The following is a 53,437-nucleotide window of genomic DNA, read 5'->3' on the forward strand; positions in this document are numbered from 1 at the left end:
GGACCTAAGAATTACAAAGCCTCTGCTTTATTAGATTCGGGAGCCTCAGCATATTTTTTAGATGAACAATTTGTTAAAAGTCGTAAAATACCCTTTGTACAGAAACCTAAACCAGTACATGTAGAAGTCATAGATGGTCGTCCCTTGTCTTCTGGAGATGTCACTCATGAAACTCATCCTATAAAAGTAACAATAGACAGTCATGATAGCTACATAGCTTTTAACATAATTAAATCCCCGTCCAATCCAGTTATTTTAGGTTTATCCTGGCTAGAAAAATATAACCCTCGAATAGATTGGAATTCGCGTAAACTTGACTTTTCCCAAAGCGTTATTAATAGTTCTACCAACCAAGTAAAAAATTATAAGTCTTGTATAGTAAAACCCGTACTGATAAGTGCAAAAGCATTTATACACGCAACAAAAGAAGGATCAACTTTTGCTATTTATGCTGCACCTATTTCTGAAAACGTAAAGACTTCAAGTGGCATTCCAAGTCAATATCAGGAGTATCAAGACGTTTTTGAGAAAAAGAATGCAGATATTCTTCTTGAGCATCGCCCATATGATTGTTCAATCGACCTCAAGGAAGGAACTCAGCCACCATTTGGACCAATTTACAGTTTAGCGCAAGATGAGATGGCTGAACTCAAGACATATATTGACGAGAATTTAGCGAAGAATTTCATACGCCATTCAAAATGTCCAGCAGGAGCTCCAATTCTATTCGTAAAGAAAAAAGATGGATCTTTATAAATGTGTGTTGATTATCGAGGACTCAACAAGATCACAATCAAGAACAGGTATCCATTACCTTTGATATCAGGACTCCTTGACCAGTTGAATCAAGCTAAGATCTATACAAAAATAGATCTAAGAGGAGCATATAATCTAGTACGGATCAAAGAAGGAGATGAATGGAAGACTGCGTTTCGAACCAGGTATGGACATTTCGAATATAATGTCATGCCCTTTGGACTCACGAATGCACCAGCTGCTTTTCAACATCTCATGAATGATGTATTTTGTGAATTCTTAGACAATTTTGTCGTCTGCTATCTAGACGATATCCTGATCTATTCTAAGAACGTCGAAGAATATGAAATACATGTTCGTCAAGTATTACAAAAACTTAGAGATGCAGGATTGTATGCCAAGATGGAAAAATGTGTATTTCACACTACTCAAGTTGACTTTTTAGGATACATCATTTCAAATGATGGTCTCATGATGGATTCTAAGAAAGTCCAAACAATCATGGATTGGAAGATTCCAAGGACAGTAAGAGATGTTCAATGTTTCTTGGGATTTGCCAATTACTATCGGATCTTCATCAAAGATTTCTCACGAGTTGCAGCTCCACTTATACGCTTGACTAGTAAAGATAAATTCCAATGGAATCAAGAAGCGGAAGCAACATTTGAAGCCTTGAAGACATCATTTGTCTCTGCACCAGTCTTATATTGTGTTGACTTTTCCAAGGCATTTTTTATGGAAACAGATGCATCAGATTTTGCCTTGGGTGCAGTTTTATCACAAATGGGAACAGATGACAAACTTCATCCGATAGCTTTTCATTCAAGAAAATTCTCAGCAACCAAGATCAATTATGAGATCCACGATAAAGAACTTCTTGCGATCGTGGATTCCTTTCAAGAATGGCATCATTATCTAGAAGGCGATTCTAGTCCAGTCACTGTGTATATACATCACAAGAACCTCGAGTATTTCATGTCAGCACGCGTGTTGAATCATCGTCAAGCTCGTTGGAATATGTCTTTGTCAAGATTCGAGTTCATTATCAGTTATCGGCTAGGAAAACAACAAGGTTTGTCTGATGCCCTATCTAGACGTTCTTATTTTGCACCAAAAGAAGGAGATGCAGCTTTTGAGCAACAAAGAATGGTCCTCTTGAAACCGGAGCAATTTCATCTCCGAGCAATGAAATCAACATTGACTGTTGATTCAACTTTTCTCAAGCAAATCCAGTCCAGTATGTCCTCAGACCCTCTTGTTTATGATATCAAGAATAAATCTTCCAAGTCTCATGATCCTTTTAAGTTCGAGTTCAAGAATAATCTATTATATTTTGAAGGACGCCTATATGTTCCTGAAGGAGAAGCACGTCATGACTTTCCAGCAGCAGGGCACTTTGGATATAATAAGACTTTAGAACTCATATCAAGAGATTTTTGGTGGCCACAAATGTGGAAGTCAGTCAAAGACTTTGTACAATCATGTGATATTTGTTCAAGATGAAAAATTCCTCATCATCGACCTTACGGACTTCTTCAGCCATTACCTATACCAGAACAACCATGGTCTTCTGTTTCTATGGATTTCATCACAGATCTTCCAAGCTCAAGATCTTATGATTCTATATTTGTGATAGTAGATCGTTTCACCAAGATGGCACATTTTGTGCCATGTACAAAATCTATCACAGGTGAAGAAACAGCTAAGCTTTTTATTGATAATATCTATCGCTATCATGGATTACCTTAAGATATCATATTAGATAGGGGAACTCAATTTGTGTCAAGATTTTGGAGGATCCTTTTCAAGATTTTAAAAGTGGACATAAAGCTATCTTCGGCTTTCCATCCTCAAACTGATGGACAAACAAAGCGCGTAAACCAAGTCTTGGAGCAATATTTAAGGTATACTATCAACTACCAACAAGATGATTGGACAACCCTTCTGCCATTGGCAGAGTTTGCTTATAATAATACGGTACATTCTTCCACGCAACAACCACCTTTCTTTGCCAATTATGGCTATCATCCACGACTTGATACTTTTGATTTTTCAAAAGTTGATAATCCTGTAGCAAAAGATATGGTAAATCGGTTGTCAGAGTTACATGCAATAATGAAGACGCAATTGAAGGAAGCTCAAGAACGACAAAAGATAAACGCAGATCTATATCGTAAGGACCAACCACAAATCAACGTGGGTGATAAGGTATGGCTACTTCATTGCAATATCAAGACTACTCGACCTTGTGACAAGTTGGACTATCGTAGGCTTGGCCCCTTTTCTGTTTCTGAACAGATCAACCCAGTTGCATATCGGTTACATCTACCGGAGTCAATAAAGATCCATCCTGTATTCCACGTGTCTCTTCTTGAACCATATAAGACAGTGGATATACAAGGAAGAAGACAAATGCCACCGCCTCCTATAGAAGTAGATAATAATGAAGAATTTGAGGTGGAAGAGATATTAGACTCAAGGCGGCGCCAAAATAAGCTGGAATATCTTGTTCATTGGCGCGGATATGATATTAGTGAACGCACATGGGAGCCATCCACGAATCTAGCAAATGCATCCTCTAAAGTTTAAGTTTTTCATCAATGACATCCATCGAAACGAAGATGAAAATCTCTCTTATAAAAGAGACAAGATTGAGGCAAGATAACATTCAATTTCCTATCTTTGTTTATAACTTCTTTACATTTGTGACGCTAATTAGATGGAGAGCCAACAACCAGCGGATTCAACTCAAGAACCTTCGTTTGCTGACCTGCCGGACGAGACATTACGATTGTCACAACCTTCAAGACGACGCAATCGAGATGAACATCTTCAAGAACGACATGTTCTTTCTTGAATAGATGGTGAGATACAACGCGTTTGGTATCACGATTTGGGAAGGGACTCTCGATGTTTGGTGATTTTACTAGAGGTAGGAACAACTCCTGATGGTGTTCCAAATATTCTATTCGAAGGAAGTTACGAAGGCCTCAACAATGATCAAATAACTGGGTGGTCTTGCCGCCCTGGTATGGGACACTACCGATGGTTGAGAGGCCCTATCAATCATCTTCGAAGAGAACAAAGATCAGAGTATGTGGCGAATACAATTCGTCGCATCATAGATTTCCTCAACATATGATGACCGCTCCTCGTGGAACTCGTCTCTAGAAGGGGGGGTAATGTCACGGCCATAATCATGTAAGCTAATAATTACATATAGAAATAGGTAGAAGTAAATAAAAGTAGATAAAAGTAAGTTAATTCTATAATATTTAATATAGAAGCTTCCTAGAAACTTCCTAGATGCTGCTTTGACTTCATAGGTGTCTTTAATTGACTTTTTGGATTAGAAACATGGTCAACAAGTTGGCCATGTACCACACATGTTGTTAGCTTGAAGATCAAGCTAACTATGTGGCCCACAAGTAGAAAAACTTGCCTTGTAAGTCAAGGCATGTGTCTTACAAAATCAACACATATTGGAGGTCCTATAGAACGTCGCCACGTAGCCCCTAGTTAGATAGTATATATAGAGACAAGAGTGAAGGCTTCTTCACTCTTGTCAACTCCTTTCTTGCTTCTAGTCCAGGTTCAAGAGTCTTTAGTTTCTTGTCTTGTGGCAATAGCCATTCTAGTTTCCTTTTAATATACCTACTTGTTTATATTTTGACTTATTATATCGAGATAGCCTTTTGGTGTATATTTTCCCTCATCGAGTCTTTGTCCTTGACAACAAGTATTGACCAATCTTAAAATAATTCTTTTTTCTCCATTAATAGTCAATAGTCAAAATTCTACCATTTTGATAGGCTCTTTAGATGTATTATAATATGAGTCTATCGAGTTAAAATATGATAAGGATTAAAAACTTTTTTTTAACAAAGACTTTAGAATTGTCTCAAAATTTGAGTGGAACAACTTGGAAAAGGTTTACAAAAGAAAGAAATTAGTGTGGAGCCTCTTTCAAGATCATATCTCTAATCTTAAGTCAAAGGATCAACCATAGCCTAGTACATAGTGGCAAAAAAGGCCAATAAATGTCACAATGGATTTTGGTAGGCCGCTCCATCCATCCATAAGACAAAGAGTTTATCGCTTCTTATCAATATCCCTTGATTTGATTAATGACATCTAGTAGGATTGCTAGCTCCTTCATTCCTAATCAGATTATATTATGAATCTTCTTTCTAACCTTGAATAAAAGAAGGAATAACATGATTTAGTTTTTTATTCAATAGTAAGAGGTAGCTATTATTCTGTTGCTCAAAGTCCAAATGTATACATAAGTCTCATATGCGTTAGAAAAAATAATAAGGTGTCTTCTTAAAAACTATTTTCAATCTTTTTTAATAAGGCCACATGTGATTTCAAAGAAATTATCACCAAAACCTGGTCATCTACAAGGGATGCATTTGATATTATTAGACTTCCAACAAAAAGAGCCTCAAGTTTGGTTTTTTATTCTATTCCCTATTAATCTTGAAGCAGAGTTTACATTGAGCCACATTGATCTATAATAGAATGAACAATGAGGCAACTCGACCAAGCTTTCTTTAGAAATATACTATTGGTAAAGATCGACAATAATATGCCTCTATTATACTTATTAATAGTACCACATCTACTATAGTAAATTTGATGCTACCTTCAACTTATCACAAAGCTATTGATATTGCTATCACACTCAACATCCAACTATAGTACAATACATAAGCATTAATTTCAATAAAATAGCATATATTTTCTATTCAATACACATAAATAGCATTAGTAATATGTTCACCTTTTAGTCACCAAAACTCCACACTAATACTTATGATATGCATATCTCTTGTTTTGATATATTGACATCCAAAATGCTAATAAGATTGGCAAAAAGACTCTCTTAGCACCTCCATATCATATTCTATAATTGATTGAATGACATAAATATATTAAAATCAAATTACAATTTTTTCACTCTCTATCTGCAATATCTCACTGACTAGTAGCTACTCCTTAGAGAAGACATTTCAATATTTTTTTGGAGGCAACAAAACTTACTTTTTTAAAGACATCGAACTCCAAGAGAGACTTTAGTAGCCAATCTAAGGATTATAATTTTTTTTCTCCTCTATTACTATAATGAAGATTTATATATTTCTATATAGCCTCCAAGGATTCAACAACCTTCAAAAGTTTGATTTAGTCAAAAAATAATATGATTTTATGCTCAATAGTTTGAACATCTTTTGTTTTTAAAAGCATCAGTTGCAAGGTGTAAGGCTTCAAGCTTTAAAGGAGTAAATCTAGCCTTAAGCTAGATTTATAAGAAAAAAAAGCTATTGTTGAATATAATTATAATAGTAATGATATAAGAGCCAAGAAGGGAGGAGTTTATATATAGATATATTTTTATTTTTTTCATTGAAATTAGATCTAGAGCATTTTTAGTATAGAAGAGCAATTTAAGTGTAGCTAAAAGGCTTATTGGGATGAAACATAGCCATTATAAATGCCTATGCCTCTATCATCCTTTTTGAATGAATTGCCCTATAAAAAAAACTCACTTCCTTCTATTTCTAGAGATGCAAGTAGATGCTTTGAGGGAACAATTTTTTTGTTGAGAAGAAGCAATATAAATCCTTATTTTGTAAGAAATTGATTAGAGAAGAGGAAAAAAGAGCCTTTGCAATCTTTATCAAGACCGTATAAATATAGGACCACTTTCTATTAAGTAATATGATTAGATTTTTATGGAATAATTGTCAAAAAGATCAAGTGTAAATTATGGCCTATCTTGACTAAGTCTATACTTATAAGTCCAAACGTGCCATGACTCATTTGGTAATAGTCTATATTATCTAAGGTGACTATACTTTAAGTGATGACATGCTAATATTTTGTATAATATAGCTCAAAATTCCAAGGATTAAGGTGTCTTCTTTTAGTATGAATATTATGTACTTAAAAGATACACCAACTAGAATTAGGGCAAAACAAATTTTATCTTCTTACTTCTACCTTGGTTTTTTTTAATAAACTTAGTAAAGTGGTAAAATTTTATTGTGGCTATTTTATCTAAAAAACTAAAAATTTTAAATATAAAGAAATCTAATAGAGACTTTGCTTCTTAGAAACTATGGTGAAACTTTAAGCTAACTCACTCAATCAAAAATTGTAAGGCATATTTAGAATAGTGGCTAAAAATTTACAAGATATAAAGTAACAATAATCTTATAACTTAAGAATTTGCAATAGAATTAAATGAATGCAGATAAACAATTCAAATTTGAAAGAATTTTTAAAGTTACTTGAGATATCAAAGGCAACAATAATTATGGCCATTGAAGATAACTAGAGATCTTTTAAAACTACTCAAGTCAATTTGGAGTGCATAAGCATATATTCTTATGGGTTGTTGTATTTGATGGTCCCAATTAAGATAGCAATAGAGAGTGAGATGGAACATATCATATTCAAACTTGAGAACAAACTTATTAAAAATATGTAAGCTTCTCTTTGAGTCTTGATTATAATCTAGAAATTAAACTAAGCGCTAAAAGAAATGATATTCAAAAAAGTCCATGACCCAGATAGAATCATAATTGAATTTATAAATTATTTTGAGAGGTTATTAAGGATGATTACTTTATTATGATTTTAAAGGTTGTTAAAAAAAATCAACTCCTAATAGGAGTTATAAGAGATATCATTGCATTTCTATTCAAGAATAACATTTGTATTCAATTAACAAATTGGCGCCCTATTATTCTCATCAATGTAGCTTACATGTTGTATACAAAGGTGCTATAAATTAGACTACGACCAATCTTAATCGAGATAATTTCTTTTGATCAATCAACTTCTTTGTCCATACAGTTTACACTTGATAATATTCTCCTTATCTGTGATACAAAAAAGTGGGCAAAGCATGTAAAACAACTCCTCATCTTCTTCAAAGTGGATTTCTTATTCCAAGCTACAATGAACTAGGCATTCTTATTCCAAGCCATGTTGAAGTTTGGATTTCCTCTAGAATTTGTGAATATGACTAAGTTATTATTTAAATATGTAATTATAAATTTCAAAATAAATGGCTCTAAAACTCTATTATTTGAAATTGCTAGAGAGGATCTATCAAGGTTGTCTATTAGTCCCTTATTTTTTTCTTATAATTATTGAAATATATAATTTCATCATAAAAATCAAGATGGATTTTGGACTAGTACAAAGAATTAATATTTCAATTGATAATAGATAATAAGTCATTGCTTAATTTGCAGATGATACTTCCTTCATATATAAGAAATAGAGAACTTGATGAGAGAGTTCTTCTAAGTGCTCAAAATTTTTTGCTCAAGTTTTGACTTAGTTTTTAATTGGTTTAAGCATTTCAGATATTGGCAAGCTAAAAATCCTTGTTTTGCTTAAACAAATTCACTAGAGTTTAGTTGTATTGACAATGGAAGTATTAATAAGTTGCTCAAAATTCCTTTTGATATGAAGATGTCTTTCTTGACTGTGGATAAATTTTTGAAAGCCAAAATTGACAAAAAATTCAAACATTGGAGCACATTAAAGGTAAAAATCATAAATAAAATTATAATTGCTAAAAAAAAAATCTTTTTATCTTCCACATTCTTTTTTGCTACTATATGAAGAGGCAAAAAATAAAAAAATGGCAAAAATTAAAACATTAATTCTGAATTATATGTGATCTAATATCTTACAAAGAATGTGTATTAAAGTCTTTTGGCTATAGTATTGCCAACCGATAGAGCAAGATGACATATGTATGATTAATTCTATAAATGTCTTTATAGCCTTCATGACAGAATGAATTATTAAGGCTTGTGAATCTAGAATATACAACTTACATGTATTATTGAGGTTTTTTTTGAAAAAAATTCAACCTTGTTCTTGTGGAAAATGAAACTCCATTATGAAATTCTTTACTTTCTATAAATTCTAAGAAAATAAGGGATCAACAATTTGGTCCTATATGGGTGCTTCTTGGTGGCATCTAATAAATGAAGTATATTTTATGAGCCCAAAATGAGCTAAAGAAGTAAATATTGAGCCTATTTGGTAGTCTTCATCTTATTCACTTATTGATGCAGGTTTTTTTAAGCTTTGTACTTCCTAACTATATAGGACATGACTTTATTGTATGAAAGATATGTAGCTCAATGGGAGTTTTATTCCAACTTAAGTGGCTATAATTAACTTTGGTTTGAAAGAAAAAAAATTTAGAGCATGAAATACTATTGCAGGAGGACTAATTAGTGATTGAAGAGTCTTTTTCTTACATTCGTCTCCCCCAACAAATTAAGGAGAATGGATTGGATGTATATTTAAAATCTCAACATACTAATAGGAGTGGTGTAGCAACCTCAACCAATGTCATATGATAACATAATTATGGTGAAAAATAAAAATATGGATGATATTATAAAAGAATTTAATAGAAAGATATAATAAAAAATAAAAATAAATAATAGGAAGGTGATTAAAACTTTAGTTTTAATGATGTCTTATAGAAGAGATTTTTATTAATTTGTAGGAGCATAAATGAGTCAAATAAAAATAAATAAAATAATTTATTAATATAGTTATATTTAAGAAAAGATTGATAATAGGTTTTAGTAAAAGTTACCTCAAAATATAAAGAAATGATACCTAAAAAGGACCAATTGTGAATTAAAGTCCAAATCAAATTTCAAAGCACAAAATTGCATATCTATAGTGACTTTAAGATTCACTAGTTTATTAAAAAATGAGATTTGAAAGTAGACAAAAGAGAGGTTCTTTGAACATCACTCTTAAGTGATATGAATGTATAACAACTTTGTAAAGGCTTTGTAAAGTTAGGATTATTGTTAATTGACTTTGAATTTTGAAAAATTTAAAGAATTAATACTTTAGACAATTATTGAGATTTATAGATGATTTACAAGTCACGTTTGGAATTATATGGTTATTTTTGTGCATAATCTTTGTTGCAAATTTAAACTTCATATAACAATTTGTTCAAAGTTTATTGAAGCTCAAACATATTGAGGTCTGAAGAATCTTTAAAAGTTTCTATTTCTGATATTTTTTTTAAGATTATTGTTATTTCTTTAAGATTTATTATTTAAAATTTATCTAAAACTCTATTTGACTTAATAGGATCTTATTATTGCATTTCTACTTACTTTCGACATTTAGGTATCCAATATATTTTCAAGCAAGAATACACATAATACAACATTGAATGGATACATTGATTGCTTGAGAATTAAAGTAACTCTCTTCTTTCATCAATTATTATTATTATTATTATTATTATTTTTAATTCCATCTACCTCAAGCTGCCTATAAGTAGAAATCCATGTTAAAGTAGTAATAATTTTGAGATTTCACCATCAGATAAGAATCATCAAAGTCAAATACACTTTGAAAATGAATCCTTTTTAGTTGTTTAATATTTGAGTTGATTCATTGGATTGAGATCAAAATAAATTTTAATTGGCATTCCACTTTAGTCTGGTTTATTCCTAGCATACTCAGTAAAGATCAATAGAAAAATTCTAAAGGTAGGCACATTATTTCCAAACTTATCAAAACAAAGTAACCAAAGATTTTTTGTCATAAACATATATATTTATTTAGATAAAAAGTGTTAGATAAAGGATAAATGTTGACAGATTTGATATTATCTTATGGCAAAGCTTTATAGATTCATATTTGACTTTAAACATATTTATAATTGATTGGTAGGTTAAAAACTTGAGCAACAAGTTAGCCACATGCCACATGTGCTAGTAGCTTGTCAAACAAGCTAACTACATAGTATATATATAAGAAACTTGTCTTTTAAGTTAGATATGTATCTCACAAATTGGACACATGTTAAAAGTCCTATAGAACATCACCACATAGATTTTAGTTAGATAGTATATGCAAAAAGAAAGCCTTCTTTACTCTTGTCAACACCTTTTCAATCTTTAGTCTTGTTTCAAGATTTTTTAGTCTTTTTGTCTTTGGTAATAGCTATTCTAATTTCAATCCTATATTAGTTTTGAATGAATATCTATTCTTTTTGAATTACACAAGAGTATATTAAGTTTTTGGTTCTTCAAGATTCATGTCCTTGATATCTTCTTAGGTAACTACTATTTATGTTTTTTTAAGACTGTCTAAAATAAAACTTGCACCAACAAAGAAGCAAGTTTGTTATGATTATTGTAGCATCATGTAATTAAAATCAAAGCATTGTAGGGACAAATTAAGTATATAGTTGCCTTCTATTACCTAATCTATATTTAGAAGCCTATTGAGTCAATCACCTACCATTTTTGGAAGTATTCTTCTATCCAATAAACAAGGTAATGGAACATTCATATTCTTTATTTACTTACCTACGGCTCATATGCAATGGAACTATGATAACTTCTACTATGGCAACATGGGCTTTTTTTTCAACCACATTCCTCAAAAAATTGACCAATTTAGCTCTATGTGGTCACAAATTTGGTCAATGGTGTTTTTGTTAGTTTGAAAAGAAAAGAATGACGTAATATTTATTAGTATATTTTAGCCATCAGAGAAATTATTCCAATACATCTTGTTAAGATTAATTGATTACAAAACGATAGAATGGTCCATCACCATAAAAACTAAGAAAACATTGCCAAAGGTAGGATCCAAACTTGTTAGGCACTTCATGGAAAGGTGGTATTGTGAAGAACTCTATTCATCCATCTTTAATGACAACCCTGAATGGTTGCTTGTAGGGCCTATAAGAAGATTTGTGTTTTAGCATTCGTATGCTAGAATTGGGCACTCACATCCAAGTGAACATCAATGACTTCACAACAAGTTGCCCAGAGTCAATTCAATCTATTGTCTGTGGAATCAATTAGTCAAGTATTATGTCAGTAGCTATGTTACCACACTTGTCTTTTGGTCTCCACCTATGCTACTTGTGGCTCAACTTATTATATTATGATTCTTTCTCGCAATGAAGTTCATTCATTTGTTTCAAAAAAAAAAAAAAAAAACAAAACAAAACAAAACTAAAACAAAACTAAAACAAAACAAAAAAATCATTGTAAAACAATTCAATAAAGATTACTTGATAGGAACTAAAAAAATCCAAAGTGCAAACAATCTATATGTATGTATGTGTGTACATGTATAAAATAATATAGTTATTCAGCTTAGATGTTGGACATTGAAATTCAGATTTTGAGCACAATCAACAATGTTGATCACATATATATTATAAATGGGAGCATGAAACTCATATAACCATTCGTCAACTGTTTGAATATGTGATCTTGACAAGAAACGGCTGTTAAAAGTGGTTAAAAACACTGAGCTCAACACCAACAATCCACATTATTTTTTGAATTGGTTCAAGGGTTTCTAGACAAATCTCATCTTCCACCAGAATATACGAACAGAAGCAAACATATCTTGTTTCCACATTTTTTGTGATGAGCTGGAAAACACCAAAATAATCAAGAATCTGACACCTAAGAAATTAAATTCTCCTTGATGAAAACTTTAAATATAGAGATCTTTTTCATTATCCCTTTTGTAGAAACCTGTAACACATTGACTTATCCAGTAATTTATACTCATACTATCATAAATGACGTGCTGGTCAATTTTAAAATCATTCAAGATTTAGCAACGTGTATCGTGTAAAAGCTAGAAATTAAAAGTGGCCTCCATTAAATGAAATTAACTTAACTAAGTTTATCACTTTGTGCAATCCATTTTCCACATCTTCAAATCATTTCAAGCACACTTTCAGTAATGTCTATGAGATTTCAATAGTTAGTTCACAGTCATACTCACACGTACAAATACACTGAAATTACTCTCATTACGTGGATTATTCATTCACTAAGGTATGTAAGAAATAATGTTCATGAAATACAACATATTGTGGCTTCACTTCACTCGAAAAGCTGTTACAGTAAACAACATTCACATGATTCGAACAAGTGTTCCATATAACACATTAGCTACATTCACTAACAAAAAAATCCTGTAATTTTAACGAAAAATAAAAAGTTTGTCGGGAAGGGATTAAAAAAAACTCACGCATCAAACATTGAAAAATTCCCTCACTGTTTCATGCCCAGAAAACTTCCAAAATCAGTTTATATTACAACCAAAACTTCAACAAATGTTACCACATACGTAAGAAAAAAACAGGTGAAAAAAAGACGGAGAAAAACTCGAAAGAAGTGCAAGTCAGAGAGGGAGAGCTGACCGAGGTCCCCAGCCACAAAACACGAAGTGTCATTCCCACCGCCTTCAATGCCCACCATAATAAAAAAAAATTACCTAGAAACGTCCCAGGTCGTGTGACCTCCGAGGACCTGAACGCCAAAGCCTAACTCACACCACACAACGAGATAGTGAGAAAACCAAAAAGACAAACGAGAGAAGGAATGCTTTACAGCAACAAGCAGCGCCACCCACCAAAGCATACTTACGCCATAGCCCCTCTCACGGTGCCAAGTAACACTACTATCCACACAAACAAAGCCCAAAAGCCATCTCTCACGGCGTTCTCACCCTCCTCATTCCACGCTTCCGTGCATCCTCCTCTGCAGCATCCGGGCAGCAGGAGATGTGAAAACTTTCCCCAGCCCGGATGCACACCGCTTGTAAAAAACTGACAATCACCCTGAAGGCAAGGAATTGAGGAAGCAAAGAGGGACGGAGAAGGAATTCAGTCAGACAGGCGGCGAGGACGACTACCCCACACCACAGCATGGAATATATTCTCGGAGTATTATTCTTGTTATTCGGAGAAGCGGGAGTCGCTGCGAAATCAGAGAGAGTGAAAGCGAGCGCACCCCACATCCACAACCCAAGCCTCTTCACCCAAGACCAAGGATCCCCAACAAATCTGTCGCACGCCAGAATAAACGCATGTTGTGATTCGCTTCCAACCCGGAGATCATGAGAAAGAGAGCCCAAACAATACTTCCTAGATCTGAGAGGAGCAACCCCACCTCAAACACTTGATCAAGCCACGGAGAAAGTCTACGAGAACGACCACCACATCTACGCACCAGCAAGTCGATGTCGGTGTCGTTTAGATAGCTAAGTCCGCATTCCCCGAGCACGATTCAAGACCCAAGTGCTCAGCACCTTCTCTTCATCTAAAAGCAAAGCAGTGCATGATCTTGTTTTTCTATTTTTATTATTTTATCGAGCCTGAGAGAGCGACGGAGCGAGGAAGTGCGCGCCTTGACCATGGTGGTGCGTTGATACGGCAGCGCCTCGATCGGGCGGACGTCGACAGAATGCTGGAGCTCCGGGATGGTGTTGCGACGAGGCATTTGGTGCGGGATACGGTTGTGTTGGGGTGAAGAAGGAGAAGAAGAAGCTGCTGCTGCTGCTGCTGCTGCTGCTGCGAGGGGCTTTGCGGGAGAGCTTGGTGCGTGTGCGCGCGCATTCGTGCTGGACTGACGCAGTGTTTGTGGCGCTTCGCGTGAAGGTATCACGGTGACGACGCTGTAGCTTGGCGCCTGCGGAGTGCGGGTGCTGTGGTCCGAGGTCCAATGCGGAGCGTTGGTAGCTGAAGCTGGCTGGAGATTGCGTGGTTGGGTGCGCCGGAAGTGGTTTCGTCTTTGTTAGGTGTCGCCGAGATGGTGTAAGAGTGTGTTCTACTTCACGGCGGGGCGTTAATCGGTGCCGGAGCGTTGAGGCGGTTTCCCGGTTTGGGAAGTTGGTTGGAGTTGTTGTTGAGCGTGGTGGCGTCTGAGCTACGCCGGTTTTGGCCATTTCGAGTCGGCGAGAATGTGGGCGCTGTAGTGTTTTCCTGGACGGCTCTGTCGTGGTGGTGTGGAGGGCGTGCGTAGGCGTGGGCATGTGAGGAGGAGTGGGAGACGGAGCGCCTTGGGAGGTTCCTTATGCAAACCCGGATCCGTGGACGTGATTGTGGAAGAGGTGCAGGGGAAGGCAGTGGAAGTGGAGAAAGAAGACATTTGGAGGGGTTGGGCGGGGATTTTTCCCGCTGCCAGGGTAGGGAAATGGCCCTGCGATGAGATTTGGAGTGCGCAGGAAGCATTCTTGGGTGACGGCGGGAGGATAGTAGTGGAGGATGGTGGCTGGAGCAGACCATGAAGAGGGGAAGATGATCTCAGAGAAAGGAGGGGGCCACGAGAAGTGCTCGCTAGAGAAGTCGAAGAAGAAGAAGCAGGATAGTCGTGCAGCTGCTCCGAGCGGCGAGAGGACGTCGGGGAGGGGTGAGGATTTGACGTCCCCTGAGACGAACAAGAGCTCGTATGTGACATGTTCATCATCGATGCCCTCATCTCCCCTGAATTGTTCAGCACTGTCTAGCATTGCAGGCGGGAGTGGCGTGGGAAGAGAGGTGCTGGGGAAAGGCAGCGGGGCAGACAGTGGGAGTCCGTTTACTCGGAGTCCAGGGTCGTCGATTGATCTGTCTTCGTCGTCGTTCAAGTCGAGCGTGAGCGGCAGCACGTACGGGAGCTCGCAGGACCGAGAGAGCGTGGGGGACCGAGAGAAGGGAGGTGCAGAAACAGAAGCAAGCGGTGATCGGGAGTCGGAGTCGAGAATTGGAGCACGTGCGAAGCAGGCAGGGGTGGTAGAAGAGGGCAAGGGCTCCAAGCTCCCCGCAAGGAGCCACAGTGGAAGTATGACCGGGGATTCCTCTGGTGCCCCGAAATTGAGCAATGGTTTGGATGCACAGCGGGGAGGAAATGATGCAGGGGACGAGCATGCGTCCGAAAAGGCCACGAGAGCTCAGTCTTGTAAAGAGAGCGAAAGGGGCACAGGGAAGCAGACGAACAACGAAGTCGCCGAAAGCGGCAAACGGAACAGCAGGGTGGACTCGGCGAGGGAGACGGAGTCTGCGCGGAACAGCGGGAAGTTGAGCATGAGTCGGGCAAGTGCTGGGAGCGATTCGAACGAGAGCTCTTGCAGCAGCATTGGTTACGGTGCCAGCAAGCCTCACAAAGCAAACGACAAGAGGTGATTGTTGTTGGTGGCACTGTGTGCGTGTGTGCGAATTGCGCAAGAGCGGAGTCGGGGTTACGTTGTGAGGTGGTGTTGTTGGGCTAGCGCCCATTTTGAATGGTCGGATCAGCGGGTGAAGAGTGGGAATGTCCATGAGATTTCGTCGCAAGGTAGCGGTCAGCAGTGGATGGTAACGGTTGTGGACGTTTGCAGGTGGGAAGGGATTCAGGCAATTCGAGTGAGAGACGGGGCCCTGGGATTGTCACATTTCAAGCTGTTGAAGAGGTTGGGGTGCGGCGATATCGGGAGCGTGTACCTCGCTGAGCTTCGTGGCAGCCACAGTCACTTTGCAATGAAGGTAATGGTTCGGTTTGCAAGTTACGGTTGTGGAAGATACGGAGTCGTGACATTCGCGACGTCGGTGCTTGGCATCCGAGATGGTGTGCATTGTGCCGGTGTTGTGGGGGTCGAGCAGAGCGTGGTACAGTAGTCATATTTAGAGAGGGCTACTTGGCGCTGCCCGGTGTGTATGAACGGACATGCAGGAACCGAGAGCGGTGGGTAGTGAAGTGGAAGTGGCAGTCAGGCTAGGGTTGTGGTAAACGGTTTTGGTGAGTGGAAATGGTGGTGGAGCACGAAGATGGTTAGTTGTGGCATGAGAAGTGGGCGACAGGAATTATGACAGTCGTAATCGGTGTCACTGGGTTGGACTGGGTGGATTGGTGTTCAACCCAGCAGACTTTTGGTGAATGGTTGTTGCGTTGGCAACCTCGTGAACGGCGTGTTTCGTGAAGCTCAAAGTTGGTGTTTGCGTGTTGCCACGAGTGAGCCGTTTCTTGTGACGGATGGATCGATTAGATTGTACTCGCACTGATCAGATTGTAGGGGAGGGAGGAGCAGGGACAGAGTGTGGGATGTGGTTGGACACCTGGGAGAGGGCTTGGTACGTGCACGAAGTGTTTTGTGTATTCCCGGGGTATGATGCAATCTGAGTGCAGTAGTTTCGTTTGAATGTAGGTGATGGACAAAGGATCGCTTGCGAGCCGCAAAAAGCTTTTGCGAGCTCAGACGGAGAGGGAGATTCTGCAGTCTTTGGACCATCCGTTCTTGCCTACACTGTACACGCACTTCGAGAGCGAGAAGTTTCTGTGTCTGGTGATGGAGTTCTGCTCCGGTGGAGACCTGCATACTTTACGGCAGCGGCAACCAGGGAAGCACTTCACGGAGCAGGCAGCAAGGTAGGTAGCGTTTTTGTTGGGGCAGTGGGGGCATTTGGAGGTGGCATTAGGCGGGGACGCAGCGTTGAGATTGATGGTGCAAGAAGTGTGGCAGGTTGTGGTTGACAGCGGTATGAGTGGCAGGGTTGTGGGTGAGGTGTGGTTGATTTTGGAGCAGGGGTGGGTGGCGGTGTAAGCTGAATGTGGTGTGGGTGGTGCAGATTCTATGCCGCGGAGGTGCTTCTGGCGCTGGAATACCTGCACATGATGGGAGTGGTGTATCGAGATTTGAAACCTGAGAATGTGTTGGTGCGGGAGGACGGGCACATCATGCTTTCGGATTTCGATCTTTCTCTGAAGTGTGCGGTGAGCCCTACTCTGGTGAAATCGATTGGGCACGATTCACGGGATGGGAAGAGCTCTGGATCATACTGCATGCAGCCGACGGCGTGTGCCGAGCCATCATGCACGGGTGGCTTCGAGGTAGGGCAGGGCGCGGGTTTTGTGGGAAGGGGAGGGTGGGTTTGAGGAGTTTGTGGGAGCTGAGACGCCGGTGATTGTGTATTTTATTTATTTATTTATTTATTTTTGTGGCTGTATGAGAATGGAGTTGGACGATGAAATACCCCAGTTCGTATGGGATGCGGAGTGGTGCGGTTGAGCGGAAGGGTATTTCATGTAGGGATGGGTGGAGGTTTTGGTTGGGAGTAGGGGGAGCGGTGAGGCTCGGACAGGCTCGAAGGGTGGTGTGGTTGCGGAGAGACTGACGTGGAAGACGGTTGTGAGTGCAGGCTTGCGCCCACCCTGGAGGAATGTCGTGCGTGACCCCGTCGTGTTTTGTGGTGAAATCGTCGCTGCCGAGTTTGTTTCCCAGATTTTCGAGGAAGAAAAAGGAGGGGAAGAGTGCGAAGCCAAGCCCGGGAAAGCCGAAAACGAAGTCGAAAGCGGAGGGTGGACAGTCGGTGAGTGTTGGAGGTTGCTGGTGTGTTAGTGGTGTGTTGCACGTGCGTGGGAGGAGTTGGTGGATGCGTGAGTAGCGTGCGTAGAGATGTGGCGGAAGTTGGCGGTGGGTTGTTGGTCGTTTTTTGCAATAGTATTCCGGATGGGTTGGGCATGGGTAATGGGTGTGTGCTGAGTTGGGGGTGATGAATGGCGCAGGTGTCGCCTTTGCCAGAGCTGATTGCAGAGCCGACGAGTGCACGGTCGATGTCTTTCGTGGGGACTCACGAGTACCTTGCACCCGAGATCATCAAAGGTGGGATATCATGTGGGATGGTGCCTGCGGGATAGAAGGGAGGTAGTCGTGGTTCGTGAGTTGGAAACGCGTTGCAGGTGGTTGGCGTGGTATGGGAAGTGGTTGGGGTGGTCTGACGATGTGGAGATTGGTGGTTTTGAGCAGGCGATGGTCACGGGAGTGCGGTGGACTGGTGGACGTTTGGAATCTTTCTGTACGAGTTATTGTTTGGGAAGACTCCGTTCAAGGGGTCTGGCAACCGAGCAACTCTGTTCAACGTAGTGGGACAGCCTCTGAAGTTCCCGGAGTCGGCGACAGGGCAGGTGAGCTTTGCGGCTCGAGATCTGATCCGTGGGCTCCTGGTGAAGGAACCCGTGCACCGGCTGGCGTCGAAGAGAGGAGCTGGCGAGATCAAGGCGCATCCATTCTTTGAAGGTAGTGCGGAAGGGGGTTGTGTGGTGGAGTGAGTGGGAGAGGTAGGTTGTTGTGGTGTTAGCGTGCGCAACGGGGTGTGGTGTTTGAGGGGCAGTGGTGGTCTGAGTCGATTGTTGTGGTGCGCGCAGGCGTGAACTGGGCGCTGATACGGTGTACAAGCCCTCCAGAGGTGCCCCGACCTTTCGAACCTGGTCCGTCGCTGAGCAGTTCAACGGTGTCAGACGACACGTCCGCGAGCAAAGGGGCAAAAGCTGTTGGCGGTGCAGATACCCCGGGCACAGCAGGCAATGCAGTAGCGGGGAACAGTGAGAGTAATGACAAGGCGTGCGAGAAGAAGAATAGCAAGGGATCAGGGACTGCTGGCGTGTCGACTCAATCGTCGGGAGGATCATACTTGGACTTGGACTTCTTTTAGCATGTGACGGAGGGATCGATGTGAGAGGAGCATTTTTCAATCCATGTGGATGCGGGCCGTGCATTTTGGTTCGCAATATGTATAATTTGAATGATCCTACTTCCACTTGACGGTGTTGTGGGGTTTTTGGCTACTGTTGGGGTTTGGTCAGTGCAGCTGGGGAGCTTCAGCTTTTTTATATATTAAATTTTGATCATTTGAAGGGAAAATTTTATACGTACCCTCAAAATATGTTGAATTATCAAGGATACCCCTGTATTCTTGATAACAGGAAATTTACCCTTGACTTATGTCAGAATATCAAATCCATCCCTCGACGTGATAAGCAATTGTTCTTGACATGTGCAATGGTTAAACCTGCAATGGGGCCAACATGCCTGCCCCGCAAGAATCTGCTAACCTTCTTCCGCACTTCACTGGGATGTTTTTCTGGGCACACACACCGCTTCTGCATTTTTATCATCTCCCTTCTCTTTGTCCTGCTCCTGCTCTCTTTTTCAATTTCCTTCCTTTTTTGGGTTCCGAGGCTACCGTTCCACTGCGTTTTGCAGCTGATCTCCTTTGTCTTCTGGAGGACGTGATCATTAGTAGCGGTGTTGCGACGGGAAAGGACGAGTCCTGAGTCTGATAAAGGAGTCTAACTTTTGAAACTATATCAAATCGTTAGTCTCTCCAGTGGTCGGTACCTTGATCCTGACCATGTGGGGACTTGGGTTGGCTGCCGTGACGGTTGACGACGTAGTTCCTTGACGTTCTGCAGCAGAGTGGATTGTTCCACAATTTACTTGCTCGCCCGGCATGAGCTGACATAATATCAGACCGAGTGGAGATTTTTCTGTGGTCCCTAAGTGGTGGCATTCGAGGGAAGCCGTGGCAATACGATACTGTGACCACGGTAAATCAATTGAACTAAGAAGGGGTGAAAATTAAAAAGTCGCAGTGAAAGTCTCTCGATTAAAAATAAGTAGATGAAAGAAACAAAAACGAATAGATGATCAACACTCCATGGCAGCCAGCGATTGTGGAGGATTGTCAACAATTGAGCTTTTCCTCTTGCTGGGTTTGTGCCTGCTTCCCTTTGTTTCTACCATCTATTCCTAAATTCAGAGTGGTGCTTGCAAAATTTCGAGCGATGCCTGCCAGCGATGCTGCTGATTCATACACAGGCCGCGACCTCTGTGGACTGGGCAATCCCCTGAATGGTGATGTGCCTTTTGAATGCAAAGGTGACGATGGTGGATGTGGTGTTGACGGGCCAGATTTGCCCAATACTCGACCAGGGGAAAGAGCCCAGGAAGTTGTGCTCCCATTCATGCTTGCAACGGATTGGTAGGGCAACACGTTGGTGCGTCTTATTGTCTTAACAGGAACAATAGCGACTGCAGGAAGATCAACGTCTGATCGATTTCGACCCGTTCAGAGAAGCGTCGGAGTCTATTACTCATGTCCTGCAACACACGGGCAGGAATGGTTGTTCTCCTTCCAACTCGGATCCTGGGTGCAGAGCTCTTGGAGGCCACAGTATCAGACATGTCCTCAAGAGGTGTAGAAAGAGAATCCACAGTTGCAACTGATTCTTGTGAAGGTTGTTGGACATGAGTTGCATGATTGATTTGAAATGTAGTACTACTGCAAGGATGGTCATTATCATAGTCATTGCTAGCTACATTCACCTATATTACACTTTTTATAGCCCCTGTTCTACTTCTACTGGGATTGCTTTGTATTGCTACTTGACCAGGTGTTGCAATGGGACCATCAATTGAAACTACAAGTTGAATCATACCAAAACCTTAATGCCAAATCATACCAAAAAGTGCAGGCAAGGGTCCCCCCAATTTTTGCATGGGAAGTAGGTTGGGCTCCAATTGCATTTAAAAAAGAACAATTGTGATAGCTTATCAAGTTGAGAGGTAGATTTGATATTATGACAAAAGTGAGGGGTGGATTTCCTATTATATAGAATAGAAGGGTACTCTTAATATTTCAACATATTTTAGGGGTATGTATGATATTTTTTCTTAAAATAATAATATGTTGTGTAAAAATATTCCTATATATATATATATATATATATCTATTAGAAGTAAGAATGAAATTTTATTTAGTATTTTTTTATATACATGATTTTTTTTATTAATACTAATGAATTTAAGAAAAAATACAATATTTATTGGAAGTTAATATTTGCACCCTAAGTTTCATTTTTTTCACCCAACATTGTATTGCATCCACCATACTATTGTAGTTGTTGTTGTTGTGATTATATAAGATGTTGTATTTCAACAATAGCTTTATTTGGGCATTTTGAAAGAAATTTTTGAGCTTTCTCAAGACCTTTGCTTAGTGAGTTGTGAAGGCATATATGTTAGATCTTGCTACCAAAAATATCTCTACTTTGTAAGATCCCATTGCCAACAAAGGTAAAGGATCCCTCCATTGAAGCACTAATTAAAGAAAAATTATTTTTAAATATGTCACAAAACCATAACAATAGCAACAACAATGTAGTAGACATAAAATGATATTGAATAGGAATAGTAAAACCTTGGGTGAAGATATCATGTCATCAACAATCTTTGAAAACCACAAGTAAATGTATAAATGGTATAAAATTAAGATTTACTAACACCAAAAGGTATAAGTGTTTTTAACAAGTTTCAAGGATTATACCTTTTAATCTTAAGCTTTTTGACTTTGTGTCACAATGATGTTAAAGACTTTATTATTTGCTCATAAATTTTTCAGAACAAATATTTTATTCTTAGTTTTATTTTGGATATATTTTTAAAATTTGGAATTCAATATATATATATATATATATATATATATATACACTTAAAAGCTGGAGTTTTTTTTAATCTTGTATGACATAATATTTTACTACTTCATATGGTAAATAAAATCTTAAGTTCATTTATAAGCTCATTTCTTCTATACCCCTTTTATTTTAAAGAATTCAAAGAATGATTCTCTATACTTGTGATTTTAATGCATTAAAATAACTTTAAACTTGCCATGGTAATGCATGTAAATGTAAATCATATATTTCTCAAGATTTTTATGTACATACAGAAACCAAGACCAATAGAATCTGACATCTCAAACAAGTAATTTTTGAGTCTTTTAAATTTAATTACTGTTCTGAATAAACTATAGTTTTTTTTCCATGTTTCTACTAATGATAGGCATTTGCCTCAATAAATAAAAATCCAATTCAAGCTTAAGCAAATTGAATTCTATTTAATCTTTGTTTACATAATATTTATTACTTTATTTATATATTCAGTTACACACACATGCTTGCTCACATCAAAATAAACAATACTTCTAACCAGACAACATCAACATTAGGATACAAAAGTTTGACAATGCATCACTAATTAAAAACTCAAAATGATAAATTAAAACTTACCAAGTAATTGCTTTTCCCAAATAAATCATTACGGTAAATACAAATAAATGCAATAAATGTATCACAGGACAATGAGTAGCTATAATTTCTAGTGGTAGGCGCTAAAGCATACTTTAAAGTACAAAGTAGACATCACACTGAACATTGATACATCTATGCTCAATTTTGAAAAGATTTTCAACAGTCCTGCAAAGACACAAGAAAAGGTCAAACAAACAACACTAATCTTTTACATAATCCTGAAAAAAACAATGGTCAATTACTACAGTTTTGAGTACAGTATAAATTAAATAAATTCATTCAACGAACTGAAACCTCGCTACCCTCTTGCACCTAAATAAACAATGAGATAAAAAGAAAATAGTTATAGCCAGATCCCATTTAAGGATGAAACACCAGTATAAATTAGGCAACTAGGACCAGGTGCGGATATGCATTGGACCAAAACAACGCACAACGGCACCGATCCGAAAAATTCTTAAAAGCAGCACAGCATTGCCGTGTGAATGGAAAGTAGCTACAAAGATGACGAGCCTCAAAAATGAAAGAACATCGATAAAGAAAACTCCGACAACAACTGATTTATCTCCACATGAGTAGTTCCGAGTTACACTGATTTGAAGATAATTACCCAAAAGCGTAAAGCATAAAGTTGGGCGCTGTCAGTGTCAGAGGCAAGGCACAAGCATTTGGAATGACTGAAAAGCGGAACGAGAGAGAGGGACCAGCGAGTACATCCACTGCCGTCTGGGTCCCATGCGAAACCAAAGCATGGAAACTAACAGCAATTGACACACCCCCCGAGATACGAGCACATTAGACCTGACACCTCTGCAGGGCGAGCAAGTAAATTGTGGAACGATCCACTCTGCGGCAGAACGTCAAGGAACCACGTCGTCAACCGTCACGGCAGCCAACCCAAGTCCCCATATGGTCAGGATCAAGGCTCCGCCCACTAGAGAGACTAACGACCTGCTATAATTCAAAAAGTTACTCCTTTATCCCATTCAGTGCTCGTCCTTTTGCATCACAACAACGCTATTGTTGATGACATTCTCCAGCAGACGAAGAAGATGAAGTGCAAAAAGCATTGAAACAGTGGCCTCGGAAGCCAGAGGAGGGAGGGAATTGGAAGAGAGCTGGAGCAGGACAGAGAGAAGGGAGAGATGATGATGATGCAGCAGCAGCAGTGTGTGCCCAGCAACAGTTCCCTGTACCGAAAAGTGCGGAAGAGGGTTCGCAAACTTTGGCTGGGCAGGCAGGTTGTCCACAATTGCATTTGAAAACGAACAATTGCTTCTCAGGTTGAGGGGTGGATTTGACAACATGACAATAGTAAGGGGTAAATTTGCTATTATGAAGAATACAGGGATATCCTTGATATTTCAACCTCTGCTTCACTCGCCAACAATTCCGCATCACTGCCACAAGGTGCATGTGGCTACGAGCACTCCACTTCCCCGACGCCAAATTACCCAAGCGACAAAAACGTACACGGCCAAAAGTGTTGATTACGACCAGCCCACTACAAAGAACTCACGACCGTGATGCACACACCCACGACATTCGACATATCAAAGGAGGCAGAAACTACATGAAAGCCTAACTGGGAGATTCAAAAGCAAAAAATTAGGTGTTCACACGCCAAACAATGCATTGGAAAAATATGATACACGATGCTTCCGAGCATATCCTACAAAAAACCATCAAACACTGAAGAAAACACCGCAGCAGTACACACAGAACGCCATAAACTCCGCAAAATTTGTAAAAAAACCAAGCGATGAGACAATAGACCCAAACTCGACTCCTACCAATAATCTCCAAACAAGATCGAACCATAATTACAACAACACCAAAAATACCCACAAAAACCCCAACAGAAGAAAAAACAAAAGACGAACAACGAATACCCATAAAACACAATCAGTGCCAAGCACCACTCAGCGCGTTACTTCCCCCTCCGCACTGACCAAACCCAAACAGTAGCCAAAAACCCCACAACACCGTCAAGTGGAAGTAGGATCATTCAAATTATACATATTGCGAACCAAAATGCACGGCCCGCATCCACATGGATTGAAAAATGCTCCTCTCACATCGATCCCTCCGTCACATGCTAAAAGAAGTCCAAGTCCAAGTATGATCCTCCCGACGATTGAGTCGACACGCCAGCAGTCCCTGATCCCTTGCTATTCTTCTTCTCGCACGCCTTGTCATTACTCTCACTGTTCCCCGCTACTGCATTGCCTGCTGTGCCCGGGGTATCTGCACCGCCAACAGCTTTTGCCCCTTTGCTCGCGGACGTGTCGTCTGACACCGTTGAACTGCTCAGCGACGGACCAGGTTCGAAAGGTCGGGGCACCTCTGGAGGGCTTGTACACCGTATCAGCGCCCAGTTCACGCCTGCGCGCACCACAACAATCGACTCAGACCACCACTGCCCCTCAAACACCACACCCCGTTGCGCACGCTAACACCACAACAACCTACCTCTCCCACTCACTCCACCACACAACCCCCTTCCGCACTACCTTCAAAGAATGGATGCGCCTTGATCTCGCCAGCTCCTCTCTTCGACGCCAGCCGGTGCACGGGTTCCTTCACCAGGAGCCCACGGATCAGATCTCGAGCCGCAAAGCTCACCTGCCCTGTCGCCGACTCCGGGAACTTCAGAGGCTGTCCCACTACGTTGAACAGAGTTGCTCGGTTGCCAGACCCCTTGAACGGAGTCTTCCCAAACAATAACTCGTACAGAAAGATTCCAAACGTCCACCAGTCCACCGCACTCCCGTGACCATCGCCTGCTCAAAACCACCAATCTCCACATCGTCAGACCACCCCAACCACTTCCCATACCACGCCAACCACCTGCAACGCGTTTCCAACTCACGAACCACGACTACCTCCCTTCTATCCCGCAGGCACCATCCCACATGATATCCCACCTTTGATGATCTCGGGTGCAAGGTACTCGTGAGTCCCCACGAAAGACATCGACCGTGCACTCGTCGGCTCTGCAATCAGCTCTGGCAAAGGCGACACCTGCGCCATTCATCACCCCCAACTCAGCACACACCCATTACCCATGCCCAACCCATCCGGAATACTATTGCAAAAAACGACCAACAACCCACCGCCAACTTCCGCCACATCTCTACGCACGCTACTCACGCATCCACCAACTCCTCCCACGCACGTGCAACACACCACTAACACACCAGCAACCTCCAACACTCACCGACTGTCCACCCTCCGCTTTCGACTTCGTTTTCGGCTTTCCCGGGCTTGGCTTCGCACTCTTCCCCTCCTTTTTCTTCCTCGAAAATCTGGGAAACAAACTCGGCAGCGACGATTTCACCACAAAACACGACGGGGTCACGCACGACATTCCTCCAGGGTGGGCGCAAGCCTGCACTCACAACCGTCTTCCACGTCAGTCTCTCCGCAACCACACCACCCTTCGAGCCTGTCCGAGCCTCACCGCTCCCCCTACTCCCAACCAAAACCTCCACCCATCCCTACATGAAATACCCTTCCGCTCAACCGCACCACTCCGCATCCCATACGAACTGGGGTATTTCATCGTCCAACTCCATTCTCATACAGCCACAAAAATAAATAAATAAATAAATAAAATACACAATCACCGGCGTCTCAGCTCCCACAAACTCCTCAAACCCACCCTCCCCTTCCCACAAAACCCGCGCCCTGCCCTACCTCGAAGCCACCCGTGCATGATGGCTCGGCACACGCCGTCGGCTGCATGCAGTATGATCCAGAGCTCTTCCCATCCCGTGAATCGTGCCCAATCGATTTCACCAGAGTAGGGCTCACCGCACACTTCAGAGAAAGATCGAAATCCGAAAGCATGATGTGCCCGTCCTCCCGCACCAACACATTCTCAGGTTTCAAATCTCGATACACCACTCCCATCATGTGCAGGTATTCCAGCGCCAGAAGCACCTCCGCGGCATAGAATCTGCACCACCCACACCACATTCAGCTTACACCGCCACCCACCCCTGCTCCAAAATCAACCACACCTCACCCACAACCCTGCCACTCATACCGCTGTCAACCACAACCTGCCACACTTCTTGCACCATCAATCTCAACGCTGCGTCCCCGCCTAATGCCACCTCCAAATGCCCCCACTGCCCCAACAAAAACGCTACCTACCTTGCTGCCTGCTCCGTGAAGTGCTTCCCTGGTTGCCGCTGCCGTAAAGTATGCAGGTCTCCACCGGAGCAGAACTCCATCACCAGACACAGAAACTTCTCGCTCTCGAAGTGCGTGTACAGTGTAGGCAAGAACGGATGGTCCAAAGACTGCAGAATCTCCCTCTCCGTCTGAGCTCGCAAAAGCTTTTTGCGGCTCGCAAGCGATCCTTTGTCCATCACCTACATTCAAACGAAACTACTGCACTCAGATTGCATCATACCCCGGGAATACACAAAACACTTCGTGCACGTACCAAGCCCTCTCCCAGGTGTCCAACCACATCCCACACTCTGTCCCTGCTCCTCCCTCCCCTACAATCTGATCAGTGCGAGTACAATCTAATCGATCCATCCGTCACAAGAAACGGCTCACTCGTGGCAACACGCAAACACCAACTTTGAGCTTCACGAAACACGCCGTTCACGAGGTTGCCAACGCAACAACCATTCACCAAAAGTCTGCTGGGTTGAACACCAATCCACCCAGTCCAACCCAGTGACACCGATTACGACTGTCATAATTCCTGTCGCCCACTTCTCATGCCACAACTAACCATCTTCGTGCTCCACCACCATTTCCACTCACCAAAACCGTTTACCACAACCCTAGCCTGACTGCCACTTCCACTTCACTACCCACCGCTCTCGGTTCCTGCATGTCCGTTCATACACACCGGGCAGCGCCAAGTAGCCCTCTCTAAATATGACTACTGTACCACGCTCTGCTCGACCCCCACAACACCGGCACAATGCACACCATCTCGGATGCCAAGCACCGACGTCGCGAATGTCACGACTCCGTATCTTCCACAACCGTAACTTGCAAACCGAACCATTACCTTCATTGCAAAGTGACTGTGGCTGCCACGAAGCTCAGCGAGGTACACGCTCCCGATATCGCCGCACCCCAACCTCTTCAACAGCTTGAAATGTGACAATCCCAGGGCCCCGTCTCTCACTCGAATTGCCTGAATCCCTTCCCACCTGCAAACGTCCACAACCGTTACCATCCACTGCTGACCGCTACCTTGCGACGAAATCTCATGGACATTCCCACTCTTCACCCGCTGATCCGACCATTCAAAATGGGCGCTAGCCCAACAACACCACCTCACAACGTAACCCCGACTCCGCTCTTGCGCAATTCGCACACACGCACACAGTGCCACCAACAACAATCACCTCTTGTCGTTTGCTTTGTGAGGCTTGCTGGCACCGTAACCAATGCTGCTGCAAGAGCTCTCGTTCGAATCGCTCCCAGCACTTGCCCGACTCATGCTCAACTTCCCGCTGTTCCGCGCAGACTCCGTCTCCCTCGCCGAGTCCACCCTGCTGTTCCGTTTGCCGCTTTCGGCGACTTCGTTGTTCGTCTGCTTCCCTGTGCCCCTTTCGCTCTCTTTACAAGACTGAGCTCTCGTGGCCTTTTCGGACGCATGCTCGTCCCCTGCATCATTTCCTCCCCGCTGTGCATCCAAACCATTGCTCAATTTCGGGGCACCAGAGGAATCCCCGGTCATACTTCCACTGTGGCTCCTTGCGGGGAGCTTGGAGCCCTTGCCCTCTTCTACCACCCCTGCCTGCTTCGCACGTGCTCCAATTCTCGACTCCGACTCCCGATCACCGCTTGCTTCTGTTTCTGCACCTCCCTTCTCTCGGTCCCCCACGCTCTCTCGGTCCTGCGAGCTCCCGTACGTGCTGCCGCTCACGCTCGACTTGAACGACGACGAAGACAGATCAATCGACGACCCTGGACTCCGAGTAAACGGACTCCCACTGTCTGCCCCGCTGCCTTTCCCCAGCACCTCTCTTCCCACGCCACTCCCGCCTGCAATGCTAGACAGTGCTGAACAATTCAGGGGAGATGAGGGCATCGATGATGAACATGTCACATACGAGCTCTTGTTCGTCTCAGGGGACGTCAAATCCTCACCCCTCCCCGACGTCCTCTCGCCGCTCGGAGCAGCTGCACGACTATCCTGCTTCTTCTTCTTCGACTTCTCTAGCGAGCACTTCTCGTGGCCCCCTCCTTTCTCTGAGATCATCTTCCCCTCTTCATGGTCTGCTCCAGCCACCATCCTCCACTACTATCCTCCCGCCGTCACCCAAGAATGCTTCCTGCGCACTCCAAATCTCATCGCAGGGCCATTTCCCTACCCTGGCAGCGGGAAAAATCCCCGCCCAACCCCTCCAAATGTCTTCTTTCTCCACTTCCACTGCCTTCCCCTGCACCTCTTCCACAATCACGTCCACGGATCCGGGTTTGCATAAGGAACCTCCCAAGGCGCTCCGTCTCCCACTCCTCCTCACATGCCCACGCCTACGCACGCCCTCCACACCACCACGACAGAGCCGTCCAGGAAAACACTACAGCGCCCACATTCTCGCCGACTCGAAATGGCCAAAACCGGCGTAGCTCAGACGCCACCACGCTCAACAACAACTCCAACCAACTTCCCAAACCGGGAAACCGCCTCAACGCTCCGGCACCGATTAACGCCCCGCCGTGAAGTAGAACACACTCTTACACCATCTCGGCGACACCTAACAAAGACGAAACCACTTCCGGCGCACCCAACCACGCAATCTCCAGCCAGCTTCAGCTACCAACGCTCCGCATTGGACCTCGGACCACAGCACCCGCACTCCGCAGGCGCCAAGCTACAGCGTCGTCACCGTGATACCTTCACGCGAAGCGCCACAAACACTGCGTCAGTCCAGCACGAATGCGCGCGCACACGCACCAAGCTCTCCCGCAAAGCCCCTCGCAGCAGCAGCAGCAGCTTCTTCTTCTCCTTCTTCACCCCAACACAACCGTATCCCGCACCAAATGCCTCGTCGCAACACCATCCCGGAGCTCCAGCATTCTGTCGACGTCCGCCCGATCGAGGCGCTGCCGTATCAACGCACCACTGGGAATATTGAAAGCTATATGCTCTGCTTCGCTTTTGCTGCCATCCGAATCAGCAGCGTCGCACTTGTGCTCCATTCATGCTTTTTTCTGCCCTAGTCCCCTCATTTCCTAGCTTCCTATCTCCCCATTCCTAAATTTTTTAGCTTTTACCTCGTATATTCAGTTTTCGTTTATTCTATAGTTGATCCTGGTGAAGAGATACGTAAGTTTCGATTGGGACACCGTAAATACGTATTCGTATTTTGGTAGTTTGAAAATAGTGTTTCAATTTTTTTTCAACGTTCACTGAGTGTGTTTTTTGTTCGCTCGGATGTTTTCATCACCGTGTTGCCTGATTTGATGGTGATCTTAAGGTTGTTGTTTTCCAGCATTTGTGGTCTTTAGAGTGGTGGCTACTTTCTAATCAGGATTTGACTTTGGGTTTTTATTAGGATGGTTCTGTGCTCTTGTGTTGGATTGTGTGTTGATTTGGAAATCGTGAGGTGATATGTTATTGGTATTTGTAGTGCAAGTGGGTAGTGCGCATTGTTTATTACGGTTCTGCTTGGAAATGGTTGTTGGTATTCAGGGTTTTGTGAATTCTTATTTTGCGGTGAGGTCTGTCCCTCACAATGCATAAAGTATATGATTCTGAGTTCGAGAAGATCACTTCATGAATTGTAGTATTACGAACGCTAATAAACAGTTTAGTACATGATGTTTGGCAATTTTGTTGTTCACTTTCTACCACAATTGCATTATTTTGTTTACGAATAAGAATGCAATGCTTTGATAGAGCTTATTTCCGTTGTATAGATTACTGACGGCAATGATACTGTTCGTTCTATATATCAAACACCCATTAATAAAAACTGTTTTTTTATGAAATAAATTATATTCTTTATTTAGTTGGGAACACACAGGTTGGTTGTGTATGTAGAAAACAAGAGAGTTTTGGGGTATTTCACATCACATTGCAACAACTTAATTTTTTTAGCTGTTTAAAAAATGTTACAAATTAAATGCATTTTGATGAGTGGCTTCTGAATTTTACAAAGCTTATTTAAGGTTTATCGTTATTATGGCTAAGGCTCGAACTTATTGGAAAGATTGTACCTATCAGGGAGTTAGCTGATGTGTTTCATTACTGATATAGATTCTACTAAAAATAGCTGATATAATCAAAACAAATGTACACAGATACGTGATTGAATCAAGTAAAATTGAAAACACGTTAGAAATTACAAGTGTTTAAAATAATACACTGTTATTGAGTGTTGTAAGCCTTTATATTGAGTTCAAATGAATGGGTTTAGATCAAAAGTTGAAGCTCTGTTCTAGATTTAGGTTAAAACAAATGGTTTAAAAAATATTGGACAAAATAAATAAATAAATGATTGATTTGAAAAATATTGAACAAAAGTAGTATGTGGTAGCAATAGCAAAAATTGTAGTGGCATTTGAAATTTCCCATATAATAATAATAATAATCAACATCATCTCTATGATAATAAAAATTTAATAAACTTTAACTCACACTAGACTTGATTTCTTTTGAAACATATGATCAATGAGATATTATTTAAAGTGGTCATAATACTAAATTAGTCACCTCTAAATTAAAAACCTTGAGATATGTTGTTGGCAAAAGTGACTTCTAACATGCACATTTGCTTGGAGGTTTGCAAAACTAAATAGAATTTTTAAATAAATCAATCATTAATTCTACAAGAATGGCAGTCTCTAAAAGAATTTACTTTTCAGTAGTAAACAAGATATTCGCGTGTTATATTCTTTGTAGTAAATTCTTCATAATAAGATTCTCAAGAAGAATTGGTATTGAAGATAAATGTTAAAATTTTAAAATTTTAAATATCGTTAAAAATATAATTAATAAACCTTCTAGGACTGTATTGAGAAAACTCCATTTTCAGTTAGAAAAAAAACAGTCACGATAGGGTTTCAACTGAGGAATAACAGCAAAAATTACAAAGTAGAAGATCATTGCTAGACTTTCATGCACACTGACCTTCAGCAAAGACCAAGCAACACAGCCAGCAAAGTTTTAACCGCCAAGGATAGTAAGCGCTTTCAAGGGTGCATACTGTCACTGCGGCGGAAGAGCATATTTGACAAAGCTTGCTTCTACTACTCTCCCTGATACACCTCCTATATCTACAACCAGGTTCTCTCCACCTGATTTTCTGCGAATATATGCTAGCCCCACATGACTATGCTCGCTTCCTTCTTTTGCCTCCACACAGCTGGTCAGCTTTCCCACCTATCAATGGCCATCAAATTGACTTGAAATTAAAATTCAGCATAAACAACCTTACGTGTCCACGAATCAATGATCGGTCTCTACAGTGGGCTTTATATTTTCAGAATCGAATAGAAAAGAACCTGCACTTCTGTTGACAATCTTACCCTGGCTTCGTTGCAAGTAATCTCTGTCTCTGGTTCAGCATATCCGTTCATGTGAACTGTATACAATTGCTGCTTGACACCATCGTAGGTTATAAGCCGTGCTATAGTCTCTTGTCCTATGTAACAGCCTGCAAAAATACGATACTGATTTAGGTTCTCATGAAGTGAGAAAATACAACATAACGGTTGGGAAATTCTATTCACAGGATGATGAAACACATACTAACAAGGCCATGCGTACAATGTCCAGATCCTGACAGACTGACAGCCTAGAGTACAAAATGTAGAAACTAATGGCAAAAGCCACACAATCCAAGAGCTTGGGAAAGAGACAACACAATGTTCACGTTATAATAAACTCCGACCTCGTAAAGGACGTTGTACAAAAGAGAATTTACCATGTTTGCACTAAAATATACCGCGTGGACATCTGAAAATATAGCAGTGGCTGTAGGTATCCAGCTCACAGATAGGACTGCTAACTTGGAGTGGATTAGTAGATTTAATCTAGTGATGTTCCACGAATGACCTGTGACGGACAAAAGGAGTCTTTTAAAATTGGCATTAACCTTTTGTCATAGAAATGGTATGCCATAGTCCTGCCTCAAGTGCATTGTACTCCGAAGTGAGTTCTCTCCCCGGTGCAGGCCGTCCTGCATAATGACGATGCTATCAAATTCTGCACTCATTCCACACTAGTAAGTTCTGTCTTTTAAGTTTCTCAAATGGAAAGAAAATGTTGAAGCATAGGACAAAAAATGAGATACCTAACTATCAAGTGGAACAATTCCAATGCGCAACATGGCCATGTCGTTTTCATTTCAACAATATGCACCTGTCCTTTTGAGTTGTACATATTGGTCCACGGAGTTCAGAATTAGAGCCCTGAGGTGCAATTAGATCTTACTCCTTGTAGTGGCTTACAGGTAACCATGGTGACAAAGAAATTGTAAATTTACAGGATAAAATTCACCTTGCCAAACTCGTAATTGCTCCCAAGCGGCTGCACCCATGGGTACAGCTCCTGCGTTCAGTATCGCCTCCCACACAATACCAGCTGTGTCGGTGGAGAGCATAAAGGAATAGCCTGGGCTCGCAAGTCCACTACCTACTCCGACTGTCACTGGTGTACCTTCAATCTGACATTTTAACAAATCGATGTGAAACCCAGAAATTGTGACCACTGAATATTTACCAAATGAGACGAGTCTCACACTTAAACGTTTGAAACAGATAACTGTTAGAAACAGAGACGGAATGCCGCCGAGTATGAATGCACACTTAATTCATGTTTAATATCCACGAAATTCCCTGGGACCCCGCCCATAAAGACACGAAAAGATGCATGCTCCAGAACAAAGCAATCTGCTCCACGAAAACTAGGATGAAGTGAAACCAATCAATCTAGATGTTACTGACCACAACAAAAGATATAAGGTTACATAACCGGGATACAGGTTGAAGTCACTGACCGCATAATGCATGAATGAACCATAAGGTTTGTCTTTAATTGCTTCAAGTCCCAAAGTATCAAGAACCTAATCAAAGGTCACAGGTCATTCCGCCCTTCACAAAATAGGCAAAGTGGGTTTTGACAAGTATAAATATCTTCATAGGCAACTTGCAGCATTAATAGACAAAACTGAAGGATCTGAAGCACACCTTACTGGAATTGGGACCCACTAAGGTGAAATAATAAGTTTTATCGGTGATATCCTCCACCTCCACTTTGTCAGCAAAAAATATGTACCTACAATTGTAATTCTTTTCAAATTAAATTCTCCAACATCTGAACCATCCAAGAACCTTTAAAGCATAAACAACAGCTTTCCCCTTTCACACAAACATAAGGCGTAACAAGAAAGAAAAAAGTGAAGTGAATTAACTTGTTGAGAAGGGCACAGAGAGATTGGCGTTGGCTTGGCGAAACAAACAGAATAACAGAATTTTTCTGCAATCCAAAAAGTTCAAAAATGCCATCAACTTCATTACTCATCCTTCAACGTACGCTATTGGTCCAATATTATAGCACTATTAGTCCAAGCAGACATTATTTCACGAAAAAAAAAAGAAAAAAAAGAAGAAAAAGAAGAAAAAGAAGAAAAAAGTGACCTCTGGCATCATAATTCGTAAGTTGCAGCCCTTCGCTTATATTAAAAACTGTGAATGACAAGACTCTGAAACTAAAAATTGGCCATTTGGTACCCAACAGTGAGGAGAGATGGAAGTACACACCATAACCCACGCTTTGGCCAGATCGATTGTCCTGCCTGTAGATGTAACGAATACTGTATCACAGCCCTATACCTCCCATTGCCATGAGTCAAATGACGTACTTATAGCCATTATTCAATTACGGACACGATACTGCAGCAATATGAAGAAACAAATGAGCACAAAAGAGAGGCACCCACCTCACCATCTTTTAACTTTTGAAAGTCGGCAGTGGTTTGGTTATGAAGAAAACGAATACGGTCTTCTCCAGTGACTGTACACAAACACGCCTTGCGGTTGTTGTGATTACTGTTGCAGTAAGTGATAAAATTTCCTAAATACTAGGAACATCAGCAGTCATCTAAAAATTCCGACAATGAGATATCCTAAAGGTGCGAAAATATACCCCGTATTCTTCCAATTTGCGACATCTCAACAACCTGCCCCACAATAAAGAATTCCAAAGATCAATTTCTAAGGCAATATATATTCTGGAAAGTTCCTTGTCCGGTACTGCATGCACTTTCAAACTTTAAGAACAACGTCCCTGAAAGATATTGGACACAAATGTGTACTTCACATTGCGAAATTAACCATGAATGAGTAAGATCTGCTTCAAACAGGAAAAAATCAAGGTTCCGAACAGAGTCTCTACAGCAACATCATTTTCAGCAGCTGCAAGTGCATCCTTGTCGTTTTGAAAAGTCTCCACAACTCCATCTTCAGAGAAGATAGCTCCCATTTCGCTTATGATAGCCTGCTCTATCATATAATTTCATCAGGAGGCCGGAATCCTATAATAGTAAATAGGCATTCAAACCACCACCTTCAGATATTCAAACTCATGATACCAAAATCTCTGAGACCAAAAAGACTTTTGCTTTAAAAGGAAAAAAACACTTGCGACGTGAAGAAAAAATAATGAAGACGTTGCTTACATGTAAATCGTTGTCAATGGGTGGCGGTGTGAAGATTTCAGCAGCCTTCAACGTATGCCGTGCTTGCCGTGTTCCCAAATTCACAAATCTAGAGGAGCCTGTGAACAGCAATTTCACTTTGGTGAGATGTGCATGCCTTCCCTCCTTGTAGAAAAGATTCAATTAGCCGGTAGAACGCATCCACGAGCTCGGATTTTATTATATCAAACAGAATTTATTACCAATGTAGTTGAGTCAAGTAATCAATCTTCACCTTTGGAACAACTCGTGACAACCTAATACACTAATTTTTAAACGCAAACCTAGAATGATGCAAACTTCTCACGATGTAATACAGCACCAAATCTGCAGCCTAAATTCTCATCAAAATCTCGGAAGCATCTGCTGACGTCATCCACTATCTCTGCTGAAGCTCAGAAGGTGAACCTGGTGCCAACTTTGCAACACTACCCCTCAATCAAAAACAACCTCGTGGAATGACTTCGATTGCGTGCCAAAGGTAGCAATTCAATTACAATGTAAACTATGTTCCTCAAGGGGATTCAGGAGAATGGCATTCGCAAAACCTCTGGCAGAAATTCCAGCTAAAATACACACATTCTCTTCACACACTCAATTGTCCGACCTTCAGGACAATCGCATTGACACCTACTGACTGCACACACAATGTGACAAAACCAACCAAAGTAAAGAATCAAACAAACAAACACCCCAACACTTTCAGAACCAAAAATACACTCAATTCGAGAGCTCCACAATCTCACCTGCTGAGGCGAGTCCAACGGCACCAGAACTCACCCACAAGGGAAAAGACACACACTGCTTCGTCCCATTCAACGCATCCTGCCAAAGAAACCCCGGAAAAAGAAAAACAAAAAAACAAACAAAAACAAACAAAAAAACAAAAACAACCGGTCAGCTGAGAAACCCAGCCACCTTGCTCTACCAATCCAGAATTCACAACCGACCCACTATCCGGATCAATGCAAAACGCTGCAATTCAATGCTGCCCGGGCAGACAGAGGGGAATTACGAGAGATGAAGGGCACGGAAGAACCTGGTGGCAGAAAGAGGTGAAGGGCTGAAAGAGGGCCAGCTTGCAAGGCAATTGAATAGCCATTGCAGGGCTGCTGGTGACAAGCTCCCGCAGCTTGGTCCTTACTGCTTTTTATCGTTAAAGTGGGTTTGCGGCACTGTGTCGATAGATAGATAGGAAATGTGACGAATTCCCCGACCCCCTTCGACGAAGGGATTGTGAGCGTCGCTCACGGCGATGAGAGAGAGTGAGCCCTCTTCAACCGAATGCCGCAACCGGATCCTCTCTACCTCCATCGCCTCCCTCCACCTTTTGCCTTTGATTTTTTTTTTTTTTTTTTTTTTTTTTTCTTCTTTTGTCTTTTTCCCTTCTTTACTTTTACGTTTTTTTGAGTCGTCCACTACTTATTGAGAGGAACTTTTTATTTATTTAGTTATTTATTCATTTATTGAACCAAATGGGCATTTATTCTGTTGGAGAATAGATATACATTAAATCGAGAAGAGAAGTTCTTTAGAAAAAGAAACTTGTAATATTTTCTAAGTTTGTAAAAGTACAAAAAAAGACTTGGCCTTAGGCCTAGCCAATTTCTAAGTTACCTTCAACTCTACACAAGTTTTGAGGAATTCAAATTAAAGTCAAGTTTGATCAAATTTGGCCAATTTTTTTATTATAAGGTTAAGATATGACTTGATCAACTTAATGGTGCAAAGCCAATTCATGCAAGCATGGTCTAAAATCATGCTCCAAACCATAGTATTAATCTTTTTGCTAGTCTATTTTTTGTTATTGAAAATCCATGCATTTCTTGAAACCCAACAAATCCAAATTATTAAACTTCTAGCAAACAACTATAAAGTAGTTTCTAATTTGAGTTTATATAGTAGCTTAGAGTCCATCATGCATTGTTGCCATGTAAGCATGTACTATAGACCATTGCCAGAAGCTAGGCCACAAATGAGATGTAATACCAATAGTGCAAATTATTAGGCTAAGTGAGCTTACGTATATTCAAAAAATCTATAAATTTAAGTCTTGTTTGCACCCACAGCATAATAAGCACATAAAATGAATATGTTAGCAATCACTTATATTTTCTAATAATAAATTGTTATAACATAATAGAATAGGCTCTATAAGAAAACTGTTTCTTTATGTGATTGTTTCTTGTAGCATAGCTCTTATCATTTGGACTCTTAAATTAAGAATGCGGTACCATGCTATTTTTGTTGCACTATTTATATAAAAATTAGATGGAACAAGAAAAGTGGTTGGCTCTTCTTTGCTTTATACAAGTATACGTCCTCTAACTTGCTTCACTTCTATCTACTTAAATCAAAGAATAAATTGGCAATGATTCCTATAAATAACTAGTAACTTTTGTCTATCGTTATAATTTTTACTTGCTTTTTTTAATTCAATACTAATTTCTTATTTTTAAAGACGGCATGTGGCTTAAGACATAGATGAGATGATTCAGCTCTTACAACAAAATTAGAATAGTTTGCATATAGATCTCAAATGATTGATTGTGGGCTTAGGTGCACATTGAATTGCAAGAAAATTTGAAATACTAAAAATAATATTTTGTGGTGTCACTATTAAATATCTATATGAATTTTTAATACATTGTGTTGTAGTGTAAGTACGTGAGCATTGCCAACAAGTTGATTGAAAATTCTACTTGGAATTGGAAGAATTAATCTTGGTCTCAAAGACCTAATCCAAACTACATAATTAACACTTTCTACCTCATGAAGGCTCTTGTAGCTTTGTCTTACAAGTCGGCTATTTGATTCAATCTATTACACATGAATTTGGCTGCCATTCTTAAGGCCATTTCAAAGTTCATATAGTAGAAGTGCATTGACTACTATATGCTCGTTGAAAGAACCTTGTCTATATCTGGAGGCTAGATCCTATTGAATTTCTTAACTAGTCTCTTCTAAGCTTAGATGAGACAATTTTATATTTAAGAACCATACATTATATAAAATTTATACAATAAGTTCTATTGCATATTGGCTAACTAATAGATTAGTTCAACAAGCTACATTTTAAATAGCTAGTACCTAAGAAGGATTTATAGGTTTATATTGCTTAAAACCATTGCCTTAAGGATTCATTTAGCTATGAATTTAAGGTGGCCTTCTTCAAAGTCAATAATTTGAAGGCCCTCCACTTTCTTCTTTGATTACATATTTATTTATTGTATGTGAATTGTACATCAAAGCATTGACCTTGACCATAAGAAACTCCTACTATTATACAAATCTATTGCATAATATAAGTAGATTTTTTTCATGTGCAAATGAAGTGATAGAGTGTAGAGAGCAAAATTGCATTAAAAATCATTGCTCAACTAGCTAATAAGAGATGCATTGCCAAGCAATAATTCCATTTTTTTTTTTGTATTTTTGAAAGCACAGATGCATCAATGTCAAAAGTGTGGAAGTTTAGTCCAAATACTATTCTAAGTACTTTAGATAGTTGGTAGTCAATCTCAGCTAGGCAATCTTAATGGCTCAATTAAGGCAAAGCTTGCTTATTTGAGACCTAATATATCATGTACTTTTTTCAATCCATTTAAAGTCTAAATACAAGGCCAAATCCATTTGAAATTGCATAGATTTGATGGTAGATTTGATGTGTTTTTATTAATGTATGTACTTGACATTGTCTCCAAACTATAAAATCAATTGTTTGTCTATGGCTTTTGAAAGTTATGTGTTGTTTATTAGGCCTGCTTTAGTGACCAACTTTGAATTAATATTTAAGACCTCTCTAATAAAAAGTAAAAGATATGATACAATGTAGCATCTTTGTCATATTCCACATTGTATTAAAAATATATTTGAGATACCTCTATTGATTCCTATTGATTCTTCTATATTCTTAAATGATAATCTAGTTATTGCAAGAAATATCTTAGGTATCTTAAAGGCTGCCATTATATAATATACGAAGGATAATGATATCACATCATATATCTTCTTAAAATTGAGCTTGAATAGTATTAGGTCCTGATCTGATTCACATGTCCATTTGATGGTTTTATGTATTAGTATGATGTTATCTTAAATATGTAGCCCTTACATAAATACAATATCATCTATACTTATTATATTTGGTATTAGAAGTTGTAATTAACATTATAAGGCTTTGGCTAATGCCTTATAGGACATAGTCAACAAGATAATGGACCACCACTTGCCTAGATCTTTCTTTTTACCTTCTTTATATAAGAAAGTAATAAAACCTCAATTTATACCTCTAGAGAAGGTTCCTTGGAACATCAAATCTTAAATGATTATGGTAAATTTTTATCTTAAGAAAGACCAATAATTTGTGTAAAATTCAATACTAATTCCATCAATCCTAGTGATCTTTTGAGTTGTCAAGGCAATTGCTAATTAATATAGTTCATATTTAATGAGAGATTTAGATAAGAATTCTTGGCTTTTAGTGAAAAATCTAATTTAGATGTGCTAATTAAAATTGGACATGGTTTTTTTGTTTTTTGAAGATACCATGTCGATAGCATATAATTTGTAGTAAAATATAGAGTAAATGGATTAAGTACTACAGAATCCATTACTAGGTGGCTAATGTTGTTTTGTAAGTCTATTAAAGTCAAAGAAGTTGTTTGTTCCTGAACGGTATGAAAAAATTATATACTAACCATGCCATCACATAATATCTACTTGATTCATATTTTCATCCTTTGGCCTACAATCTTCTTAATAACTAGATATTAGAAAGCCATACAAGCTGTACTGTAATAAACTTGTTTTAGGATTGTGGTTAAGTCATCATGTACTTCATATATAGCCTCTTTAAGGTGTGTTGTGGTTCAATTTTTTGTCTTGGAGTTCATATGCCTTGATTTTGTAGAACTTATAATAAAAGTAAATGACAACTTTTACATTCCTTCCAAAAAAAAATCTTGAGTATTGACTTTTCCATGCCACTTTATTACTTAGTTTAGCTTCTTGTAGCCAACTAGAATTCATCTTCTAGCAGTTCTTACATAAAGCTTCTTCCTTGAGGTTGATTATAATTGATACTAAATAATGGTTCAACCATGGCCACTTATCTTTAATTGAGTATGATATCAGTCTACATGTTGGCTCTTTTAGACTTCTACTCTATCTTTACAAAAATTATTTCTTAAAAATTTGAGGCTATCATCCAAGTAAGAGTGATTTATGACTTGAAAATGGTATTTTATTATATTATAAATTGCTCATTTTTTTTTTATCAAAATCAACCTGTCACATAGATTATTCTTGTTTTAGCATACTTCAACCATATTAAAGTTATTGGTGAGTATCCATTAGCATGTCGTTAGAAGTTTTTTGATTAAAATTTTTTATAATAAGAATTATTTTTGAAAGTTTTTTGGAATATAAATATTAGCAATATCAATATTTTTTCTTAGAAGTTTACGTAATACTATCCATTTATTTATGTTTCCTATCATTTTCCTTGATTGTATCACTAGTAGTACAAATCATAGGGCCACAAGCTTAAGTAGTCTCTTATAGCCCACTTTCAACTCCTAAGTTCTATTGCTATATTCCAAACTTACATCCAAAGTCTATTTGTGAACTTAGGGCCACAAAGATTTATGGACAATTTGAGTGAGATCTTACATAAGTTTATATTTTTGTACCAAAAATATGTAAGTTTTGGCTTTGAATTACAAGAAGTGTTTTAGGATTGGAATTAAAATTTTACCATTTAAGCTTCAAATATTTAAAGAAAAGATTTATAACTTCATTACAATCCTGTAATAACATAGAATTTAGGAGTGCTCTCAGTGCTACATGAAGAGGTTGTAACTTTGTGCCCTTCGAAATCAAACCTTTATAAAAGAGATGTGATAGTAAATTAATGAGCTTCTTTATTCCTATCATGAACAACTAGTGGTTTACTTTAAATAAAAGAAATAGACCTAGACATAATAGGCGATTAAAAAGTCTTAAGAAAAATTTGTTTTATTATCTTCATAAGTAAATAATTAACCAATGTCTCATTATCAATGTCTGTTTGGCATCATTAATGAATTATTGTATAAAATATTGATAAAGCTTATATATAATAGGAAGACTCTTGCAAATTGAAGAAAGTTGGGATATAATTATATCTTGAAGATTTCATTAATTTTAAGTTTTTTAAAGAATTCTTTAATTTTGTGACCAAAGTCAAGCTTAAATTTTATCTAATCAAAGGTCACTTCAAAATAATCAAGCTATATTATAATGCATGCTAATAGTTCCAAATTATTTTATTTTATTTTATTTTATTTTTTACATATCTCAAGGATATGAACTAAAAGATGATGCATAAACCAATGAAATCTGTGTCAAAGAAAGAATGAAAAAATAGAAATAAAGAAGTACATATATTAAAAGAAACTGAAAAAGCTTATTACCAAAAGACAAGAAAACTTGAGACTCTTGAAACTAGATTAGAAGCAAGAAAAGAGTTGACAAGAGTAAAGAGGGCTTCACTCTTGTCTCTATATATACTATCTAACTAGATGCTATGTGGCAATGTTCTATAGGACCTCTAATATGTGTTGACTTTGTAGGACACATGCCTTCACTTACAAGGTAAGTTTTTCTACATGTGGGCCACATAATTAGTTTGATCTTCAAGCTAACAATATGTGTGGCACATGGCCAATTTGTTGACCACGTTTTTGATCCAAAAAGTCAATTAAAGACACCTATAAAGTCAAAGCAGTATCTATAAAGCTTCTAAGAAGCTTCCATAGAGGATATTATAGAATTAACTTACTTTTACCTACTTCTACTTAATTGTACAAGTAATTATTAGCTTATATGCGTATGTCCGTGACATTATCTCTTCTTCTAGAGACAAATTCTATGAAGAGTGGTTATCATATCTTGAAGAAATCTATTATGCAATGAATTGTATTTGCTACATACTGAGATCTTTGTTCTCTTCAAAGGTGGTTGATAGGGTCTCTCAACCATTAATAGTGTCTCATACTAGGGCATGAAGTCCAGCCTATTATCTGATCGTTGTTGAGGCCTTCATAACCTCTTTTAAATAAAATATTTAAAACATTGTTAAGAATTGTTGCTACCTCTAATAAAATTACTAAACATCAAGAGTCTCTTCTAAGGTCATGATACCAAAGGCGTTGTATCTTGCCATCTATTCGAAGAAAAATATGTCATTCTTGAGGATCTTCATCTCGATTGTATCGTCTCAAAAGATGTGACAATCACAATGTCTCATCTCGCAGATCAACAAACCAAGGCTCTTCAGTCGAATCCATTGATTGTTGGTTCTTCATCTCCTTAGTAACACAACTATAAAGAAACTACATAAAAGAATTGACAATAGAATGTTATCTTGCCTAGATCTTGTTTCTTTTACAAAGAAGGTTTTTATCTTGATTTTGATAGATGTTGTCAATGAAAAGCCTCCATCGTCTTTGCTGCATTTACAAGATTCTTTATTGGCTCCTATGTGCATTCACTAATATCATATTTGTGCTAATGAACAAGATATTCCAATTTATTTTAGCGCAACCTTGAATCTAGGACTTCTTCCACTTCGAACTCTTCATTATTGTCCACTTCTATAAGAGGAGGTGGAGCTTGTCTTCTTCTTGGTATGTCCACTGTCTTGTATGATTGAAGAAGAGACATGTAGAATACTAGATGGATTTTCATTGACTCTGGTAGGTGTAAACGATGTGCAATTGGATTAATTTGTACAAAAATAGGAAATGGTCGAAGTCTACGATAGTCCAACTTGTCACAAGGATAAGTGGTCTTGATATTGCGACAAAGTAACCATATCTTGTCATCCAAGTAGAATAGTAGTTATTTTTTTTGATAGACATCCACATAGATCTTTTATTGTTCTTAAGCTTCTTTTTACTATGCCTTCATTGTTGCATGTAGCTCTGACAAATGATTTGCCAAATCTTCTACTGTAGGATTATCAACTTTTGAAAATTCAAAAGTATTAAGTCATAGATGATAATCATAATTGGCAAAAAAAGATATTTATTTTATAGAAGAATGTACTATATTATTATAAGCAAACTCTGCCAATGATAAAAGAATTGTCCAATCATCTTGTTGGTAGTTGATGGTACATCTTAAATAATGCTCCAAAACTTGATTAACACACTTCGTTTGTCCATCAGTTTGAGGATGGAATGCCAAAGATAGTTTTATATCTACTTTTAGAATCTTAAAAAGAATTCGCCAAAATCTTAATACAAATTGAATTCTCCTATCTGATATAATATCTTTGGATAATCCATGATAGCAATAGATATTGTTAAGAAAGCGTTTAGATATTTTTTCACATGTGATAGATTTGTATATAATACAAAATGTGCCATCTTGATAAAATGATCTACTATCACGAATATAGAGTCATAAGAACTTGAGATTGGAAGATCTAAGATGAAATCCATAGAAATAGAAGACTATGGTTGTTTTAGAATAAGTAATGGTTGAAGAAGTCCGTAAAATCAATGATGAGGAGTTTTTGATCTTGATCAAATGTCGCATGGCTGAAGATAGTCTTTCAAACCCTTCCATATTTGTGGCCACCAAAAATCTCTGGATATAAGTTTCAAAGTCTTGTTGTATCCAAAATGTCCTGCTATTGGAAAGTCGTGACATGCTTGAACAATACATAATCATACTTCTCCTTTTCGAACATATAATTAACCTTCGAAATATAGTAGGTTGTTTTTGAATTCAAACTTAGAAGTATCTTGAGGCTTACAAGAAAGATTCTTGATATTGTAAATAAGAGGATCAAAAGACATACTTGATTGGATTTGTTTCATAAGAGTTGAATCAATAGTCAATATTGATTTCATTACTCAAAGATGAAAATACTCTGGCTTTAAGAAAATTATTCTTTATTGATCAAAAGATGCATCTCCTTCTTTTGGTGCAAGATAAGAGTGTCTAAAAAGGGCGTCTGATAAACCTTATGGTTTGTCGGATCGATATGAGATCTTGAAATCAAATCTTGATAAAGACATGCTCCAACAAGCTTAGCGACGATTCAAAACATATGCTAACATGAAATAATCGAGATTCTTGTGGTCCGTATATACGGTGACTAGATTGGAAGTGCCTTCTAGATAATGACACCATTCTTGAAATGAATCCACTATTACAAGAAGCTCTTTGTTGTGGATTTCATAGTTAATCTCGGCTGCTGAAATTTTTTTGGAATGAAAAGCTATTAGATGAAGTTTATCATTTATTTCCATTTGTGATAATATGACATGCAAAGCAAAATTTGATGCATCTGTTTCCATAAAAAATGCCTTAAAAAAATCAACATGATACAAGATTGGTGCAGAATAAAGGCCGACTTCAAAGTTTCAAAAGATGCTTTAATTTCTTTGCTCTACTCAAGTGTATCTTTACAAGTCAAACGTGTAAGTGGAGCTACAATTTGAGAGAAGTCTTTGATGAAGATCCAATAATAATTGGCAAAGTTCAAAAAGCATAGGAAATCTCTTATGGCTTTTGAAATCTTCCAATCTAAAATTGTTTGAACTTTCTTAGCATCCATCATAAGTCCATCATTTAAAATGATGTATCCTAAGAAGTCGACTTGAGTAGTGTGGGATACATACTTTCCTATCTTGGCATAGAGTCCCGCATCTCTTAATTTTTATAACACATGATGAACATGAAGTTCATGTTTATCTATACTCTTAGAATAGATCAAGATGTTGTCCAAATAACAAACAACAAAGTCATCTAAAAACTCTCAAAAAACATCATTCATTAAATGTTAAAAAAGTGATGGTGTATTTGTAAGTCCAAAAGGCATGATGTTGTATTCAAAATACCCATATCTAGTTCAAAATGCAATCTTCTATTCATCTCATTATTTAATATGTACTAGATTGTATGCTCCATGTAGATCTATTTTTGTATAGATCTTAACTTGATTCAGTTGATCGAGAAGTGCGGATATCAAAGATAGATGATATTTATTCTTGATGGTGATCTTATTGAGTCCTTGATAATTGTAGAATAGATATTAATTTGTTTTTGAAAGATATTGGTAAAATATATTAATAGTCCATATAATAGAAAATTCAGGAGGATGGATGAGTGATTTAGTTATTAAAAGTGATTAATTACAGAATTACGGTTAAAATCTGGAGAATCAGGGAAAAGTATATAAGAGTTGTAGAAGTTAATTAAGGTGCCATCGCTGTGATAGTTGTGAGCCGAGGTAAGCTTGGTACTACCTCTTTTCTTTTGTTTGTTATTTTCTTTGAATAAGAAGATTGAGAGTTTTTGAATATTATGAAGTGAATTATGGAATGGAAATGTGATTGGTATTATTTGAAAAGAAGAAAGATTGAATGCTGAAATCTAATTGTAGTTCAGCAGAGAGAATGAGTCTGTGTTTGTGTAAAACTTCGTAATGTGAAAGGCAGTTTTGTGTGAAGAATTCCAGTGATTGGAATGAAGATAATTGTGAGCTAAAAGCTATGATGGTGCAGTATTACAGTTGGAGATTATGAGGGTGAATATATTGGTGGAAATAACAGTTATTGATATGACTGAATTGCTATAAAGAAGAGACCGATAAGGTGAAGGAGGAGATTATAGTTTCCTTGTGTGTTCAGATATTGGAAATAGAGATGATAAATTCAAGAGGTAATTGATTGTGTGACCCTAACGTGAACGCTTAAGCAACTAGTCATTCTTCGTGTTTGAATCCCCCTATACGGATTTATTCCCATTAGATTAATTTGGAATAAGTAAAACGAGCAATCACATTTTGGTGCCACTGCGGAGGAGTGATAATAGCTTTGAGTGTTAGGAATTAATTACCAAATGTGTGAGAAAATTGGTAATGGAAGACAATTTCAGTAGTGTTTGAAGCAAGATTATGATTAATAAGAACGAGAGCATTGCATCGAGGAAAATAAATCAGTTGAGAGAAAGATAGGAAATAGCGCAAGAAAGGAACTTGCTTTGAGAGGAGCAAGAATGTAATCTTAAAAGGAAGCATCGACAAAATTAGATTAAACCATGGTTGTAAGCTTGTCGATGCATCTGAACATATCAAGAACCAGACAGACTGTTAATTCTGCAATCATATGTATCGATAGAAAAACTACCAAGAACACTCGCAAGAAATTTTGTTAACATTCCAGTAGAAATCTTGAGACCGTTAACTGAAAAAGAAGGAGGCGTAGAAGAATTTGGTAGTCCATTGGGTATTTTTTCAGTAAGGGGTAACACTAAAACGAGCAATAGTGGCTCTTCAAATTGGTACAAATTGGTCGCCAATAAAGATAACTATATTATATTTCAAAATCTGACTTAATCACCTGCAATTCAACCAATAAAATTAATTGCAAAAAATAACAGTAAATCGAGGAGCACTAAGAGCTCACAAATTAGAATAAGGGAAAGCAGAGATTATTTTAAAATGGAGTTTAGCAGAACAAAAAATTCAATGGCGTCAGGAGGACGAGATATTCCGATTACATTACAAATGGGTGCAGTAGGCGATCGTATGACTAGTGTCGTTCTACTACCTATTTTTCGGGGATTTTTGGATGTGGATCTCAATCAACATTTGTTTCAATTTCTTACAGCATATATAGCTTATAATGGCAGAACTGAAGATATTTGGTTGCGATGGCTGACAACGACCTTAAAAGACATGACATTTGAATGGTACAATTGCCAACAAGTGGGTCAATTTCCGAATTGGGAAGCATTGAAGAATGCATTTTTATATCATTTTCAGCCAGTTGGTTTTGAAGACTGCCTTCGAGAGAGGTTAATGAACAGTAAAATGATCCTAGGGGAGGTGGTGGAATCGTACTATGGCTGAGTGGCTGTTATACTCAGTAAGTGGCCAAATCACCAAATGTCGGAGGAATTTATCTTATCTATATTAATCAATTATTTGTAGCTACTAGAGCTAAAAATGTTTGTAAAGGAAGCTTAAACCATCACGGTGGCTGCATCCCTTAATAGAGCCAAGGTTTGGGAGCAATGCCATTATGATTAGTTTTTAACTACGGGAGCCACGATGATTCCAGTTCAAGGTAGATATCAAAATCCGACTTGGAACGAATCAGTGGGTAGTTATCCATGGATGTTAGAAAAAAGGTCCAATTTCAATACCAATATTCAAGGGCCAATTAATGTCATCCTATTGCAAGCTATACTATTGAACATGATAACAGCGTATGCTCCAAATTTTTCGTATCAACAACAAGCGTTAACTACGGTAGAGATACCAATAATGCCAACCCTAAAAGATTCCAATGAAACCTTGTTATTGAATTTGACAAAGAAAATGGAGGAAATGGCCATCAATATGGCCAAAGTTAAGGAGAAGAGGCAAAAGCCTACCAATACTAGGACCAATATATGGTGCAGTAATTGTAAGGGCCATGGTCATTCTGTAACAGAATGCCCCTCACCCTCACAAATAATGGATCAATGTACATTTTACGGAGGAAAGCACTTAACAGCTAATTGTTGGAATTAGCAAAGGCAATAATAATTCATTAATCAGACTATGATTCCACTGATTCAATGGGAAGTCAATAAAGTTCAAACGTGAAATACATATAGATGGAATGGAAATCGATCTAATCGACAAAATTGAATATTCAATAACTTTCAAAGTTCTAATTTTAATCAGGGATGTGCATCAAACCCCCAGAACTACGATAAGGAGCAGCAGAGGTATGAGCAATATGCTCCATCGACGTCATCAAACCAAGTTCCCTCAGTACCAACGGGACAACTAAGATCATTTTCTAATCCTACATGGAACAAGCCTAGTAGGTATATATCGGTGGAGACACCCAATATGCCTGATGGAGGTGCAAGAAGACTACTTTGTTGTTTCCATTGCAGACAGATTGGTCATTATACCAATTAATATTCCAATCCCAAAGTCAGTGACGATTATGCACCAGTTTGTGGAAATTGCAAGCAGTCGGGGCATATATATCAGGAATGTAATGCTCCATTTAATGTTAATAATTGGGATCAGCAGGTCCAAAGCCATGGAAAAATTGAGGAGTTAAATCAAGGTCCTCAAGATTCTTCGGTAAATCGGGTGGAATGTGTCCAAGCCATTCTTACCTAGAGTCAGCAAAAGGAAAAATGACCAATTCAACATTTACGTAATCCCAATGCGAAAGACCAATTTGACCCAATTAGGGGACCATCCAATCCAGGTCCTTTCACGAGCTTCGTACCTAGTATGAGACCTGATTCGATGGCACAATCCAATGAGGTCCCAATTACAAAGGCTTTGGTTCCGTTCCAAGCAGTTCCGATCTCTACGCAGTTTTGAGAAACGTTCTATCCATTGAAAGATCCTCTTGGGGGCGGAAATTTGAAGCGAGCCCCAACTGCTGTTTCAATTCCAAGTCTAGGGCAAAAGAATATCTTACCTCATGGAGTTAAACTCAAACCAATGAAAAGAAAGAGGATATTGAGAATTATCCTAAATATGAAACCCTATGATATTTTGAAGGATCTGGACGTTATTCGGCCTTCTATTTCTATGAAGCAATTTCTAGCATTCACACCAGAGTGTCGTTCTACATTGAATTCATCGTTAACACGACATAGGCACTGTAATAAAGAAGTTTGTGAAGTCACTTTGAATCCTGACCCAGGTGCACTAACCATCGATGTTTTGATTGACGGTGTTATGATCTTGGGTGTTCAGATGGATGGTGGTTCCAGCGTCAATTTAATGAATGCTGATACAACAGATGCTTTAGATTTAGAATACTTAGTACCCACGACATTGGTATTATAGATGGCAGATCATAGCGAGGTTAAACCAATGGGTATCTTACGGAGTGTTCAAACTATGATTGTTGGTATTGCATATGAAATCGATTATATCATCTTTTCGTTACAACATTTGATTTTATCATATCCAATTTTATTGGGAAGACACTGGCTTTATCAAACAAAAGAAAAGAACAATTGGGGTCGGAATACTTTGACAATTGGCAAGGATGGAGACAAAATGGTGTTACAAATGTACTCAGTACACTATCACGAGGAGTCTCAATTGCCAGCATCTGAATTAACATCAGACGATGAGCTTAGCTCCGATGACGATGCAGTAGCACCAATTACGAAGGCACCCATGGAAGCAACACTACGCCCTGGAGTGGTGTACCAATGTGGAGGTCCGGGAGAGTACTTGATATACCTGACGGACTCGAAAAACTTGAATTATGTTAGTATTGATTGGATGACCAAGTATGATGTGAACCATATTAGTACCCTGGACACAAGATTCAGTACTTTGTACATGTCGAACTTACCGACTGACTTTAAACCAGCGTGGGAGTTGAAACAGAACATTGTCGTTGCACCTTTATGTCAAACTATTAACTTGGCGACTATAGTAGAACCTCGGACAATTAAGGTCTACGAAGGTATTAAAGAACAAGAGTTGACCTACTGGACCGAATTTTTCTTGCATCATAAATCTGCTTTTTCTTGGACTTATGATGATTTAAAAGGTACTCCTGCTGAAGTCTGTGAGCATCGTATCATTTTAGAGGAAAACGCTAAACCGGTACGGCAGAGGCAACATCGCCTTAATTCTAAATATTTCTTCATGGTGAAGGAGGAATTAGATAAGCTTCTTGCGGTTGGTTTTATTTACCCAGTACCATATAGTGAGTGGATTTCTCCAATCGTGATGGTGCCGAAAAAGAATGGAAAAATCCGAATTTTTTAGGATTTCCAAAAACTTAATGCAGCCACCAAGAAAGATTACTTCCCATTGCCCTTCACAGATAGTATATTGGACACTGTAGTAGGTCATGAATGTTATTCGTTCTTAGATGGATTTTCCAGGTATAATCAGGTCAAATTGCAACGGAAGACCAGCTCAAGACGACCTTTACTACGGATTGGGGCACATTCGCTTATCGGGTGATGCCTTTTGGGCTATATAACGTCCTAGCCACATTTCAGAGAGTGATGACTCAGGCCTTCCAAGACTATCTCCGGCTGTTTATGGAAATCTTTTTAGATGACTTCTGTGCATTTAGTACAAAACAAGATCATCTTAATTGTCTCAGTAAATGCTTGGCTCAGTGCGCTAAGTTTGTGATATTGTTGAACTCGGATAAGTGTCAATTCGATGTTCCGTCAGGAAAATTATTAGGACATATCGTCTCTAGCCATGGTATCCCTACAGATCTAGATAAAGTGACACATATAATGAACTTGCCTAGACCAGAGACAGTCTCCAATGTTCGAGGGTTCGTCGACCATGTCAGTTATTATCGACGATTTATTCGTTCGTTTGTAGTTATTTGTCAACCTTTAACGAACTTATTGAAGAAACCTTCGTTAGATGGGACTAGTTCCATCTAGACTATGGAATGTACTATGGCCTTTGAAGCATTGAAGTCAAAATTGATCTCTGCACCAATATTGGTGGCCCTTCGTTGGACCGAGCCCTTTCATGTGTATGTTGATGTATCCAATGTGGCTATTGGATCGGTGCTAAGTCAGAAGGATGACCAAGGTCTGGATCATCCTATCTATTATGCTAGTCGATAATTGGTGGCTGTCGAACGTAATTACACTACTATTGAACGAGAAGCATTGGGTATGATATACTCGGTTCAAAAATTTGGGCACTATTTGTTTGGGTATCCATTTGTCTTTTATGCGGATCTTGATGCCCTCAAATATATGATTAATAAGCGTCAATTAAGTGGATGCATTGCTCTATGAGTGTTATTACTTCAAGAATTTAATTTTACTATCAATGTACGACCAAGAAAGAAACATGCTAATGCGGATTACTTATCTCGATTGTCCAATATCTTGGGTAATGAGCCTATTAATGATGTACTTCTTGACATGCAGTTATTTGCCGTCGAAGTGATTATAACCAGCTATAGTGAATTGATTCAATATCTGACATTTCAAACATTCCCACCTACATATAGTGAGAAACTCAAGAAACGACTGATTTTAAAAAGTGTACCGTATATGATGATGGAATATGCCTTGTATAAGCAAGGCCGGGATGGAATTCTACGTCGTTGCATCTTTTCCAGTGAAGTACAATCGATACTAGAGAGATGTCATTTGGATAGTTATGGTGGGCATTTCGCGGGAGACAGTACTGCTCGCAAGGCTTTAATAGTCGGATATTGGTGGCCCACAATGTTTTCTGATGCACACCAATTTGTTTGTCGTTGTGATCCATGTCAATGAATTGGTCGACCCACAGGTACTTCAACAATGCCGTTAGTACCAATCTTGGCACAGGCACCACTTAAGAAATGGAGAATTAATTTTGTTGGACCCATTGCACCAGCATCGAGACATGGAAAAAAGCGATATATTTTAGTCGCCACGGACTATGTAACCAAATGGGCGGAGGCTATTGCTACCCACAATGATAATGCCAATACGGTGGCCACTTTTTTAAACGAGAATATTATTACTAGATTTGAGTGTCCGAAGGAATTAGTTCATGATCACGGCACCCATTTCATAAATGCTACCATAGCGGCCTTGACGAATACATACGAAATCAAGCACAGGAAAACAACACCATATCATCCTTAGGCCAATGGGTAGACGGAAAAGATCAATGATATTCTATGTAAGATTTTAACCAAAATAATTTTGGGTGTGGAAACAGATTGGGATACTAAATTATTTGAGGCATTGTGGACGTATTGTACTGCATATAAAGTGACTACCAATTCTACACCATTCCAATTGGTGTACGGGCAAGAAACAATATTACTAATTGAATTGGAAGTTTAGAGTTTGCGCATTGCGTTAGATGAACGTCTTGGAGATAAGGAATCACTCCAATATCGATTGGCAGAGTTAAACAAATTAGATGAAATATGGGCTACACATCTCTTCAACATGGAAGCAACTCAAAAACGGCGAAAGAGTTACTATGATAGTAAACTGCGTGTGAAGAGTTTTATGCCTAATGATTTGGTATTGTTGTATGATAGCAGGTTTAATCATTTTCTGGGCAAATTTTAAGTTTGCTGGCATGGGCCATATCATGTGATTGAAGGATTTTCCGATGGGTCTGTTCAATTGGAGGATTTCATGGATCATCAATTTAGTACCCGCATTAACGGGAACCGATTACAGTTATATCATACATAAAATCCGGGACGGGTTTTTAATTTTTGGAGGAGGTCACGTCGAATATACTTAGGATAGACCTAATTAAATGCGTTAGGATGTAGAGGTGGCTGAAAAGATAGTTAGTAATTATTAATATGTCAGATGGGACGGAGGTGAGAAACGGACAGTAGGGGTAACATATTGTCGTTATCACCACTAAGTAAAAGAATAGGAGTGGGGCATCCATTTACGATCATTCTCAGGTATCACATTATGTTATTGTTTCTTTTCGGTATTACAATTTCGGGTGTTTCGGAGTACTGGAGCGTAGTATTGATGGTTAAAGCTTGAAAGAGTGTGCGTCATGGCGATTGAGAGTGCAAAGAGAGCTACAGAAAGAGAGAAAAGTGGTCGAAATATGAAAGCTAAATGCAATTTAGGACCACCATCCGTAGTAATCGTTATCAATATGGAGCCTATAAAGCTGGAGATTTGCTGGACGCCAAGGAGAATACGAGATTTTTGAAACATACAAATATTTCAGTTTTTGCAAATGTCAGATAGTTTGCCTTCAATTAATGTGGTATTAGTGGAAGAATACATCACAAACTATGACCCACACGATGGATCGAGCATAGTATAAGGACGCATTATTGGTATTGATGAGAAGATTCTCAAAAAAGTACTGTTTCTTCAAGTTGGAGAGATTGCGGTAGATGTTGAGGAGTCCAGTGACTTCCAACCGAGAAGTTATTTCAAAAGTGGTATGTCATCGTTTGAGAGGAACCAAGGTTGGTGGACGGCTGAAGCAATTATACCAGAGCTCATGGAATGGTGTTTGTTTACGCTTTGTGTTGAGGCGTCTAGGATTATATCGATACAACACATATATATCAAGACGGTTAATGTTTGCAACGGTAGGGACGTTTGAAGGGATGGTGTTCAATTGAGCAGCTTATGTAGCAATCCGTATTCATGCAAAAATAGGAGCCAAGCACAAAATAGGGAAGTTTACAACGTTGCTATATTCCAATTATGTGTATGTTGTGATCGCGTACACATTGTGGCAAACATCCCCAG

The 53,437-nt window shown here is 39.1% G+C and overlaps 4 protein-coding genes across 7 annotated transcripts; 1 reads left to right on the plus strand and 3 right to left on the minus strand.

Moving 5' to 3' along the window:
* Positions 1-12,659: 12,659 nt before the first annotated feature.
* Positions 12,660-13,983, minus strand: LOC112286308 (uncharacterized). The gene is made up of 2 exons (XM_024528057.3): positions 13,321-13,983; positions 12,660-13,135 (listed from the first exon to the last, which is right to left on the minus strand). The coding sequence occupies exons 1-2, from the start codon at positions 13,609-13,611 to the stop codon at positions 12,929-12,931; spliced, it is 498 nt and encodes a 165-aa protein (XP_024383825.2). The 5' UTR covers positions 13,612-13,983; the 3' UTR covers positions 12,660-12,928.
* Positions 13,984-14,772: 789 nt separating this feature from the next.
* On the plus strand, positions 14,773-19,169 carry LOC112286800 (serine/threonine-protein kinase D6PK-like). Its single transcript, XM_073536277.2, has 8 exons — positions 14,773-15,750; positions 15,949-16,093; positions 16,753-16,973; positions 17,174-17,435; positions 17,744-17,914; positions 18,111-18,207; positions 18,352-18,621; positions 18,750-19,169. The coding sequence occupies exons 1-8, from the start codon at positions 14,858-14,860 to the stop codon at positions 19,034-19,036; spliced, it is 2,346 nt and encodes a 781-aa protein (XP_073392378.1). The 5' UTR covers positions 14,773-14,857; the 3' UTR covers positions 19,037-19,169.
* A 5,268-nt stretch (positions 19,170-24,437) lies between these two features.
* On the minus strand, positions 24,438-28,946 carry LOC112286751 (serine/threonine-protein kinase D6PK). Its single transcript, XM_024528982.3, has 8 exons — positions 27,857-28,946; positions 27,514-27,658; positions 26,634-26,854; positions 26,172-26,433; positions 25,693-25,863; positions 25,400-25,496; positions 24,986-25,255; positions 24,438-24,857 (listed from the first exon to the last, which is right to left on the minus strand). The coding sequence occupies exons 1-8, from the start codon at positions 28,747-28,749 to the stop codon at positions 24,571-24,573; spliced, it is 2,346 nt and encodes a 781-aa protein (XP_024384750.1). The 5' UTR covers positions 28,750-28,946; the 3' UTR covers positions 24,438-24,570.
* A 2,545-nt stretch (positions 28,947-31,491) lies between these two features.
* LOC112286227 (putative transferase At1g60990, chloroplastic) lies at positions 31,492-36,275 on the minus strand. 4 transcript variants are annotated; one of them, XR_016504857.1, is made up of 14 exons: positions 36,201-36,275; positions 35,908-35,986; positions 35,144-35,241; positions 34,861-34,962; positions 34,612-34,645; positions 34,406-34,479; positions 34,227-34,292; positions 33,878-33,942; positions 33,654-33,741; positions 33,464-33,529; positions 32,965-33,130; positions 32,561-32,670; positions 31,992-32,119; positions 31,492-31,845 (listed from the first exon to the last, which is right to left on the minus strand). XR_016504857.1 is itself a non-coding variant. In XM_024527921.3 (14 exons), the coding sequence occupies exons 1-14, from the start codon at positions 36,261-36,263 to the stop codon at positions 31,672-31,674; spliced, it is 1,287 nt and encodes a 428-aa protein (XP_024383689.1). In that variant the 5' UTR covers positions 36,264-36,275; the 3' UTR covers positions 31,492-31,671. The 4 variants fall into 4 exon arrangements, 3 of the variants coding, with proteins under 3 accessions (XP_024383689.1, XP_090109391.1, XP_090109392.1); XM_024527921.3 differs by having other exon boundaries at positions 32,561-32,644; XM_090253265.1 differs by having other exon boundaries at positions 32,561-32,644; positions 34,861-34,999.
* Between the last annotated feature and the right edge of the window lie 17,162 nt (positions 36,276-53,437).

Source organism: Physcomitrium patens, chromosome 9 (assembly GCF_059467195.1).
Source record: "Physcomitrium patens ecotype Gransden chromosome 9, ASM5946719v1, whole genome shotgun sequence".
NCBI classification, from domain to species: Eukaryota; Viridiplantae; Streptophyta; class Bryopsida; order Funariales; family Funariaceae; genus Physcomitrium; species Physcomitrium patens.

Coding starts and splice junctions, on each gene's coding strand:
- LOC112286800 (XM_073536277.2), top strand. CDS start 14,858: ATGGTGGCTGGAGCAGACCATGAAGAGGGGAAGATGATCTCAGAGAAA. Junction 16,094..16,752: donor ACAGTCACTTTGCAATGAAG/GTAATGGTTCGG, acceptor GTTTGAATGTAG/GTGATGGACAAAGGATCGCT. Junction 17,436..17,743: donor CATGCACGGGTGGCTTCGAG/GTAGGGCAGGGC, acceptor TTGTGAGTGCAG/GCTTGCGCCCACCCTGGAGG.
- LOC112286227 (XM_024527921.3), bottom strand. CDS start 36,263: ATGGCTATTCAATTGCCTTGCAAGCTGGCCCTCTTTCAGCCCTTCACC. Junction 34,646..34,860: donor CTGCTGAAAATGATGTTGCT/GTAGAGACTCTG, acceptor ATTGTGGGGCAG/GTTGTTGAGATGTCGCAAAT. Junction 34,293..34,405: donor AAAAGTTAAAAGATGGTGAG/GTGGGTGCCTCT, acceptor TGGGAGGTATAG/GGCTGTGATACAGTATTCGT.
- LOC112286751 (XM_024528982.3), bottom strand. CDS start 28,749: ATGGTGGCTGGAGCAGACCATGAAGAGGGGAAGATGATCTCAGAGAAA. Junction 26,434..26,633: donor TTCACGGAGCAGGCAGCAAG/GTAGGTAGCGTT, acceptor TGGGTGGTGCAG/ATTCTATGCCGCGGAGGTGC. Junction 24,858..24,985: donor GGCGCATCCATTCTTTGAAG/GTAGTGCGGAAG, acceptor TGGTGCGCGCAG/GCGTGAACTGGGCGCTGATA.
- LOC112286308 (XM_024528057.3), bottom strand. CDS start 13,611: ATGTGGGGTGCGCTCGCTTTCACTCTCTCTGATTTCGCAGCGACTCCC. Junction 13,136..13,320: donor GGAAGCGTGGAATGAGGAGG/GTGAGAACGCCG, acceptor GGTGTGAGTTAG/GCTTTGGCGTTCAGGTCCTC.